This window comes from Dermacentor silvarum, chromosome 8 (genome assembly GCF_013339745.2).
Source record: "Dermacentor silvarum isolate Dsil-2018 chromosome 8, BIME_Dsil_1.4, whole genome shotgun sequence".
In the NCBI taxonomy this organism is placed as follows: Eukaryota; Metazoa; Arthropoda; class Arachnida; order Ixodida; family Ixodidae; genus Dermacentor; species Dermacentor silvarum.
In genome coordinates, this window is record NC_051161.1 from 112,957,461 (window position 1) to 113,029,549 (window position 72,089).

The following is a 72,089-nucleotide window of genomic DNA, read 5'->3' on the forward strand; positions in this document are numbered from 1 at the left end:
GGTGGTGCCGGCTTATCCGATTTGCCTTACTTAGCTCGCGGTGGCTGGTCGAAAATCACGGCGGCGTGCAACGGAAGGATAAGAATGCCACTAAAACGGATCCTCAACAAGTAAGAGTTGGCAGAGCGATGTCATAGGCACGCCAAAAGGGCTTGATAACGTTTTACTGCCACATAAAAAGGTTTATCATGCTCAAATGAATGCATGCTCACCGGCAGGTGCGAGTAGCGAGGGCCTGAGCGATCGGCGGGCAGCCATCTTCTATTCCTTTCGGAACGGGGCAGTCTGTAGCTATTCAGAAAATTTATCAGTTTTGTTCGGCATATTAATGCATTTTTTTCGCGTACACGTCACTTTGACGTGGTGACTTTGCGCGGTTTTATGAGGTCGGCGGGCAGCCATCTTCTATTCCTTTAGGAACGGGGCAGTCTGTGGCTATGCAGAAAACTTTTCAGTTTTGTTCGGAATATTAATGCATTTTTTCGCGTACACGTCACTTTGACGTGGTGACTTTGCGCGGTTTTGTGGGGCCGCGTGACAGACAGGCGAAGTGGGCGTAGCCAGAAAAAATTGGACCGATAGCATAGGGCTAATGGTGAAAAGGCGTCGAATCAGGAATGATTATTTTTCTTTTGTGCGGTTTAATCATGCATAATGAGTGTACACGTTATATCAGATGGGGAGCTATCGCGGTGTCCGTGACGTCGCGTGACAGACAGGCGAAGTTGGAGTGGCCCGAAAATGTTTTGACCAATCGTGGAGGCTGATTGCAGAAATCGGAATCAAAACAGTTTGGAATCATTTTACGTTATAGCGCCCCAATATGCCGCCGCGGTCTGATGACGCCGGCGCTAACGCCAACCAATAGCCGCCGCTCCGCGTCCTTTCTACACAATACGACGTCATCGCTTGCACCAACCAATCAGCTCACTACCTCTTCTCCCGCCTTCCTCCTCTCAGCGCCGCCACCTCCTCTTCCTCACCACTCCCACCCTCCTTTCCACAGTCCAACCTACACCATCACCAAAGGCCCATAAACCCGTTGGACGCCGCAGCAGGGGATGTGGTTTGATAATCAAGGAAAAAGTTTAAAAAGCATATAAATGCGGTTTGCACTTGCTGGCCGTTCTTGTCAGAGTGAACCGCATCTTTGATCCCGAGAGTGCAATCAGAGGTCGTGCTTGCGCCCACACATAACGTATGTATAAACACACACACATTGTATAGCACCGTGCAAGCGCGCGGTTAAGCTCAGTAACTGATTCAATTACGAATTATTTCAGGATCGCTTGCGAAAGACGAAAATCTTTGTCACGTTGCTTATTTCCCATATGTGTGTTTCATGAGTTCATGAGCTGGTCTACTCGCAGAGGTGGACATTACTGGCACCAAAAATTGAAATTCATAATTGACTAATCAATAAAAAATCCCTAATTACGTTTTAAACTAATTACCTTATGGTCCATATTGCAATTTACAAATTCTAGCCATGGAGTTCGCAAAGCGGATCCACTAGGAGCGCATTCTCAGGATGACACCAGTTTCGAGATATTAATTCCGGAACTTTGCGAAGAAATCCATCGGCGTTCCAGTTACTTTTGTGCTTCAATGCATAAACGATTGCATACAGTTTTTGCGAACAGATAGAGTCAGCAAATAAATAGTGCACCAAAGTGTTTAAAAGCGAAGCTTTCTTTTTTGCGAACCTCGCCGGGTTTTCGTGACCGTGGGTGCTGCGACGTGGCTGTTCTATAGCCGAATAGGCCAACCAATCACAGCGGAGGACGCGTGCCTCTGGGCTCCTTGCACCACCACCAGACGGCGCTCACCTATGCACATCTGCGGCAGCGGTGGCGGCACTAGCCTATCTGCAACGCCTGAATAAAGCCTTCCGTGTCACTTAGTGCGGACATTCAATAAACACAAACTTGTGTTTAGAGTCTTTATGCAGTCGCACAACGAATCGCTGTATATAGATTCCAACTCGTTGGATCTAAAAGCTTTTTTTTAACTTGATGTTTGAATTTCGCGATTATGGTATATATGCCTACATAAGAACAATCGTATTCGAGGAGTACGCCCACCTCTGAATGCGAAATTTGCGCATTGAGCATCAATTTTGACAATGAATGTCCCGGCAAAAAAAAAAAAAAAAAAAAAACGCCTGACATGTTCGTACAAAATGGAGTTGCCTTCGAACATGGTTGTCTTTCATTTTCCAATATAGGCATATCGCATCGTCGAAAAAAATAAAAAAAAACGGTTAGCTTACAGATTTCCGCTATTTATGTACTTGCCGACTCTAGTTGTTCGCGGAAGTTGTATCCGCCAACGCAGATAAATCACCTCTGCAAGCAGCATTTACGTAGCTAGCACACCTTTTTTGATGCCCAAGCATCAAACGACCCATTGAGCGAAAAAGCCGGCGTCTGTAGCAGAAAAACGGCAATTAATTTCCCATTCGCTGCGACGTCACGTCATGAGGGCGCCTCGACGAATTAGAGCGGGCGCAACGGGGTTGCGCGAGGGGAGAGGGAATCGCCGCGACGCCACGTCAACAGCGCGCCTCCACGGACTCGGAGCAGATACGGCGACGCAACGACGCGGGGTGAGACGGGTTGTCGTCGGTGCGGCAGTCGCCTGACGCGCGCGTGCGGGCGCAGCATTCTCGCTCGCGGATCCGGCACGCGGTCCATATATCTCACCCCCATTAGGCTTAGCTGCTGCGCGCGCCTGCCGGCCTTCTCAGCCCCTGCGGCGGGCGGTCCATATATCTCACCCCCCTTAGGCTTAGCTACTGCGCGCGCCTGCCGGCCTTCTCAGCCCCAGCGGCGGGCGGTCCATATATCTCACCCCCATTAGGCTTAGCTGCTGCGCGCGCCTGCCGGCCTTCTCAGCCCCTGCGGCGGGCGGTCCATATATCTCACCCCCATTAGGCTTAGCTGCTGCGCGCGCCTGCCGGCCTTCTCAGCCCCTGCGGCGGGCGGTCCATATATCTCACCCCCATTAGGCTTAGCTACTGCGCGCGCCTGCCGGCCTTCTCAGCCCCAGCGGCGGGCGGTCCATATATCTCACCCCCATTAGGCTTAGCTACTGCGCGCGCCTGCCGGCCTTCTCAGCCCCAGCGGCGGGCGGTCCATATATCTCACCCCCATTAGGCTTAGCTACTGCGCGCGCCTGCCGGCCTTCTCAGCCCCAGCGGCGGGCGGTCCATATATCTCACCCCCATTAGGCTTAGCTGCTGCGCGCGCCTGCCGGCCTTCTCAGCCCCTGCGGCGGGCGGTCCATATATCTCACCCCCATTAGGCTTAGCTGCTGCGCGCGCCTGCCGGCCTTCTCAGCCCCTGCGGCGGGCGGTCCATATATCTCACCCCCATTAGGCTTAGCTACTGCGCGCGCCTGCCGGCCTTCTCAGCCCCAGCGGCGGGCGGTCCATATATCTCACCCCCATTAGGCTTAGCTACTGCGCGCGCCTGCCGGCCTTTCTCAGCCCCAGCGGCGGGCGGTCCATATATCTCACCCCCATTAGGCTTAGCTAATGCGCGCGCCTGCCGGCCTTCTCAGCCCCTGCGGCGGCGGCGGCGGCGGTGGTGGTGGTGGTGCTTGCTGGCTCGGGCATCACGTACCGCTTGGTACATTACTCGCAGCGCAAAACTCGAAGGGCCGCTCAGCGGCATTCAATTGGACATTAATGCTTCCGCATTCACAACTCATAAGAAGTGCTTTGGTGTCCTCAGATTTCATTAAAATTACCCGTAGTTTCCATTTCGATCACCCTGCATATTTTCTTTTCTACTTTATATTGAAAGTGCTACCCAAAACTTCTCAAATAAGGCAAGTTTCTAGAGCCACGTTTTACTCCACATTAGCAAGTACAAAGCATCGAAACAGCCCCGGCCACACGGCTAGATCACGTGCCACAGGCGACTGATGGACGCAGCCATCCGGTGCTTCTAGTACATACGCCGAGCGCGCCAACTTACGCGCAGCGTCTTGGTTACCAGCGAAATCTCCTCCTGCCCGGCAACTTCAGGGGAAGACCTCCCACGGTCTCGGTACTTGGCTTTGGCGGCGTGGTGTCTCTTGTGCGACGATTTGACATCCCGCGTGGTCTGCCAGGGCTCATGGTTCTCGTCAGGTGCCGCCGTCGTCGGGGGCCCACCGCGCGGCTCCTGCGTCATGGTGTGACAAGTTCCGCTAGAGCACTCTCTCCTTCTCTTTGTTTTATTGCGATAGCAATTTTATGGACACTTCAAGCGAATTTCTGCCATCGCTGTCACCGTCGTCGTCGCCATTGCCGTCGCCGTGAGGTTCCGTATAAAGTCCAAGGGCGATAAAATCATCGCTACGCGCCGTATGCGCGAGTGAAAGCGCGCGGGGAACGCGCGATTTCACGGAGAGCAAACGCACGTAGGAGAGCAAACGCGACTTCCGTCGTGCGAAAGGCCCGGGGGGTATGGGAGGAGGGAGGTAGGGCGGCGCTGTGCTGCGGCACCAAATGCGTATCTTGCAAGCGGGCGCAAGGGGATCTGGTGACGCAATCTCCCACACGAAAAGAAGAAAACGGGAAGGCAGCGCGGGAGGGAGGGGGGTGCTCTTCTACTCTGCCAACAAATGCGTTCTTGTACTTTGCGCCGGTGCGGGTTGTCGGTGTTGTCGCGCACACCGTATCTTGAAAGCGATCTCCACACGGCTGTGGCCTTTGTATGTGCTGTGCTTTCGCCGCTCAGTTTCTGTTGAAGCGATAGACCGCACGAACCTTCGCTCGCTTCGGCGGCCGCCCTTCCTCACGCCAGCGTTTTGACGGTGGTTGTCTGCGGTCATCGAGTATGATCTACTCATGTTTATTTGCGCGCGCTGACACCATGCTTATTCAATCAGTTAGTAAGCGAGTGTGTCAAGTTTATGCAGCCGATAAAACTAATATCCCTACTCCGTATAGCTCTTTACTAATTTGATATCGCAATTGATGCTTCGCCTTTCGGGCGAAACTGCGACATCTTTTTAGGGGCGAAGCACCTTAGGGCCGAGCCTTGTCCCCCCCCCCCCCCCCTCGTAGTCGTTGTCGTCCGTAGGTCTGGTTTACATGGAGTCCGCTAGGGGCGCTGCGGTGCACAAGGGCGTTCGTTCCCGACGCGCGCTCTCTTTCTCCCTTCAGCCACGGATGATAACGGTCGCTTCTGATAACGGCGCGCCCGCTATGGATGAAAAGGCGAGAGTGGCGGCTCAACTGCAAGCGGAGTTGAGCTGCTGCAACACGGCGACGCCGGCATGCGGACCTGGAGCTGAGGGCTCGCGAAGCTCACGCTTGAACCGAGCATTGGCGCCACCAACCTCAGGTAGAGAACGCTTCCGGCGTTTTGCCACCGCTTCCCGCGCTCTCGCCGCCTCTGGGTCCGCTTGCCGGCGTCCGGGGATTCACGGTTACCCAAATGATCCCCCGGTGCTTCGGCCACTCATCATCATTCCCTTCGTGGATATGCGGTGTTTTTATTTTGTTCCGAGTCTATCAAACGTGCTATTTGCATATGGTTCAGTTAGAGGCACATTGAGGATTGATTCATTGATTGATTGATTGATTGATTGATTGATTGATTGATTGATTGATTGATTGATTGAAGGCTGCTCGAAGGTCTATTAGGCAAATTATGAGAGGTGAGATGCATGCAGAACAGTACCACGGGAGCTGCGCGACCTTGGCGAATGCTAATATCAAGTCCAGGAGAGGGATATCAAGAGACACGAAAGAAAAAGCAAGCTAAACAAAGCATTTCGTGGTTTACCGACGAATTTAATTCTGTGGAAACCCGCAAAGTGAATCCTAAAGGGAAAGTTTCATTGCATTCCACAATACCACGAGAAAACCTATTTGCAAAGCTCTGGGGCAGAAACACCCGCCGATAAGTGCATAAAGCGCAGGGCAAGTTCATTTTCTTGTGCTTTTATGTACGTATATAAATGCATGCACGCATATATACATACATACATGCATATATATATAGACTGTGCGTATGTATGCATGCATGCATTTATATACAGGGTGTTTCAGCGTGTACATATATATATATATATATATATATATATATATCTGCGCTGCAACCGGAGAATCAATGGCATATCAGTCTCACGTGAGATACGTTGCTTTACCTGCAGGTACCTGGACCATATTAACGCAGGAAAACGCCGCAAAAGTTGTCCTCCTTGGTGTCTGATCACTTTCTATTGAAATGTAGTTATTTTTAATTAGCAAAAGCAGCCATTTCACCAAATTTGTGACGTCACAGTACGCGAATCTACCAGCCTACACATACAGATAAGGCTGATCAAGTGCTACTTTCAAATGTGCCATTAATCTTACTCGTGTACATTTAAACTGGTTCTGTTAACCTGTCTCCCGATGTAAATTTGCAACAGTGCGCCCTTGTTAATGCAGTGATTAATTTTATTTCTTTGCAGTGTTGATTGTCCCGCCCTGTAATACATTCACTAATGCGTGCAGCGTTATGAACTCCAGTCCTTCTGTTTCACCCGGGTGACTGCAATGCGACAAGCGAGAAGATTAAGTGAGTCCGAGCGGTTTCATTTTCGTTGGTCATGAACATAGGAACAAACGACAGCAAAGCGAGAGAAAGCACCGGAGAAGGTAATTATTTTTATTTGAAGTAAATGTACATAACAATTGCATCATGAGACCCTATCCTTCTGTAATAATCTGTCGGCATCTACTTGACCTTTCTCCTATCTCATGCTCATTAAAATAAATTCTGTGGTTTCGACGGGCCCCATGATGTGATTATGAGGCACGCCGTAGTGGATGCACGCCGTAGTCCGGAATTGATTTGACCACCAGGGGTTTTTTAACACGCACCCAATGCACCCAAACATGCACATTAACATGCACCTTAACCCAGTACACGGGCACTCAAACCACTCCTCGAATACACGCAATACTGCCGCGTGACTGGCCGCTCAAGGCTCAAGGCACGCGGGCATCTTTCACACTCGGAAAAACACTTCTATGTTGCACGTATTGAGCAACAGAAAGCTGTATCGGCGAGTTTTTTCATGGTGCTATATAATTTTGCTCATTGACACTTTTAATATAATTATAATATTTGGCAGGACAATTAATTAAGACTAATTATGTAATTAGGCGAAATGCAAAAGATAGTCTGAGAATTTCCAAGCGACGGCAAACAACATTACCTTGGTTCTGTCCAACTACGTGGCATTGGCATATTTTTAAAATCTTGGTGCATGATAGTTGGGACACCCTGTATATACATGGGGGCCTTAAATATATTTAGACGTGTGTCGTACTTCTCCGTGCCCCATGCACCTCCTCGTCAACATTCTTCCCTCGACAAACTTTCGTTCTCGTGACACGCACAGCGAACAGCTACAGAAGTCGGGCGAGTTTCGACGTCATTTAGATTCCAACACTGCGTTGTAACTGCGCGTCTTCTAGCCCTTCCGGGTCGCTCCGAAATGACAAGTGAAAAAAATGGTCATTAGCTTATTTCTTTCAAGCTGCGTGCTAAGACTCACCGCGGCATGAGTCGACGGTTCGGCCGCAGCACCGCGGTCTCCTTCCGTGCCCTGGCCGTCGGTTCCTGCCGGGATCATGGCACCGATTTCCCTGCTACGCCGCAGGCGTATTCACCACGGTTAGCGCGACTCCTCTCGGCAGGGCCTTCAGTACGCCGCAAAAAAAAAAGAAAATCTATTAGTGCTTCTGGTCGTCCACGCAATTTGCCTTAAACGTCCGCCGCCCGCTAAATGTCGATTTATGCTCGAAAGCGCGCGCTTCTGACGCCTCGAGACCCTCGTCAGCATTCCCTAACGCTTAGATCGAATGACATGATGATGATGATGATGATGATGATGATGATGATGATGATGATGATGATGATGATGATGATCCACAGTATAAATGGCACATACCCACCGTGGGGGATCGGTCAAGAATTGGGCGGTTTGGAGAAAATGGATTTTTAAAAAATTTGAAAAAGATAAAAAGAAAGAAAAAAGGAAGATGAATTCTGCTTGGTGTTCTAATTACTTATTATAATTGACTATATTAGGAAGGCAGTCGATTCGAATTAATGATAAAGTTTTGCATTCATCAGGCGTTGACCGACTAGCACGAACGCCTTCTTCTTTGTCTTCTCTCGCTATCCAACGCTGCACACGCCGATGAGGCGAAGCATTGGTCCGAAAAATAACTTTTCAAAAAAAAAAATATCTTAGAAGAAACAAGCAAAAAGAAACCTGTGGTAATTCGCATTTCTATCCCTAAGAAAAGCCTGTTAATGATTCGAATATTTTAGGCAATAATAATGTTTGCTGCGAGGTAAATGAGGCGGATATTATATGAAGTGCTCAAAAATGCATTCGAGGTATTTTCGTCGTTCTCCTCGCCGCATTCCTTGGCTAGAAGCACATTGTAGCAGGTTACGACGACATCGCTCTCTCACAAATAAATTGACAGTCACTTCAGTATCTTTGCGGGCTTTTAATGCGAAAGCGTTATGACTTCTCTAATTAATTGGTTACTTCCGCGATACGTCACGTCATACATTGTCACGTGTCCATCACAACTCCACCTTAATCCACCTTGCTCTAATTTGCGCCAACCTTAATCCGCCTGAATTAATCTTGCTCTAATTTGTACCAACATTATACCATTTGAATCCAGCCTTAGTCCACCTTCTTCTAGTTTGTACCATCCTTAATCCACCTTAATCCACGCTGATGATGATCTTCGGTAGCACTCGTTGAGGACAACGCCAGCTTTTCTGCCTCATCGGACACATGATGCTTTCGCATGAAAAACCGTTTATCTGCTCCACAGCTGGAGTCCAGATTTGACGGCGTGGTTCCCAGCTGTTCTTTTCCGGTGACCCTTTCCCACACGCTGTGCTAACAGGCTTTAGCCATAGGAACGTTGGTAATTCGATGTTCAATTTCTTACACGAAACGGGGCCTAACTTTCAGCTAAATCCTTTCATTATCTTTCTCGAAATCTTTATGAAATGTTCTCGTTGTTTATTACCACACAAATCCAAGAGACAATGAATCCAGGAATAGAATGGAAAGTAAAGTAAGTGTTTTTAATTGAAATGTAAGTGGTTTTTAATTGAAATGTACAAATAGTAAGAAAAAAAGGAAATAAAATTGAACTAAAGATCAATTCGTCGCCTATGAGACCAGAACCCAACATTTGTAGCAGTATTTATTGCATAATTTCAACCTTGCCATACCTTACTTTCTCTGCCAAGGTTTATCTCCTACTCCTTCGTTTAACCGCTGGATTCTTTGCCAATGCCCTTTAGTGGGTAAGCACCATGGATCGGGGAGCAAGCAAGCAAGCTAGCTATAGCGAACATCTTCCTTCTTGCGATGCTCTACGAATTGAGTGACGACGGCACCGAGCATAAAGAAGTTCGCAAGATGCCCCACACGTTCACCTATCGCTGTGTGAGCGGGCGTTTATTGGAAAAAGAAGATTCCACTTCGGGCCGAGGCCGCGGTGGTTGAGCGCTATTTTCTTGTACTCGCCTTCATCTACAGTAATCTTATAGCTGTGTATAGTAATTGGCTGGTGAACAGCTTAGTTCACTCGCCGTGGTGGCTCAGCCAGCTAAGGCGTTGCGCTGCTGAGCACGAGATCGCGGAAGCGAATCCCGGCCGCGGCGGCCGCATTTCGATGGAGGCGCAATGCAAAAACTCCCGTTGCTTGCGTTGTAGTGCACGTTAAAGAACCCCAGGTGGTCAAAATTAATCCGGAGCCTACGGCGTGCCTCATAATCAGAACTGGTTTTGGCACGTAAAACCCCATAAAGAAGAAGATAAACAGCTTGGTTAAAGTTAAACTGGAACACCCTATATCTATGCTTTCTGAAGTACAAGGCGTACTCGCAAATGGCTAGATCAATCTCTCTTGTGAACACGTGGTCGATGACACCGCCACGTTGCGTAGTCGGCACTCGGTTTCTGGTGTTTAAGCTGGTACCAAACACTTCCTCCGCGTAATGGTTGAACCACTGGATGGCTTGTCGCTTCGTTCGAAAGAGCCCGGGCGAGTGCAATTCCGTCACGTGTGGCCGCATAGAACGCCCAAGAACAAGGGAGTCTTCTCGTGACGAAGAAGCGTGACGAACACGGGAGGACGATGCTGGCTGGAGTGGCGATCGACGATGATGTGACGACAACTACGTGACTACCATGATGATGGTCAATTAGTGACGATGATGGTCTGGCGACGACGGCATGATGCCAATGTGATGTCGACGCTGGATTTTCATGCCGATGGTACGACAACGGGGTGACGATGCTAAAATGATTACAATGGTATGACAACGACGTCATGACGAGGATGGTGTGACGAAATCTGCATGACGACAACGGCATGTCTATGATGGCGTGACGACAAAGAAACGACGAACGTGGAATCACGACGACGGCGTGAGAACAAAGGTATGACGACAATTGTCTGACGACAGTGTAATCGCTAGGACAAAATGACGACGACAGAACGACCACGACGGCATGACAGCGACTTTGTGATGACGACGCGATGTCGACAACGGCATGATCGACGGTATGACGACGGTGTGTGTCTTAAGTTCGGCAACGCCGTTTTCTAATTACGCCAGTCCAACTAGCTCCAACGCAATAAAAAAAATGTTGGAAAGATGACGATGACATGAAACGAAAGAATTATCACAATGCCCCCATGAAGGCAATGAATTGACGACGTTAGAATGACGACGACAGCGTGACAACGACGGTATGTTGGTGTTGGAGCTCAGGTCTGCGCTGATGTGCATCACCGGCCACAGCGGGTGCCACCCTAATTCGCAATATACCCCAAATTCGCACTGCATCCATATTTTTATGCTACCCTAATTCACACTATATCCGGTGTTTTCACTATGTCCCGTACCAGCCATGGGGCCGCCCCCCTAATTCGCACTGTATCCCCGTTTTTATACTACGTACGCTATCTCCGGTATCGGTCAAGACTCAAGATGCAAAACGTCATCACGTCCTTAAGCGTGACCTTGCTCTGACCTTGGCTCCGACTAGGCGAAGAAATGCTTAGCATTTAAAAGATGTTCCGGAATATCGACGCAGATTTAGAGTCGGCTGTCTTGATGATTTATTTGTGCCCCGCCAAGACAATATTTAAAATCAATCCGCTTTCGTCGGGTTCCTCCGAGTTCCCGCCGGCACGGGTGAGGATGATGGAGCCCAAGTGCTCAACAGGCCGGCATTTCGCGTTGCGCGTCGGGTCACGTGGCCGGACCACTCTGCACTACCGACCAATAGCGAGCGCCTTCATCCCGGGCATGCGCACGGGGCTAACGGGCGCCTCTCAGTTTGAGCGGCCGTGCCGGTGCGAGTCGGTGCGTTTGTGCGAGTGCTTGCGCTGGCGACGCTCCGAGGAGTCGGAAGCTGCGCGGTGGCGCGTCTTGGAGCGCTTGCGCGCCGCCGGCGACGCATTCCTGGAGCGGGAGCGACGGTGGGAGCGGGTGCTCGACGACGACGAGCGGGAGGAGCGGTAGCTGGCCGACTTCGCGGTCGACCGGGAGCGGCTCCTGCGGTGCGCGAACGAGCCACTGGTTTCGTTAGCTAGTTTAGGTTATCCTAAACTATAATTTGAGCACAATGTTTAATATATGTTTTTAGCACAGCTGAAGCCTTCTGGCGTGGACGCATGCAGAAATACCACGAGACGTAGCAGCACATGGTGATGGCATCTTACGACTCCGCGTGTAACCCTTTATTGACGAGTGTTGCCCCCTACGGGCAAAATAACAGAAAAAATATTCCCTGCTAAGTTTCGGTAGTGAATATGAAGTTTCTGGCTAAATGTCTTTGGCCAACACTGAATGTCAGGCAGCAATCGTCATTTGTTGGTTAGATCAGGAACACAAGCCGAGGAAGAAAAAATGTGGCACTGGACTCGCTTTCTGTTGAAAGCGTGGTAAGAGGAGACAGAACAATGAAAGATATCCGGCTGCAGCGGTGTTGTCACACACGCGATGTAAAGCAAATGAAATGTGCACGCATGGTTCACATATGAAGACAGCTATCTCTGCAAAATAGAAACGATGGCACAGGTGGCTTGAGGCGAAGCCCGCTTCCAGCTTTCTGCTTGGGGCTCTCCCCGTATTGCCGAAAAAGTTGCCGCAAATTATTTTTAAATTTTTCGTTGATTACGCTCAATTTCGATGCGTTTTTCATATTTAGATAGAAAATATACATCTATAACTTGTATTCTTTTATTTTTTTATTGATAAAATGGACTACATTGTATTTTCAAGAACCAAAGACAAAACTAGGTAAGTTTGAAGAACATTTACTGAGTCAGAGCGGCCTAATTACGAAAACGTACTTTGAAATACGTAATGTCGAGGTGACTTGTCGGAGCTGGAGATTCGGTGCAAAATCTCAGAAATAAAACTCTGACCCTCATTTTCTCTTATAATAATCTCCCTAGTAGCGCGAAATTAACGAAAACAGAGCTTTAAAACAATACTTCATCAATCTAAACCGATTTAGTGATGCTGTTTAGTGTCTTAACTAGAGCCGCCTAACTTTTGTAATGAAGACTGCTCGCACTTCTCTGGTGTGGCTGTCGTAAACGTGCCTCCAATGAGGCCTTTGCGACAGGTTGTCGTCATGACGACGATAGTTTTGGACTTCTTTGTTTCTTTTTTTTAAGCCAAAAATAGTGCCAAACAACTTTTTTTAACACATCATGTTCGGGCACAGCGTCGAAAGGTGTCGCCACTGGCGCAACTGTACTCGGACACGTCTCAGAGTATTCTGGTTTTCGTACATCTCCGTTATGATTGCCCTTTCTATTGCGCGGTTATGTATAGCCAGCGATGGAGCGATTACAGGGAACGGGTTCCACGAAAGTTACGAGTTTCTTCTCTCTCAAAACATGCCACTTCTAATTTAATAGACGATTGTGTAAGCCATGCAAACTTCCACAGAGTGCACGCTCTAACTCTGTATTGGAAACTATGTGACCATGCTTAGTGGGAATTCAGCTTTTTTCCCGTATCAAGTGCCCTGCAAACTTTCGACGCCGGCTGCAGAACATCATGCTTAGGCAGGGGCGGGAAACGTTCGTAAAGCCAGTGCACGGTGTAAGAATAAGGAGAGGTGCTGACACTCTCCCCCCAACGCGCGCGAAAGCGCCGCTCGCTCGCGTCCAGATTATGTTCGGCTTGGTTGCAGCTGGTTCGGCGCCCTCGTAGAGGGCGCTGTGGTATGCGGTCCCAGCCTCGGCGGGAAGGCGCGTGCTTCGCTGTCTTTGTGCGTTTTGTGCTTGCATGTGCGGCCGTGCTGTTTTGAAGGCACACTTTTTGTTCACGCGCCTTTCATCATCTTGTGCTTGTGTATTGTCGCCACGGGCCCTCGACCAAGGTGGAAGCGGCCTTCTGAGAGTTTGAAATGGGTAGAAAGTGCTTCGTCACGAACTGCAATTCTGGATACCGAACTTGTGCGGAGCGTGTGCCTCTCTTCAAAGTGCCGTCCCACAGCCGTCGTCTAGAGCAGTGGCACCGTGTAAATCTGAGGGCAGACCGAACTCTAATGCCTACCGACCATGTTTGCGCCAAGCATTTTTCAGAGGATATGATATCTACGGCATATTACGCGGAGCTCGATAAAATGGTGCTACTTGATGCGCCAAAGAGCCCTGTTCTGTCTGCAAATACAGTTCCCACCTTATTTCCGAACTGTCCAAAGAACCTCACACGGTCAAATAAACCTCGAAAGGCGCTGCGGAAGAGAGAACTTCCTGTGTGCCACAAAAACTGCTGTGTGCCACAGCAGTCTGTGCAAATTTTGCTGCTTGTATAAGATATATACTGGGTCTCTTAACTATCATGCACCAAGATTTAAAAATATGAAAATGTCGCATAGCTGGACAGAACCAAGGCAATGTTGTCTGTCGTCTCTTGGAGATACTCAGATTATTTTTTGCATTCCGCCTTATAACATAATTATTTTCATAACTGATTAATCAACTTTTCTAATGCTATAATTAGATAAAAAAGCGTGAACGAGAGAATTGCACAGCAACATGAAAGATTCCCGATACAGCTTTTTGTTGCTCAATACGTGATACATAAAAGTGTTTTCCGAGCGTGAAAGAAACCCGCGAATAGACTCAAAATTGCCTCGAGGCACTTTGCGTGTATTCGTGGGCTTCTTTCCCGCTCGGAAAAATACTTCTACGTAGCGTGTATTGAGTAATAGAAAGCTGTATCGGGAGTCTTTCATGTTGCTCTCCAATTTTCTCATTGAAACTTTTAATATAATTATACTATTTCAGAAGTTGATTAATTATTTAGACTAATCATGTAATTAGGCCAAATGTAAAAAATAATCTCAGTATCTCCAAGGGATGGAAAACAACATTACCTTGGTTCTGTTCAGCTATGTGACATTTACATGTTTTTAAATCTTTGTGCACCCTGTATAATAGTGCTGTTTTCTGTGCAGATGTGTGCCTGATTTTCAAATTTGTGTCATCCTGGATACTGAATGTTTTTACAATGCGCGTGCGGTGTATATTACACGCTTGCATGTTTTTATTAAACATTTTTGCATTGTGGGAGCGTATGAGAGCGTAAGCTTCTGGGAAGGCTATCCTCTATTAAAATTATCGAGCTGCTTCATGCACAATTTTTTATTATTCTGTCTTTGCAAAATAAAAAATAAAAAGTCTATGAGATTATTGTGTGCTGGGTATAAGTGTATTTGTGGGCAGGCTGTAGCATGCATTGTCAAATACGTTTACATTGGCACATTCTCATATGCAATTTAAGAAAAAAGAAAGTCACCTCTTAGATCCTGCAAGAGTCACTCGCTCCCCATACGACGAAAGCCAAAAGCCAAATGTCTATCTTAATTGGAATTGAAATAAAAAAGATTTTCACAACTAAACTGTATTAGTGATATTGTAATCCAAGATAAAACGCATGCCTTCGTCCCGCCTGATAAATTATCTTTTGAAAGATTTCTTTACATAGCTGTGTGCTTTCTCATCATAGCCATGAACACCCACTTTGCTCTAGTGCGTTGCATATCGCAAGCTTGCGCCGTTTCATTTCTTAAATTATATCGCGCCCACACTGAATTCGCGTGACGATGCTTGAACGGTTTTCTGAGTTTGAATTTTCCGATGCAGTCACTATTTTCTTCTGATCGAGGGGTAGCACGCGGGCTTACGCTTTCATTTTTTTATGCTTGTATGCATGACTAGATCGGCCGCAACAAAATGTGCGCGCGAGCGGAATGTGAGTGGGCGTTGAGTGCTGCCCGATCGATCCGTGTTCACGTCATTCACGCCCTGCACAATATACGTTCATGTTAGCAAAGCATTCAGCCTGGTACACTTATCACCTTAATCTGAAATAACGAATTTCCTTCGCGCTTTGAGTATTACTGGCGCCACTATGAACGAAATTTAGCGGAGGCAGAGGAATGCCAAGCCGCCGGCGCCGCTAAGCTGGGACCGCTGGCCGCGGCGCCATCTATCTGCTCGCAGCAGAGCTACTCGGTGCGCCCGCGCGCGGCCGAACATAATCTGGACGCTCGCTCGCGCGCAGTGTCAAAACCTAAATATTCTTCCACCGTGAGCCAGTGCAATTAAGTTCAAGGAATGATTTTCGGCTGCACATTATTCGCTACCACGGCCACCTGCAGTTGAGCGGTATCCATTATTTTGTCATTTTACCGAGCTTCACGAATTATGATGGACTGGGAACAAATGTGTCAAAGTGACATAACTTTATTCCAAGATGCCTCTAGCTGACTCCATTGAAAGAAAGTCAAAGTCGTGGTATTATATGCATAGTGCATTTTCTAATGAGTTCTTGTAACTGGAGCAAACCTTGATTTATTTTGCAGTCAGTCACGTTGCGTTTTGTCATCTCAAAATACATGCACAAAGTAATTGACCACTGCTGATGGAACGTGGCATGTCGAGCATCGTGTCAAACGTGATAGGGCCTTCAGAAAGCGGTCACGCGACGGTTGCCTCACATTAGAAGAAACAAATATCGAAGGCTATTCGTATTGGGTGATTATTTGCATTGCTTGCGATAAAGTTTTAGGGCGTAGCATGCACATGAGCTAGGGAGCCTACATGAAAACGCTGTTTTAAAACAGCGCTTGCATGTAGGCTCCCTAACATGAGCTTATGCCGTCGCGTTCACTCGCCTGTGCGCCTTCTTGACGGGCTTGGAGGGCGATTTGGAGGCACGCTTCTTGGGCCTGGCTGCCACATCATTGCCCTTATCCCTGCGCAACAGAGAAGAGAGATTCCAGCGGCGTCAATCAAGGGAAGACGGTGCACCACACGATGATGTGGCATGCGCTATAAATGGCTTGCACCGACGTTATCGTAGACACCATGTCGGAAGACCATGGCGCGGTGAGAAGCTGCGTATGGGGCGTCTCGCGCGGTAGTTCTGCCGTGGTTCTTCCACAGGAGCCAGCAGCGTTCCGAACGCGTCTCTGTGATATTGAAGCAGATTACCCGGGGCAGATACGCTGACGTCATCCTAGCCGCCTAGTTGGATGACCAGCGGGCCTGAGCACGGAGAAAATCTGAGTCCATGACGTCGCGTACAAGTTGTCTATAGGTCACAACCAACTAACCCAATTCCATATTCTCGTTCATTATCGGAGCCCGCTTATGTCTAGGGCGTTCGCAGCAGAGGTTAATTAATGACTTTCAGCTAAATTTATGGGGAAAAAAGAGTCATTGCCGCGCTCTATTTGACGTCCCAGTTATAGTAAAGCTTTAGGCCGTGTCGCAGTACATTTGCAGAACTGCGGGAGTTAACATATTACTCGACAATGCTCACCCGCTGAACCAAAATTTTGACCGAGTTGGTCTTGAATGACAGGTGAATCACAGTTCAAAGGATGATCGCAGAAACAAGACTGTACACAGTGATTCTCAACTGATTTATCGACACGGAACGCAGATATACACATACTCTACCGAAGAGGACAGCAGTGTGCGAGCACTTCTTACATCGTCATTCGGTGTACCCGATGCGTCAGTCGCGCTGTTGAGGTCGCGGTGGCCGCATTCCGATGGGGGCGGAATGTAAAGCGCTCGTGTACTTAGATTTAAGTGCGAGTTAAAGAACCCCAGGTTGTCAAACTTAATTCGGAGTCTCCCGCTACGGCTTGCCTCACAATCATATCGTGGTTACGGCAGGTAAAACCCTAGAATTAAAATTTTTAACAGCGAAGCTGTTTAAGCCAGCCGTAATTTGTGGTTCGTATCAAGAAACAAAAGAAATTGAACTTTCTTGCCGAGGCGGGATTCGAACCCGCGTACACACAGTCCCAAGGCGAGCGACGTAAGCACTAGGCTATACAGCCTTTTTTTTTTTTTCTTTACTGCCTGGCTTTGACATAACATTTCACCAAAAGATCGGTCACAATCAGAACCCACAGAGAAAAATGTACATTTGGTGAAAGCGTATTCAACCAGCATTCTGCTGGCTTCGTCTAATTAGAATTCGCGCAATGCCACTAGTGGCTCTACCCTTGAGAGCCACTCGGCAGGTTCCGCTAACGCTTTATGCATTTCGATAAACCAATGAATGCTTTCACAAAAATAAATTCGTGCAGGCCGTGCATCCTTGTCAACCTAATATCCTGTCATTCTGGCACGCCAAATACAGTGGAGGCCTATAAGCATAATTAGATCAAAAGGTACCCCATCTTCGTTATCTATGCTTAAGTACCGAATGCCATACGGGTCTAGTGGAAATTATTTCTTTATTGTTCTCTATATTACATCCGGAAGACGACAACGCTCGAACGCAATCACATGGTTCGCATAAATGCATATTCCGCAAGCGTGGCTGTATAGCCTTATTATTTTTAGGCTATACAGCCACGCTTGCAGAACATGCATTTATGCGAACCATGTGATTGCGTTCGAGCGTTGTCGTCTGCGTCCACAGCTGGCGCGTTCGCACGCTCGTGCTCTGCGAGGTGAAGTAGGGAGCCTACATGCAAGCGCCGTTTTAAAACGGCACTTGCATATATAGGCTCCCTATGAAGAAGAGGTTTTGCGCGCTATGAGAGCGAGAGAGACGCATTCACGGAGCGGGTCTGCTGGAACGCGTTGGCGGCACTGCAACGCGGTGGACCGCGGTGTCGGTGTTGCAAGTTGCGCTATGTAACGCGCAGTGACGGCCGTAAGTCCGAGACGCGCGAAGAGAAATTATAATCATCATGAGTAATAAGATCAAAAGTTCGCGCGCACTTCCGGAAATGCATCGCTGTTTCAAGCGTTGCGCGGCCGAGTGCAAGGTTAAGCGCGTTTTTTTAACATCTCTTTACTGGAGAAAGAAATAACTATTCTGCGCATGGGGCGTTGAGTCCCTACAGCTGCATTGTTTTCGGTGCCTATTTTTCATCCCGTACAATCATCATCATCGTCAGCCTATATTTTTTGTCCACTGCAGGACGAAGGCCTCTCCCTGCGATCTCCAATTACCCCTGTCTTGCGCTAGCTGATTCCAACTTGCGCCTGCAAATTTCCTAACTTCATCACCCAATCTAGTTTTCTGCCGTCCTCGACTGCGCTTCCCGTCTCTTGGTATCGGTTCTGTAACTCTAATGGTCCACCGGTTATCCATCCTACGCATTACATGCCCTGCCCAGCTCTATTCTTTCCGCGTAATGTCAAATAGAATATCGGTTATCCCCGTTTGTTCTCTGATCCACACCGCTCTCTTCCTGTCTCGTTACGTTAGGCCTAATATTTTTCGTTCCATCGCTCTTTGTGCGGTCCTTAACTTGTTCTCGAGCTTCTTTGTTAACCTCCAAGTTTCTGCCCCATATGTTAGCACCGGTAGAATGCAATGATTGTACACTTTTCTTTTCAACGACAGTGGTAAGCTCCCAGTCAGGATTTGGCGATGCCTGCCGTATCCACTCCAACCCAATTTTATTCTTCTGTAAATTTCTTTCTCATGAACATGGTCCCCTGTGAGTAATTGACCTAGTTAAGCATACTCCTTTACAGACTCTAGAGGCTGACTCGCGATTCTGAATTCTTGTTCCCGTGGCAGGCTTTTGAACATTATGTTTATCTTCTGCATATTAATCTTCAACCCCACTCTTGCACTTTCTCGGTTAAGGTCCTCAATCATTTGATGTAATTCGTCCCTATTGTTGCTGAATAGGACAATGTCATCTGCAAACCGAAGGTTGGTGTGATATTCGCCGTTGATCCTCACTCCTACGCCTTCCCACTCTTAAGAGCTTGAATACTTCTTCTAAGCATGCAGTGAATAGCATTGGAGAGATTGTGTCTCCTTGCCTGACCCCTTTCTTGATAGGTATCTTTCTACTTGTAGAGAACCATGGTTGCTGTGCAGTCCGTACGATATGTGCCTATAAGTACGTGTGTTTCATGCCTATAATATCGTTGAAATCCATAGCTCTTCGTGTCTTGTTTTCAGTGGTCATCCCTTGACGAGTGCTGTGCGATTCCCCGCCACCATCGGAGCGGCGGCGTCGGTCAGCGAAGTGGAGTAGTACAGTGTAGAGAGCAGATGCTACACTCACTCTTCGGTGTGATAAGGGAGCACGCACTCGACGGTGTTGTTGGTCACCTTGGCCACACTGGGGGAGACCGGGTGGCACACCAGGTTGGCCGGGCACCGCACCGAGTACGTCAGCTGCGTCCGATTCCACGTCAAAATGTTGCACCAAGTTTCTCTTTTACTGAGCAGTTGTGAGCTGCAGCTATATAGTCATCGAGCTATATCCCTGTAACATCACGGCTCCTTGTAACATCACAGAAATAAATTAAGAATTTTTTACGAATTTACTTTGCGGTCTGAACCAAGAACTCTAAGGGCCTGAAGCCGCTGCTCTGCCACTACTCAACAACCGTCTTGACTTCGCCGCAAAACAAAAAGTACAAAAGCTGCGTTAAGGCCTCTTCTCCAAGTTCACAAAATTAAATATAGCATCTTAAAATATAAAATCTCTTCTTTAGGGGTGGAAAGTAAGCCTTGAAGTGCTCAAGGGCCAAAGTACCCAAGGACGTATACCGAGCAACCAATACTTGACCTCGTCATCTTTCGTCTTGTTCTCCCATCTTGCAAAGAAACAATATTGCTTTATAAGCTTACTGCGTTCTGTAAATTGCTTTAAGAAGTCACAATAAAGGTAGCGTAAAAATATGAAATTCCTCCTTTATTTATATACATTATACCGAAAAATAACACAAGGGCGCATTAAACACAGTATATCTCGTCGTCTTCTTCTGAAGTTGAGCTGCTCAGCGCTGTCACTGACTCAGAGCTGCTGAGTCTGTGTCTTAATTATGCTAATTTATAACTGTCTTTCTTTTTTTTCAGCTGATAACTTTCCGGAAGTATAAAGCACTGCTCAACCATCGTCACATACACCAATGTTGTTGAAATAAAATTTGGCGGCCGTAACTATCAATTGTTTAGGAAGTTACCCACTGAATTACGAAGACATTCGGCATTGTTTGAGAGACGAACCCATGTGCATGTGATTTAAAGGTTTACAGATGTAGGCTTTTTTTTCTTTCCTTTTCGTAGCAAAATTTCAATTTCAATTTTATTTTCCCATCTTACAGTACAAATGGAGGGGTTGTAGCAAAACACGTGGAATACCCGAAAGTGCGTGAGAGTAGGCAGCGCATACCTCTTCGAAGGAGTAGTTGGGGTCCAACCATGATGCCACGGCCTCGTCACCGTCCAGGATGAGCTGCACGGCGTAATGAAAACATGCACGCTCTTCAGGCTCCATCGCCGCGGTAGCTCAGACATTAAGGAAAACTGCACCATTAAGGGTGTTCTCATGGGTCTAAAGCTAGCCCCTTTACACCTTTTGAAAAGGGTGTTTGAGTGAACTAATAGACTCATATGAAAGGGCGACTTTTTGGAATTGCACCATTTGCCCCAATGGATGTTTTGCCGAAATTCACGCTACGTTTTCCTTTTACAGCGACATTCGTTACTCTACCACTACTCTAGTTTTTAGGATGTCCACATAAATAATCCCCAAGTGCTCTCCTATATAGATGCTCAAAAAAAAAATAAAGCGAAGAAAAAAAAAAGAATCCCCTGCGGGACCGCCCCTAGGATTCGAACTGCGGTACCACAGATTGCCAATCGGAAGTATAACATCTCGGTCCCTTGTTTTTCTTTCTTTTTTTTATCCCTGCATTAACATGTCACGAATCAAAGTAGGGTATATATACACACAGACACCCACAGCCAGGTAGAGACGCTGATAGATCACAGTAGAAGTGGCAGCCTAATTAATACAGGCTAACGTGAAGCTAAACCCTTTTCATGCACATAAGTGGCTCAAATCTTTCGAGTCACTCGGGTACTGGGTCTTCTACACTCTTCCACAAGATGAGTGATCATTTGACGAAAATACTGTCGCCGAAGCTTCCGCAGGGCATGTAGCTGCACCTGGAGAGCATGGTGGTGCCTCTAGCTGCTGTGATAAACTGTCGCTATGCTCTCGAGCTTATCTGCAGATCATCACCCGAGGTAAAATAATTTAAGCGAATGTATCAGTACGATATGAAAAACGGGGATACGAAAGTGAGGACAAAATAGTTCTCTCCCCGCTTTATGACCGGGGCGCACCACTTCCACAGCAAATGCTGAATTCTTATCGGTAGTAGATTCCTCCACACGGCCCTTGAGAGACCATACGATATGCTGGAACAACGACTAGGAGCAAGCCACAGGGAAGAAACCCGTACGGCTGTTTCACTTCCTTGAAATGTTAAAGTTACAGGAGGTCATTAAAGAGTGTAAGGTGTATGTTTCGCACATAACATCCTTTTAGTACCCTGGAAATAACGAGAGGGTGGACTAATTAAGGGCGTTCTGTTAACGAGTACACCTACTTTCGAAATTTTCAGTAGAAGTAAGGGTGCAGAAAGGGCGGTTCAATAACCAATCCACCCGCGAGAGTGTTATTTCCCTGATAGTGTAAGGCATTCTGAAGTATACTGCTGAACACAACATCACGGGTTTAAATCCGGGTCGCGGCCCGGCCACATTCCTGTGCAAGTGCGGAATGTGAAACTTCTCGTGAAATAGGAGCACGCTAAAGAAACCGGGATAGACCAATTCATCCACAGCAACTCCCGAGCCCTGCGGCGTTACTCGTGAGTTATAAAAGAAAACTGCACATTTTCGCGATGATAAGGTGATAAGATGTCATAAAGTAACATAATTGCTAGAGGTACTGCTTAAAGGGGTAGCAAAGTCACATGTTAACGACAAGGAAACAGGCAAGTTGTTCGAACTGAAACAACTAACAAAGCTAGCATGCAATGAAATAGATCATTTCGCTGTTTACAAACAGAGACCCTGGCGAGCTTCCCGTGTTCTTCACAGTAATTAATGGAATAAAGCGGCCAATTAAACCTCATGGCGAGCCGCAGCCGCAAAACAGAATCCCGCAGATTTTCAACGGTTTCCTTCTGCAGCCAATCATAAATTTATCTGTCAAGATCGCGTATACTATACGGACATTTTTAAATATCTATACTTGAGGAGCCATACGCATTTCTTTAATTTGAAAACGTAGGAGGGGGGTGTCTCATACATTCAGCCAACTTGAAGATACGCTGTTTGTTTTTTTCTGAATTTAGCAAGCCGATAGCGAGCGGGACAAGAATGTTCTTGGGCTCGCAGGTTCACCGCTGGCCAAGGCACGTGAAAAAATGCAATATGGCCTTACAGGACAGGAGCTTTCACACGAGATAACACTGCACTGCCCAAAGTTAGACAGACATGACCAGTGGTCACTCCTCGAATTACGGCGATGAGTTTGACGTCCCTTTCGGCATAGCGGCATCAAGCTTGACCGTGGACACTTCGTCTTTTTGATGATGACCACCGTTTAGTTTTTTCAACGAATTCTCATAAAGCCAAATTTAAGGGACGATTGCGCATCTAACTTGTGTTGGGGATAATTCCGCTGCGCGGGCACTCTTGCACAATTACGTTTCGGCAGATTGATTGATTGATTGATTGATTGATTGATTGATTGATTGAGTTTAACGTCCCTGCAGGGTTGGTAAGAGGCGCCATAGGGTGAATCCGGATTAATTTTGGCCACGTGAGGTTCTTTAACGTGCACTCAAGGCCAGGTACACGACCGTTCTTGAATTTCGCCCCCATCTAAATGGGGTCGCTACGACCGGGAATCGAACCCCCGACCTTGTGCTCAGCAGCAGAACGCCAAAGCATCCGCGCCACTGCGGTGGTTATTTATTTCAGCGTATAGTGGAACCACATTGCCCGTATATAGAGTTTTCTACAAAAATTACTAGAGATACATCCAGCTATTTTTGGGAGGAGGTGGAGCAAGCATGGTGGCTCAGCCAGCATGCAAACTATGGCTAACACATGGATTTGCCTCAAACTTCGTCCTTGTGGTTTCAAAACGGCTTTGTGGCTTTGCAGTTTAATCACTTTCAACTATAAATTGCGCGTTATGATGCAAAGATTAGCAACGAGTACGCGTGCGCGCAGAGCCTGTAATTACCTTGCTTTGTTTAGAAAGCTAGGAGTGCTTGAACACTTCAACTATGAGTGGTAAAGTGCTTTAATATGCCGTCACAAAAGCTGTTTGACGCCAAAAACGCAAGGAAATTAGACAAATTCGTGTTCGAACCGTCATTCCATGCACCGACAGTTGGCGACCGACCGCAGCGCGAGTTCCCTCATAGTGATTTTGTTGGAAGCTTTGCGGTATTATCGATGCCACGGATTCGCGCGAGTCGCAGTTGCAGCTAGCGTGCGCGGCGCGAATCAGCTGGCACTCGCAAAGTTGGCAGGTGCTTGGAGCGGCAACGTTGATGGTTCTCCGGCCTCCCTGTGCTAAAATTCATTCGGGACCTAGTATGACCGACCGCAATACCGAATGCTAGAGCAATTTTTATGCTTCAGCATACAGGCGTACTCCCCCTTTAACTAGAGGTGGGCGAATATCACATTTTCTGAATACAAATGGAATACGAATTGTAAGTATCGAATATGAAATCGAATATCGAATAGTCAAACGCAGACGCACATATTTATAGCAGGAATACTTAATTTGGTACAATTAGGTGCCACGCTTATGCTGACTAGTGAAAAGGAAATAAAAAAGACAGCCTACTATAATGAATGATTACCATCGGTTTTAAACACAATATTACTAATTGTCGATAAAAAATTGCACAAATAACCTCTAAACATCTTTAGAGCCAGGTTGCAAACAGACTTTTTAAGAACGAAGGGCTTCTGTATGGCTAGCTTTTCAATGCAACGATAATTAAGTGGCGGTTTAAAAAAATGATCAGAAGTTGCGAAGAAAAAAAGCTGCTGAAGGACTTGTGTGCCGTAAGCACATGTAAAAATGGCCGTTCCAAGAAATACATCACTCGTTGTAGCGTAAGAGATAAAACAGCTACGTCACTAGACTGCAAGTAGCGCGATATTACAGACTACAAGCAGAAAATCACAAGTTTTCGTGTAGGCTTCCACCGCGATACCGGAAGCTTGTATTACCCATTTTGTTTCGGCATTGCTTCAAATATTTTGTCCTTGTTACACTTCTGATAATTTGCGATACTTCGTTTAGCAGGGGAAGAACAGCGACCCGACTTTAAAACTCGGTTGTTGCGAAATATAGCGCTTAGTTTTGTTATTCTAAAAATCAGAATAGTTCATTTTCGAATACGAATAGGAATAATTAGGTGAAATATTCAACTCTTATACGAAACCTTAAAATTTTCGCCCACCCCTAATATTGACCTATTACTCACTGAGCATGCACATTTTCCTAGCGATTGTCCTCGTTCTTTTTCTTATCGTTGTTCACTACGTGTAAGCAGAACCGTTATATAAATATATATGAGTTATGTGCGCATAATGTTACAACTATGCGAAAGAATGAAAAGTAATTCTTCTGAAATATATACGAAATAGCCGATCGCTACGCTGTATATGGAGCGGAGAAATGTGTGAAGCCAACGGAAACACCGAAATTAATTACGCTTGAGCATCCATCTCAAACACGTTTAAACAACGCATTTGCGACATAGCCGTACAATGCCTATTTGATGAACAGTATATTTTCAGCGGTACACCCTCAAAGACAACGTAGCTTTGTTTCTTTCTTTTTTTTCTGATTGATTCCTATCCGTACATCCACTTACGGGCACACGGTTGTGAAGCCACTGTAGATAACGTGGAGCGTCCATGGTCAGAATGCTGTAGCTGTACAGGACATCCTGCGAGCGAGGGATGATACATCGAAAAGTTAAAATTTTCGGGAATGTCTCCGAATGCGCTTCTAGTGACGCAATAAGAACATTTTCAGTGGATATGAGGGCACGCGGCCAGAATGTGCACTATAACGCAAAATGTTCACTTACTTAAGTGTGTGTGTGTGTGTGTGTGTGTGTGTGTGCGTGCGTGCGTGCGTGCGTGCGTGTGCGTGTGCGTGTGCGTGTGCGTGTGCGTGTGTGTGTGTGTGTGTGTGTGTGTGTGTGTGTGTGTGTGTGTGTGTGTCATTTCTATTTTTTTTCTTAGTCTATTGGAAACGCTTTCCAGCAACGACAACTTGGCGAGATCCACATATTACAACAACAATTTGTGGACGTAGCGTTACGTCCACTTACGGATCATTTGTGCTTGTATGTGTTTCCAGTGTGCGGCGTACAGTGTTCTGGCCGGTGCGCTGTGGTCGGTGTGCGATGGCTTCGTGATCGGTGTGCTGTGGCCGCTGGTCGCTGGACGGTATCCCTCCACTCAGTGGATGGTAAATAGGTTTAAATCTGCGACACCTTCCAGTACAAATTACACAAAAGTATAAGACTTATTGTTATAATCGAATTGCATGCCGCATACGTTCATCCTCACTTCACATGCGACGCGCTATCTTCTGGTCGCGAATTTTCCAGCCTTCGTAGATTGCCTGCTATGTTTTAAACTGAGTATGTAGATTTCGATATGAGCCGTACGTGACGGCGCTCAATATACACATTCGTTTAGTGTTACATGCAGCGAGTATGTGTTACATGCATTAGCGAGTGTGTACTCGTGTATGTATGTATACCCTAATACTGTCTGTGGATATTCAAGCTACATAAATATTCATGCTGTACGCCACGTGTGTCAGCGACGACTAGTTGCAGAATTGAAATAAGGCAGTGCTTAAACCATGACTTTCGACCTTAGCATCAGTTTCAAGAAATACGGACTGAGAAGGCGTCGTCAAGGGCCCCTCACTGCTGCGCCCGTTAATATGTTTCCGTATACTGCAGTTTCCCACAGCGCGGAAACATATCAACCAGAACAGCGACGCACCTGAATGCAGATTTCAAGTATTTATTTATCGGTGTATGTATACGCGCACTAGGTGTGTGCGCGTATACATACATGTGCGTACGTTTGCTGCTCGCATTTGTGTTGAGCGTATAGGCATGCGTGTGTGTGTGTTCTCGTTTATGCATGTACGCGTACGTGCGTGCCTGCGTGATTGTCGTTCGCGTCTGTTTCTGCGAGTGCGTGTGCTTGTGTTCGTGTGTGCATGTCTGCGTGTGTTCTTGCGTACATGTGTTTGTTTCTTGTTTATGCATGACTGCGTGCGTGCACGGATGCATGTTGTTTGTCTGTGTTTGCGTGTTTTGCGTGCGTGCGTGCGTGCGTGCGTGTGCGTGTGCGTGTGTGTGTGTGTGTGTGTGTGTGTGCGCGCGCTTGTGCGTATACCTTGGAGGTGGATACATCGAAGATGCCCGCCATGGTCAGCATGCGCGGCCCGATCCAGTGACCGTTGTGCATGAGCTGGTGCGCGTCGGTCACTCCGTCCCACTCTCGCGCCGCCATGTTGACGCCCCGGGGCTGCTTGAAGTACACGTAGTACGGCTGCTTGTTGCCATTCGTCTCAGTCTTCCACTCGAAAAACCTGCCGGCGAAGTGGTTCCACTCAGCACAGTATACGCACACGCGGACAGAAGTGCATTTCTCCCGCTTTTTGGTTACAGTTTTTGGTATACATGTCGTCGCACTCGTGGAGCGGAATTAAAAAAGTCAGCCTCTATTAAGCTGCACGCACCAGCAAAACTAATAATTTCAGCGGTGGAACTAACTATCTGCCAGTTCACTGCTAATGAGTACCCCGAACCACCTGAACAGTACCTAACGTTCGTGCAAATTAATTAGGCGCATAGTTTACTAGTTATTGGCAAGCAACTAAGGACGCGGAATGTTACACGGCTTGCACAAATTATCTATCCGATTGTCTCATCGTAGTAGTCGCAAAATAATACGCAGGCTATTTGACCGAAACAGGTAAGAAGAAAGGCAGCTTCGTTCTTAACTCCATTCATATCTTCATTGTTTATCACCAAACACACGTTTAGGTGACCAATTCCTTCCCACAAAAGCCGGTCCTCAGCGGCCGCTGAGCCAGCGCAGCTGTCCGAATAGTTCAACATTATTACTCACGCCGCAAATTATACCATAATCGCCGCTCAACAGGCCCCGGTCACGCAACGCAAACTTTTATTTTCCTCAGAAACAACAAAAACCTTAGTGACACCAACGCCTCCTAAAGTCAGTTCTTATTGTCAACCGGTATGTTATACTATTCTGAAAAAGTATTTTTTGTATTTTTTCTTATCAGCTGGCACGGTCACATGCTCACATCAGCACTTCCATGAATGCGGACAAGGAATCCGTTTCTCCAGTGTGCCCCGATAAAAGCACATTTTGTTTACCTAAGCACGTAGATGCAGGTTTAACATCGCATGGCGGTTTCTCGCGTTGGTTTTTCATCCTGGATTGTCGCGTTATGTGCTGGTACTTGAAGTGTACAACAAGATCATTTTTCGTCGTCGGTGAAAATGCCGCGGTACGTCTCATACAAAGTATACGTCTCTAAAACAGGCGGCAACAAAATCATTACACGTTTTACATATAGTGTCGCCTGCATCTAGCTTTATGTTACACCAGAACATCATCATCATCAGCAGCAGCAGCCTATATTTATGTCCACTGCAGGACGAAGGCCTCTCCCTGTGATCTCCAATTACGCCTGTCTTGCGCTAGCTGATTCCAACTTGCGCCGGAAAATTTCCTAACTTCATCACCGCACCTAGGTTTCTGCCATCCTCGACTGCGCTTCCCTTCTCTTGGTGTCCATTCCGTAACTCCAATAGTCCACCGGTTATGCATCCTACTCATTACATGGCCTGCCCAGCTCCATTTTTTCCTCCTAATGTCAACCAGAATCAACTATATAATGTCGGCTATCCCCGTTTGTTCTCTGATGCACACCGCTCTATTCCTGTCTCTTAAAGTTAGGCCTAACATGTTTCGTTCCATCGCGCTTTCTGCGGTCCTTAACTTGTTCTCGAGCTTCTTTGTTAACCTCCAAGTTTCTGCCCCATATGTTAGCACCGGTAGAATGCAATGATAGTACACTTTTCTTTTCAACGACAGTGGTAAACTCCCAGTCAGGATTTGGCGATGCCTGCCGTATGCACTCCAACCCAATTTTATTCTTCTGTAAATTTCTTTCTCCAGAATGTGTTAGCTTGTTATTCCTGGTTTATTATGAAATTGGTGAAAGCCTGTTGTCCACAGCAGTGGACATTAGGTCCGAGGATGTCATAAGAATATATTAAAAAGATTCCTTTCAGGAAACTCAAAATGCAACAGGTGTCCCACCACGACTGCTGTAAGGCATGCAGGGTGTGCTATAGGAGGGTGTGCTTGGTGCTTGCTTGAACGTACTGCATTCTTAATACGGGACCTTCCTTTGTATTTTTATGTTTTACTGTACACTGTACTCAAGCGATAAAACTCAATGAAGTCGACTTAACGTTAAGAGAGCACATGTTTTTCTCTTATGTTTCTTCACCAGCTGTCGTTTTCTCAGTTTGCGAGCGAAAGAATTGGTTTGTTTACTCGTTACAGAATGAAGCAATTAAGGTCATTCGAGAAGGTGACCTTGAACAGAAAATAGCATAACAGAAAACAAGAAACCAAGTAGCTGTGTGTTCGTAAAAGCCCACACCGACAATCAGACTTTGCAGACGGTTGCAGACAATTCTGTGTGACGTAAAAAAAAAAAAAAACAATGCCAATGTGACCGTGTTTAGCGCCAGAGGGGCAGGGTAAACTAAAGCGAGAGCATGAGGGTAGAATTCAGGTAAAACTTGATTGGTTAATTAATTTTTCTTCAAAAATACGGAAGGAAAGGGAACTGTTAACGCGAACGGAGACTTGCGAAGCGAGAGAAAAAGCAAGAACGAAAGGTGGATGTGGACTACGCCATGTTTAAGTTGTCGAACCCGTTTCCCGTGACGTCATGGATTTTAGCAGCGTCTGCTCTATCGACGATACATTTATTTGTTTTTGCTGGTGGTGGTGGTTTTTAAATTAAATTACGGTCCAAAGAAACGTAACACTCAAACCATAGAGCTCTGGGAATCATTCCTGCACAAAAGCCGCCTGAATAAGAGAAAATACTTTAAATATCAACGATATTTAAAGTAAAAAAGAAACATTTCAACGTTTATTTTTCTTATGTATGCTCCCCCCTTATGTAATACTGGGTCGTAGAGGGGCCTTTAAGGGTCAATAAATGATGACGATGATAACGTTAATTACGCTGTTACCAGCGCTGCGACTTGGGCGAGATATTCAAAAATAAGGTTTTGGATTCGTTTGCAATGCGCGTAATCAACCTTTTTCCAACCCTAATCAACCTTTTGGTCTTGCCGTGCCCTCGGCGTTGTGTTTGTATTGCTTACGAAATGTATTGTATGTGTTAACTTTTGCTGTGCGGTGACGTTGAGACAAATCCAGGACCCGATATTGAAAAATTGCTGCAAGAAATACTGGATGGACAAACCAAGCTGCTTGAAGATATATAGATGCTTAGAACGCAGCAGAACAATATGCAAAAAGTTTTTACTGATTGGGGCCATCGTTTCGCTGTTTTAGAAAAACGTGTCGCTCGTGTAGATGAACTCGAACAAACCGTTAATCTCTAGAAACCAAAATAGTGAAATTGGAAGATAGAAGCAGGCGTTCCAATTTGATAATTTTTGGCCTTCGGGAGGAAGCCGTTGAAACAGAAACGGAGATTCTGAACAAAATTGTGACCGACATATTTTCTCATATACTAAACGTGAATTGCAGCTCGATTGGAAGAATCCACCGTTTAGGGAAGACCGGTAAACAAAGACCGGTTATTATGTTCTTTCAGGACTTCAATGAAAAACTTGCAATCTTCAAAAACGCCCACAAGCTAAAAGGGACCCGAATTTCTGTACAAAATCATTATTCCCATGAAACCCTTAGAAAACGTAAACGGCTTTGGGATAGCGCGAAGGCTGAGAAAAAAGATGGCAAAAAAGTTAGTTTGATAGACGCGAAACTGCGGGTTAACAGTGAATACTTTAGATGGAACGATGCCAGGAACACCAGGATTAAAATTCATGACTATCGCAGTAGTTCAAAAAAGGACTGACTTCCTCCCCCTCAAGAATTCCGAATTTTAAATATCAATGCACGCAGTGTTAGCAACAAGAGTGATCAGCTTGACGCGATTATTCTTGCGCATAACCCACGCGTTCTCGTCATCACAGAAACATGGCTGCATGATGAAATAGAAGATACGGAAGTCTTTCCCTCTAATTACCGTGCTTTCCGTCGTGATAGACCTACTAGAGGTGGCGGTGTTGCTATTTTGGTAAGACAAGATATCTCTGCAGTTCTCCTACGTCAGGCTGCTAATCTTGAAACAATCTCTTTAAAATTTTTATGCCGTAATACCTCTGTTTTGCTTTTTGCTGTTTATCGAGCTCCCGATTCCGCTCCGCCGTTTCTCAATGATCTGCGTGATCACATGGCGTCTTTTGTACACGACAAAATTTTTCTAATAGGCGATTTCAATCTCCCGGGAGTTGACTGGATTCGCGGAACTCCTAGCGCTGATTTTAATATAAATAATGAGCACTTGCGTAAGATCATCTTGATGCACAACTTGCAGCAAGTGGTTACTGAGTCAACACGTATTAGCACTCCTTCTGCCTCAATACTTGACCTTGTATTTATTAGCCAGACTTTAGATAATTATTCGGTCTCTGTTGAACAGGGCATTTCTGATCATGAACTTGTGGCTTTTTCTTGCTGCCTTGACCCTCTCAGATCTACTCATTGTAAAAACATTACTGCAATAGACTTTTCACGTGCCAGGGATGAGAGCATACTGGATTATCTTGACTTTCGACTTAGCGGCTATGGGGGACATGACACTGTTCAACTTTGGGATGAATTTAAGAATATTTGTATGCACTGTATCGAAAACTTTGTTCCAAATAAAACCAAGAAAACATCTAGAGCTACTCCGTGGATGACGCGTGACATAGTGCACATAAAGGGAAAGGTTAAGCGACTAAGACAGGGTATTTCTCGTGACATAGTACGACCCTACCAAGCAAAATTATATGAGGCTGTCCGTGCTGCTAAACTTCGCTATTTCTAGTTCACCCTGCCTAACTTCATCAGAACTGCTCCTTGCAAGTTTTGGGGCTATCTAAGTAAAAAAAAAAAATCAGTTGACCATCTTATGCATGAGGGCAATCCTGTCGTCGCTAAACAAGACATCGCTCATCACTTCAATGCTCATTTTAGCAGTGTCTTTTCGAACTCGCCCGTATCCCCTCGTGTGAATGGCGTAGCACACAATGATGATTTTAGTTTTATTTCTTTGTCTGGCGTCTTTTCTATGCTTCTGAATATAAAAATAAAATCGTCTCCAGGGCCTGATAACCTACCAAACGTGTTTCTTCACAGGTACGCCGAAATGCTATCTCGCTTTCTTGTTATTATCTTTCGTGCATCTCTTTCATCGTCTGTGCTTCCTAACGACTGGCTTTCTGCTCGTATTGTTCCGAAATCAGGGCAAACAGACATCATATTTTTGGACTTCAGGAAAGCATTTGATCTTGTATCGCACGCAAAGCTAATAGAAAAACTTGAACATCTGAACATTCCTTCACATCTCGTAAATTGGATTCGCGCTTATCTTTCCAACCGTACGCAATTCATAGTTAGTTGATAGTTGTTCTTCCAGTATCCTTTCTGTCACTTCTATTGTTCCCCAGGGTAGTGTTCTTGGACCATTATTATTTAACAGCACCTACAACGACTAGACCAAGTTCTCACGTGTCTAGCAAACGCTGGCCTCCAACTCAATACTAAAAAGTTTCAATTTGTATTTGTCACCCGCTATGCATTATTTAGGTGCTTTACTCATCATGCATTCCTACTTTCTATTACATTTTTCCGGAGCTTTTCTACTCCTTCGTCAATCTATTGCATTTTCATTTTGTATGTACCTTTCCCCTTCTGCCTGGGCCTTCTAAGGCCTGCAGTATTCCTAAATAAATAAATAAAATAAATAAATAAAAATAAATGCAAAAGGGGAGTTTTAATAGAGAACTTCAACCTTGTAATCTGATTCAGTGTTGCCACCTTCGCTGTCTGGCTTCCCGGATAGGTGAGGGACATGCAGCTTTTGTCGCGCTATCATCTCCATCATTTAAATATGATGGAGAGGACTCGTCCTCGTCAGGGCAGCAGCCGCTTTCTCTTTACAGTGTTTTATGCATCACTCTCCCCCGACCACCCCTGGCGAAAGAGAATAAGGGTGTTCGTATAGAGTAAGGCTCGCAGCCCTTCATTATCCTCCGCTGCTGGGGTTAGGGGAGAGTGGTGTATCGGGTAAACGAAGCAAACGGGAAGCAGTTGCTGCCCTGACGATGACAAGTCTCGACAAACGTTGGCTCCAGAGCGCGCAGTTCGAGCACAGCTGATCATGTCACAAGGATGGGTCGACACACTGCAAGCGCCACGGGGCCGGCGGTCAGAGTAGTGTGCTGCAAGCGTACCCTTCGGCGACGACCACGCAGCGCCTCTCGGCGGCGATGGCGCCCTTGAAGCTGCGCCGGTCCATGCAGCTCTCGAGGCGGCAGTTGACCGTGTTGAAGATGAAGTTCTGCGGCTCGCCCGAGAACCAGGAAGGCACGAGTCCCCAGCGCATGGGGCTCATCATGATCCGGTGGCCCGTCCGGCCCCTGGCACCCTTGGGGACGTGCACGCTGCTCAGCATCACCGGGCTGCAGCGATGGGGCGACGGCAATTCACACACAAAAAAAGAATGTGCACAACCGTACATATAGTTTCCTATAGTAAAATTGCCTGAGAAAACTCTGACACTGTGATCGTTCAGCCTGGGAACAACGGGTAGTACAGTGCGTGAACCACAAGATTTTACAGAACAGGAGATCTGAGAAAAAGCTGAATATCTGCGTAGCCTCACAACGCACCTTAGTATTCGCATTTACAGCCTCTGCCAGTATATGTGAATAACATCGCGATTTTCGGTTTTACTGACTGTTGTTACAGGCTGCTAGGAAATTGAACGTTTTCTGAGATCCCATGGTCCGTAAACTTTTGTGGCTGACCCTACATGTATTGGCCTAATCTTTGTGCTTGTGGCTGAAAACGTCCTTGCGACGTGATTTATTACGCTCTACCTTTCTCAAGTTCCAAGCACTCATAGCTTTCTAAACACAGCAACGTAATCGGCCTTTGTGTACGTGTGCGAATTGTTGCATTTAAAAGGCAAATACGTCGTTGAAAACGATCAGTTTGCAAAGTGTCAACGCTGTTTGAAGCCAGAAGGGCCGAAGTTTAGGCAAGCCCGTGTATTGATCATTCTTCTCATGCTTGCCGAACCGCCACGTTTGCAGTTCCCGCAGCCACAAGTACTAGACTTCCATATAGCAATTCTTGTAGGAGACTTTCTGCGGCTATGCACACTAAAGCGCGCGTGTGCGCAAATGCTATACACGCACATTGCCCATGCCGTACGCATCGCATCCGTGTCACTCACTGGTAGTTTCTGGGAGAGATGTTGTACGAGGGCCGGTACTCGCCGCGGCTGTTGAGGTCCACCCACTTGGGGTTGCAGAAGCGACCATCTTCATCCTGATACTGGCAGGCGTGCAGCAGCGACGCCTTGCTCAGGGCGCTGTCAGGGGGAAGGCCATTCAATGGAATGTACACCACTGCGTCACGCTCTGAACGAATCTTAGTATCAAATGTAGAACACGGGCGTAAAAAAATGTTTTTATTTATTTTTGTAAGGCAATTTAACGTATAGCTGCAATCGATGAAGGACAGCCTTCCTGAGCAACTTGGGAATGAGAATGGGATTTACGAACCATGTAGTTTATAGTGAGAGCCGCGCTGAAGCGACAACGTTCGATCGACGTCGACGCTTCCAAATTTTTTGTCATCAGTTATTATCATCATCTTGATCATCATCAGTCACCATCATAGTCACCACGTACCCAGTGGCCTCAGGGGCACATAGCCTGTGGCCCACACCTAGTGACCCCAGTGGTACTTATATTTGGACTGCACTATCTCAGAGATTGGCCCTCGAAAGAGGTTAGAAACGCGCATACCTATTACGGAAAAGTGGAGGTAACTAGCCAAGAAAGACTTCGTCTTAAGAAAAAAGTCGCAGTTTCGCCCGAATGGCGAAGCATCAATGGCGATAGCAAATTAGTAGAGAGCTATACGGAGTAAGGATAGTAGTTTTATCGGCTGCAGAAACTTGGGCACATTGGCTTACTAACTGAATTAACAAGCGTGGTGTCAGCGCGCACAAGCAAACATCAATAGATTACACCCGATGACCACAGACAAACACTGTCAAAGTGCTGGCGTGAGCAAGCGCGGCTGCAGCAGCGAGCGAACGTTCGTGTGGTCTATCGCTTCAACGGAAACTGAGCGACGAAAGCACAGCGCATACAAAGGTAAGAGCCGTGTGCAGATCGCTTTCAAAATACGGTGCGCGCGACAGACCGCCGCCGCGCAAAATACAAGTATGCAGTTGCTGGCAGAGTAGAAGCCGTATTGGGCAGAATACGAAAAAAAGTCGTAGTTTCGCCCGAAAGGCGAAGCATCGATTGCGATAGCAAATTAGCAAACATCTGTACGAAGTAAGGATAGTAGTTTTATCGGCCACACAAAGTCGTAAACATTCGCTTACTAACAAAATTAACAAGCATGGTGTCACGAGCGCACAGGTAAACATGAACACATCTCGCTCGATGACTCCGGAAAGTTGCTGTCAAAACGCTGGATTACGTAAGGAAGCGCCGCAGCAGCAGCGATCGAATTGACCTTGGTACTGTCTCTCGCTTCAATACGAATTAAACGTCGAAAGCACAGCGCGTACGAAGCTACCGGCACTCGGCGAACTTTGTCGATATCACAGATCGCTTGCAAGATACGGCGGCCGCGCCGTAAGCAGCAGCCGTCGGAGCAGAATGCATTCCCCCCTTCTCCGTCGCTTTGCCTGGTGCATCGCAAAGAAAAGCGAAAGCGAAAGAATGCGGCGTGCTTCCGCGCCGCCATCCTCCCTCGCACGCGCGAGATTGAGCCGCGATCGTCGCCTGACCCTCGCACGCTTTCACTCGCACATACAGCGTATGGCGCGTGGGGATGACGTTATCGTGCTTGGACTTTACTCGGAACATCACGGCGACGGCAACGGCAGAAATGTACTTGGAGTGTCCACATCATTGCTATCGCAATAAAATAGTGTCAGTTGTTCCACACAATATCCAACAACATGTTCAGGACGCATTTGGTCGCGTCCCCCTAGAGTACGTGCTTCGGCGTATTTTTAATGTTATAGCTAGCTGGGACACCCTGCATACAGAGATGGCAGTGCCATTGGTCGATCGCTTTAACGCATTATGCTGTGCTCTCTCTCTCTCTCTCTCTCTCTCTCCCTGTACATATATGTACACGCTCGTCGCCGCGATGCATCTACCATGGCAATCCAAGACCGCGGTGTCTTGCCGCACAGCTAAAGCGACGGTGCAGACGTACCATGCCATGCGGCCGCACATGGTGTAGCGGCGGCGACCCGGCTGAGTCTCGAGCTCGTCGTCCCACCGAGGGGCAGGTCGGGCACCGGATCAGGAAAAATTTTGAGGCAAGACACACTGACCTCCAATCAAGCCATCGCCATCAGCCCGCGGAACAGCTCCAACAGCCATCTTCGTCGTCTTCGTCGGTACGTCATAGGGCACTCGCGTGATAGTGTGCTTTCCAGTTAAAAGTCTTGGCGCAGTTGCACGTTTCTAGCCTCCAGTATTCTTATTCTAGTTTATTTTTCAATCCTGTAGCGACCATTTCTCACTTGCCGCCCTTTTGTTCGTCATTCTTAGGTCTCTGCAAACCTCCAATCTAAATGCTTACCTTCAAAATTGGCGCGAAAGCCACCGCTGTCGGAAAAGCTACTTCACACTTTCATTCGTGTACCTGGCTCGTACAACAACACAAAGAAACTCTGAGAACCTTTGAACTTAAAAGCAAAGTTCTTAATAACTAACAATAAAAAGGCATTATGTTTTACATAGGAACGAGAAACTTAAAGGTGTGTTCAATTTATCAATTTCTTCCTCTTAAGGCGCACTCGAAGGGGTCGCAGTCTGGAAGCCTGCAATTTGTCATTTATATAAAGAAGGTAACGTGCAAGGCAACAACAGAAACTTACTAACGTTATAGAATACCAGAATGTGAACATCGTTTCATATATGAATCGTGAAAACGGCTTCTCAGTATTCGAAAAATATTTTCGAGAAGTACTCGATATTCGAACGGCCTTATTTGATTCCTATTCGACGAGGTCTAAGAAGAATTGGCGGTTCCCAAACTATGTGCGAATCGGTAATAATAGAAGCTTTCTTTAGTGCTATATCCCCTGAACCCATTGGCCGAAAGCGATTGGCCAAGAATAGGGTGTTAAAGTTAAATAAACACAGAAATTAAACTCAATTGCAGATTTGCGAAAACTGATAAATTCAGTGTGACAGATGCAAGAAATTGAAAACCATATATTATATTGGCTCGTGGGTACGAGCCATGCTCAAAACATATGGCTCGTACCCACGATGGGGAATGGCCCCACTGGACTGATTAAAAAGTGCACCCAACGGAATACAAAAAGGGATAATGGGAAACATTCAAAATGAGGCATCGGGCTACTTAATAATAACCAAATTTTGAGAGGGCCTCTACATACACTTTGGCAAAAAAATAAGGTGCCCCACGCTTCAATGAACTTGTGCAGAGCAGTAATCATGAACCCATGGCTTGTGCCTATTTGACAGGCACCAAAGGATCAAATGTTTGGCGTTGTAAGTACTGAATCCCGATTACCAGTCGGAAATATGAGGTACATTCTGCGAAGGGAGAACAAGCGGCGGCAAGAAATAAAGCAATGGTCAATAGTTTCTGGTTGGTTACAAAAATAGCAGAGGCTAGTTACGGATAAGCCATATCTACGAAGGTAAAAATTTAGGCGGGGAACTCTACAACGGAAGCTCGATAACGTCACCTCACATTGTCGGGAAAGGCATTTTGCTCCTGTTCCACGGAAATTTTTGATGTCGTAAATCATCTGCGGAAAGTAGGGATGATTCATTACAAAGAAATAAAAGGCGTTTATATCTAGCTGCTTCCATAAAAAACTCGCAATTTCGCCTAAGAGGCGGAGCATCGATTGCGATAGCAAATAGCAGACAGCTCTACGCAGTAACAATATTAGTTTTATTGGCCATGTAAACTTTCAAACATTCGCTCACTAACTAAATTAACAAGCACGTTGTCACGCGCGCAGATGTAAACATGAACACATCTCGCTCGATGACGGCGGAAAATCACTGTCAAAACGCTGGAGTGAAGAAACACGGCAGCAGCAAAGAGCGAATTTACCCTCGTACTGTCTCTCGCTTCAACGCAAATTAAATGTTGAATGTACCGTGCATACGAAGCTACCGGCACTCGGCATGGCGTACTTTGTCCACATCGCAGATCGCGTTGAAGGTGAGGCCCGTGCGGGCACGTACATTGCCCACGTCGCAAATCGCTTTCAAGATACGGCGCCGGCGCGGCCACGCTGTAAGCAGCAGCCGCCGGTGTAGGACGCACCCCCCCCCCCCCTCCCTCGCGCGCACGAGACTGAGCCGCGATTGTCGGCTGACCCTCGCACGCTTTCACTCGCACATACAGCGTACGGCGCGCGGCAACGATGTTATCGCGTTTCGACTTTATAACGAACATCATGGCGACGACGACGGTGACGGCAGAAGTGCGCTTGGGGTGTCCATATAATTGCTGTCGCATAAAACGAGAAATCAGGAAGCACATTTAAGACCGGGCCATTTAGTGACGACGATGCGAGCGAGTCAGCTGATTCATTAATAAGATTCCGCTATGTCCTGGGACCTAGACAAAGAGGGGCTAGAGTAGAAAATATACGCAGCAGTAGTGTCCGATTATTAGTAGTTATATGTGCGTAGGCCGAAAGCGAATCTGTAACAATTGTTACTTTAGATTTCTGTGGACCCAATTTTCCTATCGCCAGAATAACTACCAGTAAAACTGCAAGAAATATTGTGGGGTAATCAGCGAGACTGAGACCAAAAGACTAGTTACGCTGATTTGAAAAGATTCCAACTCCTACCTCCTTTAAACATTGCGTTGCGTCCGTAGAAGTAGCCAAGTGAGACGGAAATTGACCAAGATGATTTTCAACGAGACCTTCAAGTATACGCACGCTGGAAGAAGTTTTGTGTGTCTTGGGGAAATATTATCAAAAATCAATTTCGCCTTCGACGAACTTGTTTTTGGAGAAATCAGGCATGGTAGACGAACTCGAAGTTTTGATAACAGGGCCTGAACAAAAACCACTTGTGGCTGTCGATAACACCGCCAACATGTTCCGAAAAAATGAATCAGAAGAATTGATCAAAACGGATTAAAAGCGAGAGAGAGAGAGAGAGAGAGATGCATCGTAAAGCTTCAGGAAAGTCAGGACAGTAAGTTGCTTAAATCTGGACTCAAGCGAAATAATTCCAGCCTCCAGATAAAGCACATTATTAGTAACATTACTTGGCAGCGCAACACAAAGACGCAGTGATGTGTCTTTCCAGTAGTGTAGTAAAGGTCATAGCTCGTATGCAGCCCATCCTGAAAAATATATGGTTGATCCCTCTTTCATATAGGAATTGGTATAACACGAAAGTGGAATGAGTCTTCACAGAAGCTGTTGCATGTTTGCTTCGTGCAGTCACGGTCCGCTGCAGCGAAAGTCGCACGATTTGCTGGACGGCGACCAGTGTTGCATGTTTGCTTCGCGCGCGGCGTCCTATTGACGAGCAGCATTGAAACGCGCCAGGCGTCTCAACGCGCTGACTTGCCCTCGAGAAATTGATAAGGGCGTTCTAATCCGTGTGTCGGTATATGCAGGCACTGGTGCATGCGCCCGTGGCGTAACTCGCGCATGTGTACGGTCACGGAATTACGAGCTCCGTTGGAGCGTCAATGGCAACTTTTAAACGGGAGATAAGGATTATGAGATTATTTTGCCGCAACCACCTACAAGTCGTGTTGCTTTTAACACACTCTTTTCGAACGGAGACGTGCGTGTGAGGTCCTATCGTGTGGAAGATCCTCGATACGCACTGGCCAAGGTTGGTGCGCTCCCACACGTCGTGGCTTTGGGGGCGTATCGAATTAACCATGTCTGGGTGGTGACGCTCTGCAGTCCGTAGGCGACGAAGGGGCTCGCTGATCTGAAGGAACTACAGGTGAAGGATCGCCGCTGCCTCGTCATTGATCCGGGAGAGCAGCAGGTGAAGCTCCGACTGCATTGGCTGCTGCATGGAGTAGCAGACGACGACGTCCGCACGGTGCTGGATATACTTTTGGCAAGGTCACTGAGGTGACACGCGAGCGCTGACGGGTCGAAGGTGTCGGCGACAAGAGGTCTACCACCAGGACCGTGCTACTGAAACTTAAGAGAGGTCTAAAGGTTGGCGACCTACCGCACCAGATTCGGGTTGGCGGGGAGCTGGCCTCAGTGGTCGCACCAGGCCGGCCCATGCAGTGCCTGCGTTGCCAGGGATCCGGTCACGTTCGCCGAGACTAAGGTGCCACGATGTTCCAAGTACCAGTGGTTCGGACACGTCGACGCGCAGTGCGTCCGTTCGCACGCCACGGTAACGGGGAGCGCGTCTAGCGAGACGCCGAGCGAGTACGTCATGGACGCCACGGAGGCGGAAGACGCGGCCCGTGGCCTCGGAGACACGACGGCCTCAGTGACAACTGGAGTGGCGTCGTCTTCAGAAAACGGATAGAACCGGCCGGGTGACCGAGGACCACATCAACGGAGCACTTCAGGAGGAAGCAGTGGAGTCTGTGAAAGACAGTGAAGGTTGTCGAGTACGGATATCGCTGTGGAGGCCGAGGCCATGAACAAGCGCACACCTACTGATGTTGCCGCTCGCGTTGCCGTACAGATCAAGCGGCCTCGAGACGTTGCCGCAAGCACGGGAGACGGGACCATCGTCAAGGAGCTCGAGGAACCGCCAGCAAAGGCACTTTCAGGCAAGCGTGCTACCTTGAGGACCAAGTCGCATGCCCCACCCGAAAAGTGCCTTTTGACAGGCCACCGCCACAGCATTCTGAACGCGGTCCACCGGATGGCCCGGGAGGCGTCTAGCCGCTTGCTAGACGCGCCAGGTAAGCGCGAAGCTCCAGGCCTGCTTAGGCTAAAATGGCGTCGACCCCATCAATAAGCATCGGTACACTGAACGGTCTATGTCTAGCAGCCAGGAAAAAAAATTGGCCGCATATCTGCTTGCTTCGCTTCAAATGACGTCGTAGTAAGTGGTTCATGTGGAAAGGGAAATGTTGACGCTATCTTCTGACGTCGAAAGACGATAGTATTCTGCCGCCCCTGATATGTAACACCCTCTCCTCTCTCCCCTCCCACCCCTCACGCTTTCCCCTCCCCTCTCACTCCTCCCATGATGGATGCAATGGAGGTTTTGCTGAATTCAATTCGAATTTCCTGCGTTCACCCTGCTCTCGTGCCATCTGTTGGGACCTTTCATTACTGTGGGCTTAAAGCCGGCTACAGAGACACGGCTTCAGTCTCTTCGACACCATTTCTAACGCGTTGTTGTTTCATTTACTAACCTAACAACAGTCCAATGTGTATTCTTAATTAAATGAACGCTGCGGATCACGGTTATGTACATATATTTTGCCTCAAATAGGTCTGAGGTTTCCTTTGCGATGTTGACGTGTATGACCCTGTGCCACCAGTGCTAGTAGCTTGGTTGGTTTTGGCCGGGCGGTTGAATCGGTTTTGGCTGGGCGGTTGAATCGAGAAACAGACAGACAGTTTTTCGCGTTTAGGTAGCCCAGGAAAGACTATCGTATTTAAAAAGAGGCTCAGGTGTATCGGTTGCTGGCCGAGCATGGCCTCGATGTCTTGGCAGTCCAGGTTGAAGGCGAGGAGCCGACCGAGAGCATAGTGCTTAGGTTCACTCCCCAGTACTATGCTGTAGTGAGCCATTCCGTTGGGTAGTGAGCGGGGTGTGTGTTGTTCATTAGAAAGACTGAGGGCCTTATTGTCGACAACGTGATTTCTTGCAGTTTAGGAAGATTTGTTCTATGTGATCTTGTGTTTTGATTGGCGCATCATTAGTGTATACACGCCGAAGGGAGCAGATGAGCGAGTTATTTTTTTTTTCGAGTGCTAAACAATTTTTCTTGCAAGAAAAAATGGCAGTCTTTCTTGGCGACTTTAGTTGCGTGCTTAAAGCGAAAGAGGGAGCTTCTGGTCCGGTAGTTAGCGACAGAAGCATTGACATCTTATCGCAGATCATATCATAGTTTGACCTTGATGATGTCGGGGAATGTTTTGACGCGTCACGAGGGGTAAAATTTATGCATTTTCAGGGGCGGTGGTGGTGGTGGTGAAAAACATTTATTGAACTAGTTGCAGAGAGGTGATTGGGTTAGGGCCCTATTGGCCTCCTCCCCTCACAGTACTAGGTGGAGCCCCTATTCCGGGGCCCGATTGGCAAGCAACGCCGCCCGCGTCCGTTGAACCAAGGCCTTTTGGGTCTTGAGGTCTTGACAGCCGAGCAGGGCCGCCTCCCAGTCCTCTCTGGTGGGATTGGGGTTGGGGGGGGGGGGGGGGGGATGGATGGGTTTGAGTGGCACGCCCATACTATGCGGTAGGTGTCAGCCACCTCCCCACAGAACTGGCACGCACCGTCAAAAGATGGGTTGAAATGCTTCAGCACCGCCGGGCACAGTACAGTGTTGGTAAAAATTTTGATGAGGAGGCGCTCGTCAGCGCGATCTAGTCCCTTACAAGGGGCCGGGTAACGCCGGTGCTCCTCCTTATAGTAGTCGGTGATTTCTTTGAATGAAAGGGCCAGATTGTCTGATTGGGAGTAGGCTTCCAAGGACAGGGAGACAGCCCGGGGAGAGAGTGCGCGGGCGGCCTGATCGGCCTGTTCGTTTCCCTGGAGTCCCTGGTTATTGGGGGCCCAAATCAGGTTACGCGGAGTTGGATCAAAGTATAGACAGCTAGATTGGAGTTTTCAGGGGCAGAGTCATGCACGATTATATTGAATCTACTTGTTTGTTGAACTGATGGATAAATGCAACGGTTACGCAGTAACTCCGGTTCATTTTCCTGATCACTGCCTGGTAACTTGTCGCGTAGGCCCCCAGACAAGGTGCGATGCCTTCTCATGGGTGCTTTTGAAAATGAGCACGACCTTGCTGCAGGACCCAACTTTTCAAGAAATAGTTACCGACGAGTTAAAGGACATTAAATTAGAATATTCGCTAATGGAAGAATGTGAACAGTTTAAACAAACAATAAAAATGAAAGCTATAGAAAGATCTAGCATTCTAGCGTATGAAAAATTAAGTGAAGAAAGGGAGCTCGAGACAATGCTTGCAAAGCTGACTGCGCTAGAATGCATACAGCCGGGGGTTTATGGTGAGAATATGGTGAAGATAAAGCAGAGGCTTGAACTGCATGAAGAACGTTTTCGAGGTGCCCTAGTGCGAGCAAGAGCAAGAGCATTGGCTGTTGGAGAGAGACCCACGAAAAGGGTTATGAATCTCGAGCGAAAGCATGCCCAGCGGAAGAACATTGAAATTATCATTTACGACGGAGTCGAAGTCACACAAAACGAAGACATTAGGCAAGTGTTCACTCGACACTACGAATCGATTTTCGCCTCTGAGCAGGTCAGTTTTGAAAGATTTAATAGGCTATTTCTTGATAGAATTCCGAGGCTCTCAGAGGAAGTGAAGACTGAACTTGAGGCAGAAATAGCAGAACACGCAGGGGGCGCATTTCTACTCTGCCAACAACCGCGCTCGTCGCTCGCTGGCACCGTCTCTTATCTCCACACGGCTCTGTCTGACCTTTATGCGCCGCTCAGTTTCCGTTGAAGCGGTAGACCGCACGTACCTTCGCTCGCTGCGGCGTATATGCGCTTGCTGCCAGCGTTTTGACAGTCGTTGTCTGCAGTCATTCAGTGTGATCTATTCATGTTTGTTTGTGCGCGCTCACACCACAGTTAGTAATAGTCGGGCCACATTTTCCAACGCACGCTACACATGCAATGCTGCCCGGATCGGCAGTGCAGCGCTACAGGTGTGTCCCTTCGCACGCGCTGCCCACGGGAAGCGCTTCTCATCAACACCACCGTTTCACACGTGGTCATCGAGTCTCTCTACATGTCGGTCTACTTACGCCGCAGCACACCTGCCTACTTAATCAGCTCATGTTTACTACAATTCATATTGCTACCAAAGCCGCTCACCTTACTTCGTATGACATTGCTGTGTTGCTATCGCATTCATTGCTTCGCCCTTAGGGCCAAACTGTGACATTTTTTTGTGTATTTTGTTGTATCGAAGCATTGGTACACAATGCAAGTGCTGCACTGCTCTGTTTATAAGCAAGCAAAGTAAGTAAGTACAGACAGAATCCTGATGTATGCAGAGCTTGTGTTCGTTTATGTTTTTTTTTTTTTTTCGTACAAAGTCATCCACGCAAATTTGTGCAGCAGTGTCAACTTGTGTGCGAGGCCTTAGGCACGAGTGGGCCATATAGAACACTAATAGCGAAAAAAAAAAATATCACGCACAACACGACTGGTACAACGGCAACATAGCAAACGACACGCCCTTCAAGGAAAACTGCAGATACATGACTAAGCACCTCGCCACTAGCCGCAGACTATCAAACAATTACATAACAGGAGATTCAAGAAGGCATAGCTCTGGCACCTGGGGCAATTCTAAGAGAATGTCGCATCTTGGTTGAACATACATGGTACAAGCTGACGAGCAGTATAGGTCGATAGTGAAACAGCACTGAAGCCATTATTCTAGAACACTGACGTTCACGAAACTGGCAGGGAATAACCGAAGCAATGCAAAACAAAAGTGACAAAATTGGCTCATTACGAAAATCCAAAATTAAAGGGAACAATGTCACCCGCATTCGCCAGATTCAACTAGCAGTGTACGTGTTCGACACAGTAGGCGCACAATAACAAAGCAGTATATAACGTGACAGACAAGAAGCACTTGGCAATCCTAACTGCTGTCTTTGTTCAAATTACTTCCACAGCACACACTTAAAAAGTGCCATTAACGACGAAAGCATTTCACGACGTATTAATAAAGTAAGATGGGAGGCGCAACAACTCGAAACGTACCTGAAAGAAATGTTCCGTTTGTTTGTTTTGAATCCCTTGGCGCATAGCTACTAGCAAGCGAAATTATGTGTGCACTCTGACTAAAAGCATAGCTTTCGCTCCACACTTCCGTGCTTACGCCATAGGTGGGACAGAGACCCAGCGAGTCAATCTTGCGGAAGTTCTTCACAGACAGTGACCCAGTTGATCTGCGGTTCCGACGCGCAACCAAAGGCGTCGCAGAACTCTTGGAGGTGCCCAGTGGACGTGGAGAGTCTCAGCCAATCATCGTCGTAGTTCAAGTCGAGAGTCTGGCACGAGTGGTGCAGGAATTAATGAATGAATAAAGCCTTTATTTTAAGGAAGGGGACGGCGCTAGGCCGCTGTTGGGGATTAGGTGGGAAAGGAATGTGGGTTCCCGGATTGTTGGCTGAGGCACATCTTCATCTCGGTCTTTGATCTCCCGCTCAGGTGCATGTTCAGTTCCGCCGCTCTCGCGCGGGCTGGTCGACCCCTTTTACACTACTCGAAACAAGCCACTTTGTCTGCGATGTGTCGCAATGGCTTTCTGTGTTTCAGGGTTAGTTTGTATTACAATTCCTAGTGTTCTAATGTCTCCGTGCAGTAAATGTTGAATGTTGGATCTCTCTCGTGAAAAAGCTGCACAACTCCAAATGAGGTGTTGCAAGTCTGCTCTGCATGACTCCTGACAATGTGTGCATCGGGTATAAGTGTTCGCAGTCGTAGCTTGTCTGGTTTTGTGCCATTTCTCAAGTATATGTGCTGTGTATGCAGCGTTGGCCCATAACCTTGTTAAAAAAAAAACCTCTTCCGTGCGAGTAAGCCCGCTCTTGTCAAATACATTCACTGGCGTAGCTTCTAATAGTCTCCGTTTACTGTCTGCTTTTATTTTAGTGCGAATGTAATGCATCAGTGCTCTGCTAGGAGAGCCTTCGGCCAATATCGTTATATATGGATTTTGGGCGAGGAAATGGAGTGTGGGGAGCTGTACGTGTAATCGAGGCCACCCGCTTGCGCGGCAACTGCGTGAGCGGCTGCGTTTCCCCGATCCGTGCTGGTGTGCCCCGGTGTCCATATGATTTCAACATTTGTCCCATTGTCTTGTATTCTCTTTAGCTTTTTTATGGTGTCGTTGGCCACAGCATCATCTGTCGTAGGCACCGTTAATTCGGTAACCGCTTCGTACGAGTCAGTAAGGATCCGAAAACTATTTCGCACACTCTGCTCTACAATGTCTCCCATGTCAATGGGAATGGTGTTGATCGCTCCCCATATATATAGCTAAAAGTCCTGCGTGCAAAGTTGCACCCCCGGGAAGCTGACATGTGTGATAGCCAATGTGTTGGGGTGCAGATGTGCTAACCCAGGCCATGCTTGCCATGTCGTTTTTGATTGCAGCGTCCGTGTAGATGTCAATGGTGGTCTGCGGCGTTCTTAGTTACAATCTCTTTTCAAATATTTTTTCTAGCTTCGGCGTTTCGTCTGGGGATAGGGCGTTGTTGCCTCCGTATGCCCTGTGGTGCTTCCCATGGTGGCGTTATGGTCGCTTCCGCGGGCTCTGGCTTCGCATGAACTTGTTTATCCCATGCCATGATCTGTTTTCCCTGAGTCGTGTTTTCCAACCGGGATCGCATTCGAATTCGCGCTTCATTGATTATGTCCCGTATGGCTGGAATCGTTACCAGCTTGAGCAGGTCCTCGTTCCTCGTGTGCTTCGGACCTTCGGTAGCCCAGTGATCATACGGAGGGTGGCCCTGTGTAACTTTTCGATGTCGCCGAGGTCTCGTTCACAGAATTCGTACACGGGTGCCCCGTAAAGAATCCTTCCAACAGCGACTGCTTTTGCAAGCGTTTGGCACGCTTTCTGACGCGCTGCGCCATACTTTCTCGATATTCGTCTAACCATGTGCAATAGCGGTCTCCATTTTTGCTTTAGTGTGCGAATCCATAGCTGGGGGCTGTTGCAGCTAGCAATCTGTGCCCAAGCATGAAGAACACTTGACTGGCCGAAAAACTGTACAGGCCGAACGCCAGCACCCTCCGGTGCCAGCCCGGAGTGACAATGGCACGGGCCGTGGATTGCAGCGATAGCAGTGGGTGCTGCTAGGGGCCAGGGCGCGTCCGAGGAACTCTCTCATGCAGTACGCGCGACCGAACAGTTGTTGACCAGTCTTGAAATCGCAGTTTTTTCTGCCGATCAGCGCGTCCCAAAGAGTGTTAGCAAAGCAGGATGCCCAGCACAGCGGCGTTGTTGACAGCCGCACCGGTAACTCAGGTACGGTTTCCTCTGTGGATGGCGTTGAAGTTAAGGAGCGGATAGACGCCGGCCGAGACGACGACATGGTTACCCGCTCTGCTGACCAACGCCTGGAATAAGTTATGTCGGAGCCTGTGCAGCCCTTCGAGGCCCCGCGCAGCGTTAATGCGCCTGACCAGAAAGAGGAGGAGGAGGAGGAGGAGGAGGAGCAGCAGCAGCAGCAGCCGCTGCTACAACCCTTATAGGGAGCTCTGCTCAGCATCTGAGGGGAGGGGAATGGGGTATAGAAAGTAGGAAAAGTGGAAGAAGGGGAGGGAGAGGGTAGTCGTCATCGTCTCGGGCAGGGTGCCCTTACAGTCGGTCAGCCAGCGTCGAATCGGCAAGGTAGCAGAGTACGACCCTGAATACTCTGCTGGGGCTGTGGGCTGGGAACAGCAGGTCCATGCTGGAGCTGAAGGCAGGCCCATGCGGCGTAGTTGAGCCACCATGGCGGCTTGGTGTTGGTTGAGTGCGGGGTAGAAACATAGGAGGTGCTCCAGTGTTTCCTCTGCCCCGCACTGTGTGCAGGCTGGTCAGTCAGTTCTACCCAGGCGGAAGCTCCGGGCGGCTGTCCAGCAGCAGCCAATCCGCAGGCGTAGCAGGAGGGATCTCTCTCTCCTTGTGAGATCCAGTGCAACGAGACATCGGTGCCACTGGCGCGGAGGGCGTCAAGCTTGGTTACCAAGAGGGCTGCACAAAGGCCAGCCCTCTCCGGGAGACACACGACCTGGAGAGCTGCTCTTGAGTCGCTGGCCACCGCCACAGGTACTCCAGGAGGGTCTGCTGCCAGGAGGTCTGCGGCCAGGTGAAGGCCCGCCATCTCAGCAGCGGTGGAGCTGGCCGAGAAGGAGAGTCGGCAAGTCGATGCCCTGCCGAGCACGGGGGCCACACAGGCTGCAGTGGCTGAGCCGGTGTCGGGAAGGACGGAGCCGTCCGTGAAGACGAGCAGTCTCCGTGCCAGCTCTTCCTCCAGCTTAGAGGTGGCCACCTGCAGGAGTGTGCAGCTGAAAGAACCACGCTTGGAGTGTCCCTCCAACGAGGATCAGATGACCAAGGGCCTCTCGTGTGGTGGTGGGAGTCGCACCGCTGGAGGTACCTGGCCGACCACTGTCTGGTAGGTCTCCACCAGGCTCCCCATTCTGGAAGAGGGTCGGCTCGCCAGGCGGGTGAGCAGGGGTTCTCCGTCAGGGGCGTGGGCAAGCCTGTCAATGTGCAGCAAGTCATGCTGCTTCAGTAGGAGGGACAGAGGCCACGCTCCCGCCTCTGCAAGCGTTGCCGCTATCTGTGAAGACCGGGGTAACCCCAGCACGCTCCTGATGAAGCCCCGGTGGAGTTGTTCCAGACGTCTCAGCCGGGTTGGTGAGAGGGTGATCAGTGGCAGGCCATAGCATAGCCTGGAGGTGGCGGCTGCTAAATGCTATCGCAGCGCCCAGCATGGCGAGCATCCTTGCCCCCTTAGGAAAATGCCTCTCACCGCTCTCTGGACCCTCTGAACCTGCGCCACCGCAGCCTTCACAGCGGGAGTCCAAGTCAGCAGGTGGTCAATCTGCAATACGAGGTATGTGACTGTCCTCTGCCATGGCATCATGGCACCACCTGACCTGAAAGAGTGGGAATAAACTTGCTTACATCACTTCATAGAGGAAGAACCGCGGTCTTGTATCTGTTAAAATGTTCTGTTAATCTCTCATGCAGCTGCTCTGCCTAAATCCTATCTAGCTCCCGGCTTCACCTAAACCATTTTGCAGTTCTGTTGGATCAAAAAATGTGAGAATACACACATCGTATACATGTAGACTAATATGATAGGCCTATGCTGACGTCGCCACCTTGGAAGGGCCGTCTCAAAGCGCGTCGACGCCCTAAATTTCAGATCCACCTATAGAGTGTTGTACAACACGCACACAGGAGAGCGTGGCTCTACTTTCCAGGATCAGTGCGTATTTCTCTGACCGAATGGGGGCAAGCGGAAGCGGCGGCGAGGGTACTCGAGGACTGCGATAAAGTTTCACTGGGATCCGAAACGCCAATTTGTTGGGTAAAATATCTAAGTCTGCAACAAATGCATGCACGGCTCCTTCTTCGCCTCGAAATCTACTTCGCTAGATCATTGGTTTAATGTACGGAATCTTTTTTATTGCGATAGCAATAGACCGATCCCACCGGCCAGTTTCACGACGCCACCGCTGCCGCGGTGCATGCTGGTACTTGTAGTCATCCGGCCGCTCCAGCCGCCCGGAGTGCCTGTGCGTCCTGTTTCCGAACGATATTTGGCAATTTTTATGGTTGGTGTAGAGCCATCGTGCGATGGGTGGATTGACCTGCTGCGTTTCTGGGTGCTACAACAACCACACAAGGGACAAAGGCTTCGGATTCTGTGTTTTCTAAAGAGCGAAATAATAATAACGGATTAATAGGTGTACTGGTAATACACAGCGCGAGAAGAAACACGGGGACGAATAGCGGCCGCATTTCGATGGGGACAGAATGCGAAAACACCCGTGTACTTAGATTTCCTGGAATTTATAGATTATTTGTCGATTATTGATGAGCTATTGATTGGCTATCGATTACCTATCGCAAGATATTGGCCACGTATTTAGGCTAGATTAAGTCATCTCCAGCATTTCCCGAAATTTATTGATTATTGACTGATTATCGATTAGCTATTGATTGGCTATCGATTGGCTATCGCAAGGTATTGACCACGTATTTGGGCTAGGCTAAGAACTACCAAGTAATCCCCAGCATTTTCCGGAATTTATTGATTATTGATCGATTAGCTATTGATTGGCTATCGTAAGGGATTTGTCACGTATTTGGGCTAGGCTAAGAGCTACCAAGTCATGCCCAGCATTTTCCGGAATTTATTGATGATTGATCGATTATCGATTAGCGATTGATTGGCTATCGATTGGCTCTCGCAAGGTATTGGCTACGTATTTGGGCTAGGCTAAGCACTACCAAGTCATCCCCAGAATTTTCCGGAATTTATTGATTATTGATCGATTATCGACTAGCTATTGATTGGCTATCGATTACTTTGTGTTGAAAACGCCGCCTCGATTACCCAAGAACTTCTAGATACCGCTGTTATCGAAGTCTGCAAGTCGTGCGGGAAACCAATGTAGGTAAGCATCATTAGGGCATGACAGTTTCGGCGCCGCATTTCAAACCTATCTCCAACAGGTATTCAAATACTATTATGTCCGTCGCTAAGCAAACATAACGTTGCAGTCACCGAGATGCACGTGTGCAAAAATAGTAACACAAAACGACCGCGAACATCAGCATGTACTACATACAAAGCTCGAACAAATACGATACTCAACGCGTAATTAGCGGGTAACAACCGAAATGAAAGAGCACCTGGAACTTTTCAACGTTCGCCTCGCATGCTGCAATGAACAGCCGATGTAATTTCTAAAATACATGAATTTTTCTCGGGGTGGAGTCGCAGAGATGTCTGGGAAGCTCGTGCGCAGTACTCAACGAGCGCGGACTGCGGTGGTGTGGTTGACCAGCTGACTACAACCAAGATGGTGGGGCAGTGCTACTTCCGGGAAACCGGCGCATGCGCAGAACGGTCCGTGGGATCGGTCTATTATGTGAACACGCAAAGCGGATTTCTGCGGTCGGCGTCGCCGTGAGATTCCGTATGACGTCAAACGGCGATGAAATCCTCGCCGCGCGCCGTATGCTTTATGTTAGAGCACTGCACGGGCTCGGGCTTACCCGAAAGCCCGGGCCCGGCCCGGCCTGTGGGCCGGGCCGGACCGGGTAGAACAGTTTTTTCACGGGCTTGGGCCGGGCTCGGGCATGGCGTGTGCTTTTTGACCCGGGCCCGGGCCGGGCTCGGGTTTTTTGACGCGGGCCCAGGCCGGGCTTTCTGGTGGTGTACATGTAACTTGCAGCGAGTTATTCTCGGGCATCTCAACTCTGAAAAACATTATTTTTCGGTCTCGCGCCGGGTTCGGGCCGGTTTCGAGTCGGGCTCGGGCCGGGCTCGGGCCTAAGGTAAAGGGGTGGCGGGCCGGGCCGGGCGGGTAACGTAGATTATTTCCGGGCCCGGGCCGGGCCCGGGTCTCGCCATAAAGGTTTTGAACGGGCTCGGGCGGGCCGCCCAACGTAAAAACAGGCCCGGGCCGGGCCCGGGCTGAGAAAGTCGGCCCGTGCAGTGCTCTACTTTATGTGCGAGTGAAAACGCGCGAGGGACGCGCGCTATCACGGGGAGCGAACGCACGGCGGAGAGCAAACGCGCGTTCTGCGCGCCGTGCTCCCTGAAGGGCTGCAGAATTAAGCGTCTATTTCCTCCTTTACAATCACCATATATATATATATATATATATATATATATATATATATATATATATATATATATATAGAGAGAGAGAGAGAGAGAGAGAGAGCAAACACGACGTCTTCCGTCGCGCGAAAGGCCGGGGGGGGGAGGGGAGGCGACGTTTAGTTGCGGCACCAAATGCCTATTGATATATTTAAAAAAATGTCACAGTTTCGCCCTAAGGGCGAAGCAATGAATGCGATAGCAACACACCAATGTCATACGAAGTAAGGTGAGCGGCTTTGGTAGCAATATGAATTGTAGTAAACATGAGCTGATTAAGTAAGCAGGTGTGCTGAGGCGTAAGTAGATCGACATAAAGAGAGACTCGATGACCACGAGAAGGCGCGTGTGAAACGGTGGTGTTGATGAGAAGCGCTTCCCGTGGGCAGCGCGTGCGAAGGGACACACCTGTAGCGCTGCACTGCCGGTCCGGGCAGCATTGCATGTGTAGCGTGCGTTGGAAAATGTGGCCGGACTATTACTAACTGAATGAACAAGCGTGGTGTGAGCGCGAACAAACAAACATGAATAGATCACACTGAATGACTGCAGACAACGACCGTCAAAAGTCTGGCAGCAAGCGGATACGCCGAAGCGGCGAAGGTACGTGCGGTCTATCGCTTCAACGCCACGGTGTAAGAATGTTCAACGCAAAGTGAGCTGCGAATGCACGGCGCATAAAGGTCAGAGCCGTGTGGAGATAAGAGACGGTGCGGTCGAGCACCGAGAGCGGTTGTTGGCAGAGTAAAAGTGCGCCCCCCCCCCCCCCCCCCCCCGCTCCCTCCGGCGCTCGCTTCCCGCTTCCTTGCTTGCGCGTGGGAGAGATAAGAGACGGTGCGGTTGAGCGACGAGCGCGGTTGTTGGCAGAGTATAAGTGTGTGTCCCCCCCCCCCCTCCCTCCGGCGCTGGCTTCCCGCTTCCTTGCTTGCGCGTGGGAGATTGAGTGCGTTCGCTCTCCGTGGTAGCGCGCGTCCCCGCACGCTTCCGCTCGGGCATACGGCGCGCGGTGAAGATTTTATCTATACGGAACCTCACGGCGACGGCGACGGCGACGCCGACGGCAGAAATCCGGTTGAAGTGTCCATATAATTGCTATCGCAATAAAACGTTGCGAGGCGAGAAGGTGGTAAAGACTTCCGACGCTGCTCGACGAGTGTCCCGTTCTGATCTCGTCGAAAACCTCCGAGCCGCCCACAGAGGCACCGGCAACAGTCACCAACTCCACACGCGTTCGGTGCGAACGCGGGCAAAATGCCGACGATGTCGACAACAGTTCTGCGCGTTGCTGGTGCTGCTGCATGTCCAAGTTTATACAGCTGATAAAACTACTACCCTTACTCCGTATAGCTCTCTACTAATTTGCTATCGCAATTGATGCTTCGCCTTTCGGGTGAAACTGCGACATTTCTTTTTTTTTTTTACTGCCGGGTAAGCGGGAAAAGCCCTTGCAATTCTCGTTTACAACGAATGTCACGTACTATAGAAATGTGCTAATTAGGCCTCCTGCTTGAAATGGTGCGATGATAACGGGGCTTACTAATTGGAGCGATCAGTACTTTAGAGCGATCAGTACGTGTTGAACAAGGAATGCCGCTGAAGTGCAGCTCTGGCTCAAGCAACATTCGACTGTTGATAACTTCAAGCCTCCGTTTACGTAGTGGTGTTCTGTCCTTCTCGTTACTAACCCTTTACCGATACAAAGTCATCATCATCAGCCTATTTCTATCTCCTCTGCAGGACGAAGGCCTCTGCCTGCGATCTCCAGTTACCCCTGTCTTGCGCTATAGCTGATTCCAATTTCAATCTGCAAATTTCCTGATTTCATCACCACACCTAGTTTTCTGCTGTCTTGATTGCGCTTCCCTTCTCTTGGCATCCATTCTGTAACTCTAATAGTCCATTGGTTATCTACTCTACGCATTACATGGCCTGCCCAGCTCCATTTTTTTTTTCTCTAGATCTCAATTAGAATGTCGGTTTCCCCCGTTTGCTCTTTCATCCACACCACTCTCTTCCTCTCTCTTAACGTTAGGCCGAAAATTTTTCGTTCCATCGCTCTTTGTTCCGTCCTTAACTTGCTCTCGAGCTTCTTTGTTAACTTACAAGTTTCTGCCCCATATGTTAGCACCGGTAGAATGCAATGATTGTATACTTTTCTTTTCAACGACAGTGGTAAGCTTCCAGTCGGGATTTGGCAATGCCTGCCGTATGCATTTCAACTCTATTTTATTCTTCTGTAAATTTCCTTATCATGATCAGGGTCCCCTGTGAGTAATTGACCTAGATAAACGTACTTCTTTACAGACTGTAGAGGCTGACTAGCGATTTTGAATTCTTGTTCCCTTGCCAGGCTATGGAAATTATTTCTTCTGCATCTTCAACCCCACTTCAACCCCACTCTTATACTTTCTCTATACACAGTACTCACCTGAAAATAGAAATCGCGGAACTCCATTACGTTTTCAAAGTAGCTATCACTCGCGTCGGGTAGGTGGTGCGAGTATGATGCTGTCATGTCCCATGGCCAACACGATGCGAACGCCTCGCACCACCCTGCCAACCTCGCTCGAGTTTAGGTATGTGGAGAAGTTGACTTGAGTGTCCGCAACCACGGCGTTAGCGATTCTGTCGAATAACTGCAGCGCAACGGCTTCTCGGTCGAGACTAGTCATCTGCTGCGTCAACAACACGTCCCAGAGTGGAAACAGTTTCCCGATCTCCTCACCGCAGAAAATCGCCCGGGCCACTATAGGCTCGCCGCCACCTCCATATTTCTGATTTCTCGGTCAAACATGGACCATGCCGTATGGACAGAAAAGTAGACGAGCGCCGCTGCCTGGACGGTGGCGTCCTTGTCGATGAGTACTTCTACGATGCGCACGAGATTGGGGGAATCCTCCAAGCCAATTATCGGGAACGTCCTCACAATTATCTTCCACGAGGTCATGTCTGCGTTGGGAAACACTTCATCCAGAAGGGAAAACTTGCCGGCGTAGATGCTCTCGTCGGAAACTTTCCGTGCATCTTGCAATTGGGCAAACAAAGCCACCAAGGCAGCGCGAGTAACGTTTAGACAAGTGTAACTGCTCGCGGTCTTGAACATGTCTTTAGTAAACTCTATCGGATAGTGCCGGCAGTAAGTATGTGTGGCGCGGCTAGGACGGCGATGACGTAGACCGTTTGGTTCCTTGCGTGCCATCGTATACTGTCAGTTCTAAAGACGCTGAACATGTAGTACCGTAAGTGTAGCAGACCGACGAGTTTGATCAGGTCCACGGCGTACGGAGAGGTCGTTGATGTTACCGACCAGCGCCGAAATGGGTCGATGACGGCTTTCACTGCGTGCTCTGTGGTGAACAGATTGCTGACGGCTGAGACAAGGCAGCTGTCGTGGTGCATCCTGAGGATGTCGCTTACCGGTGAGCGCAGTTTGCCCTGAAGAGTCGGGTGGAGCACGGACGAGGCGAGCGTGCGCTCCGCGATCGCCTGGTGGTCCAGCTCGCTCTTCTTGTAGCAAGCGTAGCTGATGAAGTTGTTGCAGGGGTCCACAGTTAGGTTGGACAGCATAATTATCGTTTCGATGGCTTCGGGGCAGCAGAAGGGCGGGACCTCAGGGCGGGGCTCGGATGAGGTGCCTACGAGGGCGTGCACCAGAGTCCACAGGAGTGCCACTAAGCCGGGTAGAAGCAGCAGCGCTAGCAGAATCAAGCCTGTAACAAAAACGTGGGGGCCGTGGGTGCTCGCTGCTTCGTCACCGGGCATTTCGTTGGGAAGCGCCTCATGGAGAGAAAGCAAGATGATGATGATGATGATGATGCCACACACACACACACACACACACACACACACACACACACACACACACACACACACCCATTGTGTGTGTGGTTGGGGGGGGGGGGGGATAGGCCACGAACCGGGTGGTATTATGATCGAAAATTAAAATTATTTATTTTTAATAAATAAGTAATAAAAAATGAAAATAAATGTATAATTGAAGATGAGAAATGAAGCGATAATAGAAGAATTAGGTAGTCTATACTAAGTCAGCCTTGCCTGGATAGGAATAGTAATACGAATTTAATAATAAATTAAAGACAGTAAAGGATGGATATAAATTTTGAATTATCGTAATAATAATATTATAATTGTGATTTTGGGACTTTACTTTCTGAATATGCTAAATGTATAATTTATTAAAGGATAAATAAATCAATCATAGAAAAATGGGGAAATATTATTACGGCAATCTTTTTGTGTCACATAGAAAATTATAAATGGCTCGGCAAAGATTCCCGTGCAAGGCTATACCCTAACACCGTGGCTCCAAGTGAGAGTACAATTGAACTGCTTAACGGCAGTCCTAGATTACGAAGTCCAAACATCGTTGTCGATGATTAGAAAACCGCCGACAGGATAATAAAAAGTGATCGATAGATTCTGGTTCATTGCAGAGATATAGCATAATGGGATGCCGCCAGACCACATCTGTGCAAGTAAAAATTTAGTTGCAGAATACAGCAACGCAGCCTTGTAAATGTTACTTCGAATTGTACGGTTAGGACATCCCTGTCGGCTCCAAGAATAATTTAGATGTAGAAAGTCTGTAAGCTTTGCTAATGCGAGGCTTTTCTTGTATTCGGTCAAAGAAAACTGCCTATATCTGGCTGCAGTGATATCGCCGGACCTTTCAAAGAAGCTCGCGCTAAAGAATCAGCTATTTCATTAAGTTGAATGTCTCGGTGGCCTGGTACCCATACTAATTGAACTAATTTTAAGTGGGGTGGAGCTAGGATTTGGCAGAACGTTCGAGCTACTCCTTCATTAGCTCGTGGCTCAAGGCATATCCCACGAAACACACAAGCAACTATTTGATGTCTAAAAGATGTCGTGAACGGATAATTCATAAGTGTAATAGCTGTCCTGGTCAAGACATTTTCTAGCCGTGGACGTCTACAGGTACTTCAGTAAGCTCTGCTAACGTTACGCTAAAAGTTGGCTAATAAACATCTGGACAAGAACAACTTTAAGAATTGTATTAGACGTTCCCAGAATTCTGTAATAATGGCTTCGGAAACAATATGCAGGCTTTCATAAAACATGTTGACAAGAACAAGTTAAGAATTTCATTAGACGCTCCCAGAATTGTTATATTTAAATTATAACAGAATTCTGGCGACGTCTAACAAAATTCTTAATTAAGCTATAAAAGCCTGCATATTGTTTCCGAATCCATAACGTATAATGGCTTCAGAAACAATACGCACGCTTTTATAGCTGTCTTTAAAGCAGAATTTATAGATTGTAATCCTACAGTGATGTGGTAAGCAAAATTAATAGCCACTTCTTCAGCATACCATGCATCCATATGCTAGCTTCATGGTACATATGTTACTATATAGGAACTGAAAAATAAATTGCAGCATTACATTATATTATTCATAATAACTTGCAGAAAATTGTTTAACATATGTGCATAACATGCAGAAATGTGCATAACATGCAGAAAAAAATTACCCGGCCTTGTGAGAAAGCGGCTTTTTGACTAATAATTTAAAGGACATGCAGAATGATTTTACAATTTTTTTAATACAGTAGAAAAGGTGACCACATAAAATAAGACGTAGCTGCAGTAACCAGAGCAATCCAGGTCCCTTCCTGCTTGGATACCACTGGCTGCCCACAGAAGTTTGCTCTGTAATACAACAGTGAAGAAAAAACTGAGTAAGCCACACTTGATTTACAATTAAGATGTGCGATTCGGTATTTCAAATAGCAACATATGTGCCGTTATTTTACCTCGGTCACATTAACTTTATAAATTTAAGCAATACTTACTCTCAAAATCTTATGCTGTACGATGACGTTTAGAATTGTTCCAGATATGATATGAAAAAGCTACCGTAGCGTGAAATTAAACTGTCAAATGGTTTGATCCGCACACGACTTTCAGTAGGTCATTAGCAGTTAGATGGTTTTTAAACAAATATCTTACAAGAGTATGCTACCTTTATTTAAGTAGTGGTGTTGGTAGGTTGTAGCAACAGGTGGGCTTAGCCTGACAATCAAGGCCGGCAACTGCTCCTTCCAAGTGTCTTACAGTATAACTGCGGTATTGTACCACATGTAAATAAAACCATCATCTTCCTAAAGGGACCCTAAACACTTAACTAATCGTAGAATGGCCTCACTATTAAAGGACGTCGTCTCACGAATGTCATGCCGCAAAAAGTTTTCCAATCCTCCAACTATAAGTGAAGTTACCACACCAATGCAAGACTATTTTTCCTGCCTGCTACCGTGCTGGAAGCTACACAGAGGAGAAGCCAAGAAAGCAAAGCCCCGGTATACTACGTAATGCAGCACGCTGCTGCCATCTTAAAGGCCACACGCAGCTACAATTTCTGTAATCATTCAACCAATTATGCGAGACCCCAGTTTTACCTCCCAGATCACAAAAGAACGTTCTGCTACATACCGTGCATGCAAATATATTCGAGTCTAAACTTCGCGCCAGCACGGGCCCGCCAAAACAAAAGTGGCGTGCAAGTTGTAGCACGTAAGCGTATACGTACCGTAAGGAACTGCACCGTATCTGCAGGTGCTGGTCAAGGCTTGAACGTGAGCAAAAGACTTGGGAAGAGAAGCATGAGCACTGGTGAGCGAACGCTTGCGAGCATGAGCACGGCCCCTTTGAATCACTCGTGGAAACTTCAGCGCGCCCCCCTGGTGCGGTCCAAGAGCAGATAGCAGTTCGCTCAAATGGAGCGCGCGTTTGCGACCGCGCGCGCCCAGATCTGATGGTGACGATAGCTGGTATCGCAATTCCGGCTTCTTCACCGCTTGTTCACGCAAAGGGAAAGGAAGACGTGGCTCTGATAAGGACGCTGAACGGGCGCGCACGTGTGCGCCCGGCCGTTTTCTTTTTATTATTGCGATATCAATTATATGGACACTTCAACCGGATTTCTGCCGTCGGCGTCGCCGTCGCCGTCGCCGTGAGGTTCCGTATAGAGAAAATCTTCGCCGCGCGCCGTATGCCCCAGAGGCAGCGTGCGGGGACGCGCGCTATCACGGAGAGCGAACGCACTCAATCTCCCACGCGCAAGCAAGGAAAGCGGAAAGCCAGCGCCGGAGGGAGCAGGGGCGGGGGGGGGGGGGGGGGGGGGGCACTTCTCTGCCAACAACCGCGCTCGTCGCTCGTCCGCACAGTCTCTTATCTCACCTACGCGCAAGCAAGGAAGCGGGAAGCCAGCGCCGGAAGGAGCGGGGGGGGGGGGGGGGGGGGGGGGGCACTTATACGCTGCCAGCAACCGCGCTCGTCGTTCGTTCGACCGCACCGTCTCTTATCTCCACACGGCTCTGACCTTATGCGCATTCACCGCTCAGTTTCCGTTGAAGCGATAGACCGCGCGTACCTTCGCCCCCTGCTGCGGCGTATATATCCGCTCGCTGCCAGCGTTTTGACGGTCGTTGTCTGCAGTCTTTCAGTGTGATCTATTCATGTTTGTTTGTGCGCGCTCACACCACGCTTCTTCAATCAGTTAGTAATAGTCGGGCCACATTTTCCAACGCACGCTACACATGCAATGCTGCCCGGGTCGGCAGTGCAGCGCTACAGGTGTGTCCCTTCGCACGCGCTGCCCACGGGAAGCGCTTCTCATCAACACCACCGTTTCATACGCGCCTTCTCGTGGTCATCGAGTCTCTCTTCATGTCGGTCTACTTACGCCGCAGCACACCTGCTTACTTAATCAGCTCATGTTTACTACAATTCATATTGCTACCAAAGCCGCTCACCTTACTTCGTATGACATTGCTGTGTTGCTATCGCATTCATCGCTTCGCCCTTAGGGCGAAACTGTGACATTTTTTTTTTCTAAACTTTGACTGTCGTGACAGACTCATCGAGTGAAAAAAAATCGGAAAGGAATCAAATAACCCCGCAGGCTTTTGCTTTTTCACCCAGAGGGGGAAAGCAGCGAAAGGCTATATGATGAGACGTCAACGAATTGCATATGGCTTGTTAAAGCCGCACGAAATGTAACGCTGCGCGTCTAGCACGCGCATTTTAAATCTTTTTCACTTTCACGCCCATTAGCTGCTCCACAAGTGAACAAAACTGATCTAAATTTGGATTATTTACAGCTTCGCTTGGTAGCGCATTCCAAGCGTTCACAGCGCGAGGGAAATAGGAATACTTAAACGTATTGCAATGCGTATTAAATGGCCGGATGCACTTATCGTGGTTTGTCCTACTAGACCGACGGCCAGGCGGGTGAATATAGTCGTCTTTTCTGATTTTAATGCATCCGTAAAAGAGGAGATAAAAAAACTTCATAGATGCAACATGACGCCGGCAAGAAAGAGTTGCCAAATGCGCTTGATTGCGCATGTCCGTTGCACTGTCGTGCCAAGAATACTTTGAATAGATACGACGAAGGTACTCTTGATGAGGGTCCCACACTATGCTTCCGTATTCTAGAATAGGTCTGACCAGAGTTTTATAGGCAGTTAGTTTAACGGCTTGAGGTACTTTTTTCAATCTTCTGCGCAGAAACCCTAGTTGCTTGAATGCCTTGGCGCATGTATCGGTAATGAGTTTATCCTATTTTAAGTCTTGCGAGAATGTGACACCCAAGTATTTTACTTTGTCAACTTGTGTAATATTCAGGCCTTCAAGATTGTACGTAAATGATGAAGGTCGTTTTTTCTTGGTTAGGCTGATGAACGCTGTTTTAGAGACATTTATTTCCATCCCCCACGTATTGCACCATTGGGCAATGTTTTGTAAAGAAGAATTAAGCTTTAGTTGGTCATCTGTACTGCGGATTGCAGTATAAATGACACAGTCATCTGCGAAAAGTCGCAATGTTACACCTGGTTATGCACAAGAAGAGATGTCGTTAACGTATATAAGAAACAATGTTGGCCCTAAAACAGACCCTTGGGGTACACTGGATAAATCGCTTAGGCAATCAGAATCTACATTGTTTAAGCTTACATACTGGGTACGATTTGTTAGGTAAGCAGAGATCCATCCTATTACTTTGCTATTAATGCCAATTGATTCAAGCTTCGCTATTAAATTAGAATGAGGTACGCGATCGAATGCTTTCGCAGAGTCTATGAGTATTGCGTCAGCTTGAAGTTTAGAATCAATTATGCCAGCGAAGTCATGTGTTATTTCCGCAAGCCGCGTTACCGTGGAGAGTCCTCTACGGAAGCCGTGCTGTTTCGGGTATAGCATATTGTTAGACTCTAGGTAATCTATGATGACTTTGTGGAGGATATGCTCCATCAATTTGCAACGACAAGTAGTTAGTGATATGCGTCGATATGTTTCCACAGTAAATTTGTTACCACTTTTATGAATCGGGATTATTCTGGCGCGTAGCAAGTCTGTCGGTATAGTGCACCATTTTTCAGTGAAAGCGTAAATATTTTATACAAAAAAGGGGTAAGTTGTTCTGCATAACGCTTAAGAAACGCATTTGGGATTTTATCTGGGCCCGGAGAATTCTTAACATCTAGTTGTAAAAGCAGATTCAAGATACCTCGTTCGGTTACCTAGATTTCCGGCATAGCCAAATCACGTTGAGCAAGCGGTACTTGAACTGAGCATGCTTGGGTGAATACAGATTGGAAAAATGAATTGAATGAGGTAACTATTGCGTGCGTATTTTCAGTAACGATGCCATTGATTTCCATCTTACGGATTGGACTGTCCGGCTTAGCAAGGTAACGCCAAAATTTTTTCGGTTGCGTTGTCATGAAATCTGTTAAGGTCTGTGAAAAAAAGTTATTTCTTGCTTGCCGCAACAGGCTTTTAAATTCGTGGTAATATTGATTTATTACTGCTGGATCAGATTTAAGCTTCCGTATTCTTTTCAGCCTCCGTTTCATATGAATAAGTTCGCGCGTTATCCTAGGATTTCTTCGTTTTGTCCGCTTACGTTTCGTAGGAATACAAGTTTTTTCACAGTGAAAAATTGCCGCTTTAAATTTTAGCCACAAGTTCTCGACATCGTCGGAAGGTTCAGCGTAAAAATCGTCTAACTTCATTTCCCCGTAATCAATAATACTTTCATCGTTTGCTCTCTCATAATCTTTAATAAATATATCTGAATTTTCAGTGTTACTTTTTGCCAGGCTAAGATTAGGAAAATGAATTAGAATCAATTTATGGTCAGATATTCCATCTTCCACCTTAACTTCAGTATCTAATGAGCAAGAAATCAAAGCAAGGTCTAAGCTATTAGAAACAAGCCCTTGGACGCGTGTCGCTTGCTTTACACGTTGAGATTAAAAAAACTTAGCATGGTATCAAAAAGTCGTTCGCAGCTGTTTACCTCCCTATCACCGACGGGTAGGTTATCCCAGTCTATTCCTGCTAAGTTGAAGTCGCCAACAAGTACTAGCTTCGTCCGATCATGCATTTTCTCGAGGAGGTAGTTGTGTAATTCCGTAAGGTAAGTTTCAGGTGCCCCAGGTCGTCGTACACTCCACGTATTAGTAGAGGTGTGGCTTGAAATGGGACAGTGCACCAGAGACTCTCGTGGTTAGGTATGCCTTGTTCCTCTTGGAACGTCAGACCATTCTTTATAACGATGGCCACTCCGCCTCCACAGCTATCACGATCTTTGCGAATTAAGCTATAATCTTCTGGAATTATTTCTGAATCGTGCATAGAGGGATGAAGCCACGTCTCGGTAATCACTAGAATATCAGGTGCGTAAGCCAATAAAATCTCCTCTAGTTTATCCGTTTTGTTCACTATGCTTCTAGCGTTGAAACACAATAAAGAAAACGACGGCGTGCATTCTTGGCATCATGCATTTGAACTATTACCCTCGCGAACAGTCATCTCAGAACGCGCTTGCTTAAGAGGTACCCTCTCTTCCACTTGCTTATCCCATGCGTACAGCGTGTCATTTATTTTTAGATTATCGAAAAGAAGCACAACCTTATCACAGCATGCTCGGTATGGTTTTGAGGACTCCCATAACTTCCTGCGCGTTTCACGAACTGCGAATGAAAAATCCTCCGACACCGATAGGTCTGTGCCTTTGAGCTTTGAAAAGTTGCGCAGAACTGTCACTTTTTCGGCAAAATGAAAAACCGCAGTATCAATTAGCTAATCATCAAAATTAGCAGTCGATGCCGATTACCTAATCTTTTTCCAACGCGATGGACGCGCTCCACAGTCTGTACTTTTACTTTCAGCAAATGCTATGGTTAAAGATTTCGTTTTCGACCATATTGACATATTTCTTCAAAGATGCGGGGCGTTCATCGCTACCTTCTGGGATACCATATATCACAATGTTGTTACGGCCGCTTCTGTTCTCTAAGTCGTCCATTTTACTGTATAAATGTGCGACTTGCTTTTGAACCGCATTAACAGTTGTTTCGCACTTTTCAACTTTTTCTTTGCAGTCTTTGAGTGTTGCAACCGTGTTCTCAATGAGAGACAGGTGTGTTTGGACGCCCTGCATTCCGATTTGAAGTTCAGTTTGGGAAGCCTTAATTTCTGTGACTGTATGTAAAATCTGCTGCAGAACATCAGAATCAGGATTAAGATTACCCTTTACATCAGAATCAGGACCTGGGTTTTCCTCTATGTCGCCACACATAATTAGCAATAAGTGAACCATACGAGATACATTCATACAACATGACCACAAACAGGCAGGGCTCGGCAACACCACAAGGCATGCACAGCTATTTCTAAAACACTTCGTAGAACGATATTTTTCACCAACCTGTAGACAGTAGAGCACGAAAGTTAGCATCGCGTGCCTTGCGGTGCCACCGAGCCCACTGAAGGGTGGAAGCAGGCGTTGCCCCAATTTATGCTGTTCCTGGGAGGTCGCTGGAGTTGGATTGCCGAAACATTTATCAAGATGGATCACGTTGGGCGTTGCCGAGTCAAACCGCAAGAGCGATATGGTTGCAACAGGGGCCAGGCCAACTTGATACGATGCTGTCGATGTCACAGACACAGTGTGTCCGAAGGGAGCCGGAAACGAGGCACCACTGCGCAAACCGGGTCCCAGGAATACCTGTAGATATTAGAGCACGAAAGTTAGCATCGTGCGCCTTGCGGTGCCACTGAGCCCAAAGATGCCGCATGTACCGTTGTAGGAGGCGGCAAAAAACAAGTAATTCCGTTATCCCCTGTATTCGGTCTTGTTTTTTCTTTCTTGTTTTTTATTGCGATAGCAATTATATGGACACTCAAAAGCAGATTTCTGCCGTCGGCGTCGCCGTCGCCGTCGCCGTGAGGTTCCGTATGACGTCAATGGAGATGAAATCGTCGCCGCGCGCCGAACGCTGTATGTGCGAGTGAAAGGGTGCGAGGGGCGCGCGCTTTCACGGGGAGTGAACGCACGGCGGAGAACAAACGCGCGTTCTGAGCCGTGCTCGCTTAAGGGCTGCAGAAGTAGGCGTGTCTTTCCTCCTTTACAATCACCATATATGTAGAGCAAACGCGCCTTCTTCCGACGCGCGAGAGGCCGTGGGGGAGGGGGGGGAGGGGGAGGGAAGGGAGGAGACGTTTAGCTGCGGCACCAAGTGCCTATTTATATCAGAGGCTCCGGCAACAGTCACCAACGCCGCACGCATTTTGTGCGAACGCGGGCAAAACGCCGACGGCGTCGACAACAGTTCTGCGTGTTGCCGGTGCTGCTGCATGTCCAAGTTTATGCGGCCGATAAAACTACTCTACTATCCCTACTCCGAATAGCTCTCTACAAATTGGCTATCGCAATTGATGCTTCGCCTTTCAGGTGAAACTGCGACAACTTTTTTTTTATTTCTTCATTTCGCGTTTCTCCTCTTAGAATAAGAATTTCTTTTACGCTACCCCTTGCCCACCCAATCTTGACCTGTCTCCCTTAGTGCATGGTAGGAGCCATGAATGCCGATCAGTAAATTAAAGTGTGGAGTTTTTTGTGTGCCAAATCCACGATATTACGAGGCGCACCGAAGTGGGGGACTTCGGATTAATTTTCACCACCTGGGGTTCTTTAACGTGCACTCAGTGCAAAATACACGGGCGCTTTTGCATTTCGCCCTAATCGAAATGCGGCCGCCGCGCCTGGGATTTGATACCGCGCCCTACGGTTTTGCAGCAGAACGCCAGACACTATGCCACCACCAGAGGTGGGTAAATCCCTTCATTTTTTGTTTACTTCCCTCGCCCTCACGACGCAATTACTGTCCTCACCTCACCCTCACACTGAAAATTTTGGCCGCCCTACCTCACCCTCGTCCTCACCTATAAAAAAATTATCCACCCTACCTCACCCTCCGCACAAAAAGCTCTACATGCCCTCCCTCACCTTCACGCTGAAAAGGCTACCATTCTTATCTTACCTTCCGTTTTATACAATTTCAATTAATCCATTTGCTCGACCCACGAGCTTAGCTTATATACAACACTGATTTTCTAGTGCCATTCCTGTGGTCAAAGCGTGTTACACTGCTTTGCTTAATTTTAGGCCCTTGAGCGCAGGTCAGCAAAATAAACGGAGCTCACTCGGCCTCATTTTTGGCAGTTCGGGATAGATCCCAGTCCTTTCTTTCTAGCACTGTGCTAAATGAATTCGGCTTGCCACGTAAACAAGATCTTTCCCTGCTGGAATTGTGCGGAAATAAGCTTGACTATACGTAATGCCACTTATCCACAATTTACTATAGCACTGCAGGAGGTCCAGCTAACAATGCTTTTATTGCGATAGCAATTATATGGACACTCAAAAGCAGATTTCTGCCGTCGGCGTCGCCGTCGCATTCTGCCGTCGCGTCGCCGTCGCCGTAGCCGTCGCCGTCGCCGTGAGGTTCCGTATGACGTCATTTGGAGAAGAAATCTCGCCGCGCGCCGAACGCTGTATGTGCGAGGAAGGGCGGGGGCGGTCTTTCACGGGGAGTGGACCGCACGGCGGAGAAAACAAACGCGCGTTCTGCGCCGTGCTCGCTTAAGGGCTGCAGAAGTAGGCGTCTCTTTATCCTTTACAAACACATATATGTAGAGCAAACGCATCCGACGCGCGAGAAGCCGTACGTTTATGCGGCACCACTATTTATATCACAGGCTCCGGCAACAGTCACCAACGCCGCACATTTGAGCGAACGCGGGCAAAACGCCGATGGCGTCGACAACAGTTCTGCGTGTTGCCGATGCTGCTGCATGTCCAAGTTTATACAGCTGATAAGCTAATATCATTACTCCGTATAGCTCTCTACAAATTTGCTATCGCAATTGATGCTTCGCCTTTCAGGTGAAACTGCGACCACTTTTTTGAGGTGTCGCGAACATAACGCTAGGCGCTGAGAATTTTTAACACCTGTTTGGTCCACGAAATCAACCTTACTTTCGTCTGTGACACTATACACCATGTCCCAACTATCATGCACCAAGATTTAAAAACATACAAATGCCACGCAGCTGGACAGAACCAATGCAATGTTTGCCGTCGCGTGGAGATACTCAGATTGTTTTAGGCATTCCGCCTAATTGATATATATATATATATATATATATGTGTGTGTGTGTGTTGTATGTGTGTGTGTGTGTGTGTGTGTGTGTGTATGTGTGTGTGTGTGTGTGTGTGTGTGTGTGTGTGTGTGTGTTGTGTGTGTGTGTGTGTGTGTGTGTGTGTGTGTGTGTGTGTGTGTGTGGTGTGTGTGTGTGTGTGTGTGTGTGTGTGTGTGTGTGTGTGTGTGTGTGTGGTGTGTGTGTGTGTGTGTGTGTGTGTGTGTGTGTGTGTGTGTGTGTGTGTGTGTGTGTGTGTGTGTGTGTGTGTGTGTGTGTGTGTGTGTGTGTGTGTGTGTGTGTGTGTGTGTGTGTGTGTGTGTGTGTGTGTGTGTGTGTGTGTGTGTGTGTGTGTGTGTGTGTGTGTGTGTGCGTGCGTGTGTGTGTGTGTGTGTGTGTGTGTGTGTGTGTGTGATGAGGAAACACAAGGACAAACTTGCCGGTGCTTCCAGTTGGGCCCAGGATCCTTTAATAATGGCACGGCAGACGGGAGCTTGCTACACGAAACACAGACTTTAACAGACACGCTAGCACGATACAGATTATTTACATACACATGTACGTGGACTAGAGTCCGCGAATCGTTTGTCCTAAATAAACATGTGCCTAGCACTCATGCGCCACCACTCGCCCGTGTGCCTCGTCGTTGCGGTGCCCGTGACGGTGGTTGTGACGGTGGAGCGTCGTTGTGGCTACGTCGCTGCTGTCGCGCCGCACCTTGTCGCGACGTGGAAGCAAGAGGAAAACAGCAGGCTGGTAGAATACCAGGCCACTGCTGTAGCTGGCCAGTAACGCCTGGCCTGTCACGCCTCGGCCGCTATAACGTCGGGCTCGGTCGGTGGACAGGTAGCTCAGGCGCCCCGGTGGCCAGCAGGAAGCACTGCACCAGGCCGCTGTCACAGCAGGCCGCTGGTACACAGGAGAGCAGAGCCACGAGCGGGATCCACGACCAGGTCCGCACGGTAGCAGGACGCCCGGTCGCCAGTCCTCGGGCTCGCTCAGCAGGCTGGTAGCTAGTAGCTCAGGCGTCCCGGTCCAAGCAGGAAGCACTGCACCAGGCCGCTATCACAAGCAGGCCGCTGGCGCGCAGGAAAGCCCAGCCACGAGCTGGATCTCCGACCAGGTCCGCACGGTAGCTGGACACCCGGTCGCCGGTACCCGAGCCTGGAGCCGCCGTTTTGCGAGCTTGTTGTTGTTGTTGTAGCCTATCACGCCTGTGGCTTGCGTTCGAAGCTGCCGCTCGCTCTCACGCTGATGATGATGATGATGATGACCTTTTCTTTGGCGCATACCCACTCACGGGGATCGGCCAAGAGTCGGGCAGATTTTATATACGTGCTAAGTGAATAAATTTAGCAAATGTCTAATTTTGGTAAATATAATAAAGCGAATAAATTCTAATACAATTCAGTGGAGAATAAATTTATAAGAAAGTAGGCATACTAGTACAAGAGGGAATAAGGTAATGATAAATGGATTAATATGATTAACAATGGAACCGGTTTGATTCAACAATGAATTTCTCTATGGCGATGCATACATTCCTGTGTGAGTGTCCAAGCACAGAAGCTCCGAAAGACAGCAGTTCCGGAGAGTTCAATGGCAGGCCGAGCTGTCGCATTGCAATTCGCAATGTTCTTTTTCTTAGGGAGGAGAAACGCCGGCAGTCCAGTAAGTAATGGTCGATCGTTTCGAATTCGTTACAGAAATGGCACAAAGGGGAGATCGCCAGACCAGATCGGTGCATGTAGAAATTTAGGCGGGGGACTCGACATCGCAGTCTTGTTAATGCCACCTCTGTTTGTCTGGATTTGCAAAAGTTCCTGCTCCAAGGGAATTGTAAGTGGTGCAGTTCGGAGGATGATGTTAGTTCTGATTTTGATGCCATAAGGGTGCATCTTCTAAACCTGGCAGACGTTATGAAACCTGTCGTTGGAAGAAGGGAACACACAGGGCCTGTAATAGAAGCCTTTGCCGGTCTATTCCGCTTCATTCATAAATATGCCTTTGTGACCAGGTACCCATACTAATCGCAAATTCCGCAAATGACTTGGAACCAATGAGTGCAAATTTTTTACTATATGCGACTCGCCAGGAGCAGTAAGTGAGGTGCACAAGGATAGAGAGTCTGTTAATACTACCGCGGTTGTTGTGGGAGGCTGTAGCTTACGCAAAGCTAAGACAACAGCTAGGAATTCCGCTAGGAATATTGGAGTATAGTCGGGGAGTCGAACAGAAAAAGACCTCTGCGTGCTCTCGTCCACTTCTTTGTTCATGGCACGTGGTGGTCTTCTTCCATTATCATCATCACCAATGCTCTTCTTGGTGCTGCCATACAATAACCAACACTTCAAGCTGGCTTGTCACGCACTTTGTTTTGGCACCGCCACACGCCACTATCCACATCATCACAATATATATATATATATATATATATATATATATATATATATATATATATATATATATAGGGTGTTTCATTTTAGCTGCACCAAATTTTGAAAAATTGCCTGTGGCAGATAGCACAATTATAATCGTTGATCTAAACTACTCGATGAGGCGGCCATTACTTCCACGAGAAATCAACACGCCTAATTGAAGAAATAAGATAATTACGCTAATTAACTTTTTAATTAATTATTTTACGGCACATCTTTCAATCTACGAAATATAGCCGCTTTGTTCGCAAGGCATATCCACTTGGAACGAATTCTCAGGACTGAACCAGTTTCGAGATATTAATTTTCAAAGTGTCCGACGAAATGCATGGGCGTTCCAGGTAACTTTGTCCTTCAATGCATAAAACAGCGTTTTCCTCAAAAAGTTAACTGGAACGCCCATGCATTTCGTCGGACACTTTGAAAATTAACATCTCGAAACTGGTTCAGTCCTGAGAATTCGTTCCAAGTCGATATGCCTTGCGAACTCAGTGGCTATAATTCGTAGATTGAAAGATGTGCCGTAAAATAAATATTTAAAAAGTTAATTAGCGTAATTATCTTATTTCTTCAATTAGGCGTGTTGATTTCTCGTGGAAGTAATGGCCGCCTCATGGAGTAGTTTAGATAACGATTATAATTGTGCTGTCTGCGACAGGCAATTTTTAAGAATTTGGTGCAGCTAAAATGAAACACCCTATATGTATATATATATATATATATATATATATATATATATATATATATATATATATATATATAATTTGTCTTAATTCAGTATTCAACTTCTCAAATATTATAATTAGTTGAAAAGTGTCAATGATAAAATTGTAGAGCAATATGAAAATATTCAGAGCCCTTTCCCTGTCGGGAAAATGGGGTAATCGAAGCTTGTGGCAAGACTGCACTGTCGCAGGCGTTCCGCTTCGTCTGCCCTAAACTCAGGGTCGGCGGCTCTTCGCTGAGGTTTGGCCTCAACATCGCGCTCCCGCGCCTCGGGGTCCGCGGCTCTTCGCTGACGTTTCGCCTGGGCTTCGGAAGCCCTCAGATTAGAATCGAAGCTTCGTTTAACCCCATTTCCTCGACAGGGTAAGGGCTAGTGATTTTGTCTCTTTGGGTCCCACGTGTGACAAGGGTAGTTCAAGGGCGCGTTACAGGTCCCGGAGCCCACAGGGGTACGTGTCATTGAGCTTGGACCCTTTCTGCACTATCACCAGAATCGGCCCACATATAGGGGTATGTGCCATTGATTTCGGAGCCTTTCTGCACTATCACAAGGATCGGCCCACGTTTCAGCGTCACACGACCACCGCCGACACCTTGTAGCCTATAAAGCTTCGCTTAAAACTCCTGATACAGCTTTCTGTATCATAAACGTGCTACATATAAGTTTTTTTTTTTTTTTTTTTTTTTTTTTTTTTTGCGAGCGTCAAAGAAGCCCGCGAATGCACGCAAAATTGCCGCGCGACTGGCCGCTCGAGGCACTCGAGGCTCGACTGTCGTTGCCATGCGACAGCTTAAGAATAAAACAAACAAGTTTTGTTGTACTGTAGGCGAGACAGTAATGAAACAAACGAACATCAGCAGATGCACGTAACAGAGGGTAGTGCTCGTTGAAGGCTCGAAGTGTAATACTAAAGCATCGCACATCGTTTTAAATGAACCCAAACATGAGGACACGGGCGGTATGACAAATTGCTTTGCCTAAATCGAGACAGCCAAATCGTAGGCAGCCTATAAGGTGAGACACGTATGCTTATAAAAGACTGGAAGCTTGTCTTTTCTTCATATTGATGTTTACTTTAGTTCATATGTCAACAAACGCTATCAGTGCCCAAAAATCCTAGAACTCATATTTTTGTTCATTTAATTAGAAAAAGAAAAGGTCAATTCCAGGATGCTTACTTCAGATAAAGGAGTGCGCTGACTGTTGGTGATCAGAAAAAAAAAAAATTCATCGAGTGACGACAAGAAGTCGCCGTCACTCCTTCCCCTGTCGTTGCCGCTTTCAGTTGCTACAGCTTTCAATAGGTTTAGCTACAGCTGATACCTACAGCAATTTATGACTTTAGTCAGTTAAAAGCGGGTGTCGACGTAAATCTGCGCCAGGGAGACTTCCTGCCAGCGCACTTCAAAACAGAAGACTTTAAACCTACCATGCAAACAATCTGAGTGACTTTTCCGTACTTCAACCATATCAATCGCGTTTTCCTCATTTAACCTCACATCGTCACCGCACCCTCCCTCGCCCTGACCTACATCACCTCACCAATCTTCCCGAAGGTCATCCTCACCTCACCACCTGAGGGTGAGGCCAGATGGGCACCACGACATATGAAATGCATATCGTCATCATCACCATCATCATCATTCGTCTCCGCAGGGGCGTTTGCGTGTGCTGGTGTTTTGTGTGGCGGCACCATGGACGGCACCAGCGGCAAACGGTAGAGGCGGCAAGCGGTATTCAGAGCTAATTAAGCTTTAACCCGCTTGCTGCACTGCGAACAAACCGGCCCAAAACATGGGTAGGCCGTGATCAACTTCATCGCTTACCTGTGTAAACATAATCGAGTGTAACAAACACCGAGACGACAAAAGAAAGCGTGATAAGAAATTTACCCGCCGAACAGCGGAGATCCATTGCTGCTGCTGCTCTCCCTCACGAGGTCTCGCGAGGATGATTCTTCCAGTCCGGGTACACTAAGAGCGACGCCTATAGTCTGCAGACAGGCCTAGAAGTTTAAAGTGTACGAGCAGTGCCTTCATAATGTCTGTGAAAGAGTCCGCCAACCACTCCTCCAGGGTCGCAGGTTTTCGTGTAGTAGGTATTTGACTGAGGCTCCCGCGCATGGCTGCATGGGCACCCGGACAATCCCACAGAACAGGGGCGTTATTCGGGAACCCACTGCACGCCATACAGGTGGGAGGCCCGTCCTTGCCATGTATGTAGTGCTGAATGTGGAGGTTCAGCAGAGAGAGTGTTTGCGTATGCCTCAGTAGGGCGGCCTCTCGTCGCGTCATGGAGTGGGGTGGATTAGGACAAACTCTGCAGTTGCTACGCATCTCGTGTAATCTTTCGCGCCGGTCGGAACGCGCCAGAGCAAGTAATTCGGTACGGTTCAGTGAATCCGGCCACCACAGGGGAGGGCCCGGGAGACTTGCGTGAGACGTGGCATGTGCCACTTCATTCCCTCTAATCTCCGAGCGACCAGTATCTACTGTATCCACACACGTATGGAAGGGTGGACATCAAAGTGGCTAGCTAGTGTATTGTAATGCGCGTCTGGAATGTCACCTGTCGTGAGGGCTCGACAGTCTGCTTGACTATCTGTGCGTATCAGTATATTACGGGCATGTTGGTTGGGCATGGTAACGGCCTCCACAACGGCCGTGATTTCCGCCAGGTGTTGCGTGCTAATGTTGTAATGGAAGCCCCAGGACAGTGGTACGCCTTCGGAAGGTATCCCTGTCCGGTAGCCCTCATTTCGCTCAGAAAACGTAAACTAGAGAGAGAATTAAGCACGTGCAACTATGCAGAAGACTACATGCAGTGGATGGATGCCTCCTTACCAGAGTGTACTTAGCAAGCCGCCACCTGTGGCGCGTCCATCGGCGCGATCAAGGTCGCGGGTTCGATGGGAGCAAAATGCAAAAACGTTCGTGTATTTAGAATGAGATGCAGGTTA

General features: G+C 47.7%; 1 protein-coding gene across 1 annotated transcript; it reads right to left on the minus strand.

Annotated features, from left to right (window-relative positions):
- Window positions 1–11,380: 11,380 nt before the first annotated feature.
- On the minus strand, window positions 11,381–36,214 carry LOC119461622 (abasic site processing protein HMCES). The gene is made up of 9 exons (XM_037722977.2): window positions 36,060–36,214; window positions 34,045–34,182; window positions 33,038–33,265; window positions 26,841–27,036; window positions 25,286–25,360; window positions 20,752–20,814; window positions 19,636–19,748; window positions 16,252–16,332; window positions 11,381–11,603 (listed from the first exon to the last, which is right to left on the minus strand). The coding sequence occupies exons 1-9, from the start codon at window positions 36,077–36,079 to the stop codon at window positions 11,381–11,383; spliced, it is 1,137 nt and encodes a 378-aa protein (XP_037578905.1). The 5' UTR covers window positions 36,080–36,214.
- Window positions 36,215–72,089: the final 35,875 nt, after the last annotated feature.

Excerpts from the sequence above, each read along its gene's own strand:
- LOC119461622 (XM_037722977.2), bottom strand. The coding sequence starts at position 36,079 with ATGTGCGGCCGCATGGCATG. Across the intron at positions 20,815-25,285 it reads GGCTTCACAACCGTGTGCCC|CTCATCCTGGACGGTGACGA; the intron begins GTAAGTGGATGT and ends TACGCCGTGCAG. Across the intron at positions 11,604-16,251 it reads CCCGTCAAGAAGGCGCACAG|GAGCCGCTCCCGGTCGACCG; the intron begins GCGAGTGAACGC and ends CGCGCACCGCAG.